The sequence below is a fragment of the Phocoena sinus genome, chromosome 10 (genome assembly GCF_008692025.1).
Source record: "Phocoena sinus isolate mPhoSin1 chromosome 10, mPhoSin1.pri, whole genome shotgun sequence".
NCBI lineage: Eukaryota > Metazoa > Chordata > Mammalia > Artiodactyla > Phocoenidae > Phocoena > Phocoena sinus.
Window position 1 is genome coordinate 23,101,428 of NC_045772.1, and position 72,089 is coordinate 23,173,516.

Below are 72,089 nucleotides of genomic sequence, written 5' to 3' on the forward strand. Positions count from 1 at the left end.
TATCCAATGTCGAAAAGCAGTTGTTTCATATACTGATATTTTGCCTAGTTTTCTAACTTTTTACAATGGAAGGACAAATCTGTTACTGGTTATTCTGTCACATCCAGAGACAGATGTGAAAAGCAATGTTTTTTTTTTTTACTAATAATAGACAAAAACACTGTAGACCAATAGAAAGAGGCTAGGAAAAACTTGAAATATAAACATAAAATATTAAAATGATCCCACCTGTCAATAAGATCCAAGCCTCCCAACTACCAAAAGTGGGCAAAAATACAAATGGGCAATGAATAAAAATGAGATTAAAAGACCATTAATAGATGAAAGCTGCATTAATTTTAAATTAATTTTCTCAATCTCTTTGATAAGAAATATTTTTGTTTTACTTATTGAGGTTTAAAACACAGTAAATTGCACAAAATCTTGTGTATAGATTGATGAAACTCTTGGTTACATATGTATATACCCTTGTTAACCACAACCTAGATCAAGATATATAGAACATTCTATCACTGTAAAAGAATCCTTCATGTTCACCTAATACCTACCCTTTCCCCAAAGGTATGTATGCCTTGTTCTTCTATCACCATAGAATATTTTTGCCTGTTTTCCTACTTTAGGAATTTTGGACTGAATCATACACTAAATACTTTTGCCCCAGGATTGTTTTAACATTATGTCTCTGCAATTCATCCACATTGTTACATGTAGCTGTAGTTTGCTTATTGCAACATAGTATTGCATTATAAGAGTATTCTACAGATTATCTGTTCTCCTGTTGATGGATGTGTGAACTATTTCCAGTTGGGAGCAATTATGAATAAAACATTATTATGAGCATTTAACAATTCTTTTTTGTGGTTATGTTTTCATGCCTCTTGGGTAAATACCTGAGTGGAATTGCTAGGTCACAGGATGGGCATGTTTAGCGTTAGTAGATACTACCAAATAGTATTCCAGTGTAATGCTGTTGCAGTTTCAGTTGCTCCATTAGCTTTTTCACATTTGCTGCTGTCAGCCTTTAACCACAATTTCAAATGCTTATTTGGATATTTCCTTTTGTGATGAGATTTTCAGGCTTTTGTTAGTTTTTTGTTTGAGTTGTCTTTTTCTTATTGATTTGTGGGACTTTTCAAAACATTCTGTTTAAGTCCTTTGGCAGATATGTGTATTGGGAATATCTTCTGCCATTCTTTGACCTGTTTTCTAAGTGTCTTTTGATTCACACTTCTTAGTATGTAATCCAATTTACTAATTGGTTAGTGCTTTTTTTGGTCTTTTAAAAGAAATGTTTGCCAACTCTAAGGTCAGAAAGATATTCTCATGGTTTCTATTTAGAGGCTTGATTTAGCTTTTACATTTAGGTCAATGATCCACCTCAAATTAATTTTTCTGCACAGTGTGAGTTAGGGGTCAAGGTTAATCTTTTCCCTATATGGAGATCTAATTTCTCCAGCAGTATTTTAAAAATCATCCTTTCACTGACAGAATTGCATGGAACAAGTTGAGAAGTGTTTATTTGTGTCCTCTGGGAGTATAAGATTAGTATTATATCTTCCTTATATATATATATATTTTTTTTTTTTGTGATACGCGGGCCTCTCACTGTTGTGGCCTCTCCCGTTGCGGAGCACAGGCTCCGGACGCGCAGGCTCAGCGGCCATGGCTCACGGGCCCAGCCGCTCCGCAGCATGTGGGATCTTCCCGGACCGGGGCACGAACCCGTGTCCCCTGCATCGGCAGGCGGACTCTCAACCACTGCGCCACCAGGGAAGCCCCTTATATTTTGATAGAATTCATTAGTGAATGCTATCACTGAGTTTTGTGTGAAGTTTAAAATTACATATTCAATTTAATAGATATAGTACTATTATTTTTTCTCAAGTTAATTTAGGTCAGTTGCCTTGTACCAATTCTTGTCTCTTGGCTCCAAAAGCAACCCCTTACATATTCTGCTTCGTGATGCTGAGGTTAGGACTCTGCAACCACACTTCTACTTTGCAGGCTGGTTCCCTGTTAGGCTCTGCTGATAGTGGTTACTAGAGACTGAAAGCCTGGAGAAAGGAGATTTGTCCTTCCTGTGGACTATCTTCTTGCAGCTCCTCTATCAACCCAGTGATGTTTCTTCTCTGTGGTGCTACAGTTTCTGTATCAGTTTCAGAATCCAGTGTGGAGTTTCTTTGTGCCTTTCCTCTCCCTTCAGGTGGCAGCATGCCCTCTTCAGAGGTCTGAATTTCAGCCCCAAGGGTTCCTGCCCCAAGCTTCTAAGTTTTAATAATTCCAACCTCTTCTCTTTTTTCTCTTGACCTTAGGTTCTATAGTTGCTGCAGTGCTCTCTCCATACTTCAAAATTCTTTTGTTACTCTTTCAGTTACCTAACTTTATGACTGGTTAATAATTCTTCAAAGTATTTCTGTTCAAATAACTGATGTCATTTTTGCCTCCTGATTAGAATCTGATACACTGACAAAGGGCTAGAGTCCAGAACATATAAAGAACTTCCACAAATCATTATGAAAGATGGACAACTGGTACATAAGCAAACCCTGTAACAAAATGAAGAGACAGAACTACACATATATACACACAAAGGACATGTACAGAAATGTTTACAGCAGCATTTTTGGTAATAGCCCAAACCTTCAAACTACCCAAATGCCCATTAAAAGTTAAATGGATGTTATGCTATATCCACACAATGAAATATAGCAGTGACAAAAATCTATCACTACATATATGGATTAATCTCACGAACACAATGCAAAGTGAAAGCCACTCAAAGGAGTAAATAATGTATGATTTTATTAATAAAGCAACAACAACAAAAATCCATGGTGCTATGTTAGCACAGTGGTTATTCTAGGTGGAGGGCTGGAGAGGGATAGAAACTAGGAGATTGAGAATCTCTGGGAGATTGGTAATATGGCTTCTTGATCTATGTATGGCTGCACGGTCTCTCATTTTAGAAACAAACGCCTTTTTAAAAAAAAATAAATTTACTTTATTTATATTTATTTTTGGCTGCGTTGGGTCTTCGTTGCTGTGCGTGGGCTTTCTCTAGTTGTGGCGAGCGGGGGTTACTCTTCGTTGCAGTGCGCGGGCTTCTCATTGCGGTGTCTTCTCTTGTTGTGGAGCATGGGCTCTAGGTGCATGGGCTTCAGTAGTTGTGGCCCTTGGGCTCAGTAGTTGTGGCTCACGGGCTTAGTTGCTCCGCAGCATGTGGGACCTTCCTGGACCAGGGTTTGAACCCGTGTCCCCTGCATTGGCAGGCGGATTCTTAACCACTGTGCCACCAGGGAAGCACCCACCTTTCTTGACATACTGCCAACTCTCAAGCTACTGCCCTGTTCTCTTAGTTGTCTACACATCTGCCCCTGCCTTAACACTGAAATTATTCTCACCAGTCACCTAAATTCAGTAGACATCATTCTATGCCCCCATTTTACTTAGCATAACTGTTGACCACTCTTCTTAAAATGCCCTCTTCAATGACACTGCATTCTCTTGGTCTTCCTTGATTACCCATCCCTTAAACACTGATACTCTCATCCTTAGCTCTTTCTCACTTCCAAATCTGTGTATAATCTTATATATTTCCATCATTCTGAATATATCTATTTGCTAAGGACTTCCAACTGTTTCTAGTTTCTCTCCTAAGCTTCAGATAGTTACCCAATTGCCAACAGATGACCTCCATTTGGATTTATTCACAGTGTCTGAGTGCTTACTATGGGTCAAATATTGTTGCTACAATTTCTCACAGAAATATCAGATTGAATGCATTCAAAGTCTATCTTCTTTCCCCCATAGTCTTCTTTTAGAATTCTTTCAGTGATTGGAACCACCTTCCACTAGGCCAGCCAAGTAGAAAATCTCCAGGTAATTTTTTCTTCTCTCTCTCTGACCATATATTAATCAAGTCTGTTAAATTTGCAAGATAACTCAAATCTACCCCCCTCTCCAGTCTCACTGCTTTTCATTCATATTTAATTTTATATATAATGTTTTGGAATGATGGACAGATCAAAGTGAACATTCCAAAGAAATGTCCGTATACATTCCAAAGCAATACTAAACACTGTTTTCAAATGCTATACAGCATGTCCAAACTAAATATCTATATAACCCCTCAGATTAAGATAGTTGTGGTAGCCAAACTCCAAGAAGAGTCCCAATCACCTCTGCCTCCTGGGTATTCATTCTGTGCCATCCCTTCCCCATTTGACCTGTAAAACCAATAGAATATGGCGAAAGTGATGGTATATCGTTTCCAAGATTAGGTTGTATAAATGCTGTGGCTCCAATCATGGGTGCATTTTCTTGGATTATTCTGGGAGAAGCCAGCTGCCATGTCATGAGGGCACTCAGGAGACCTATGATGTCTCCAGACAACAGCCTGTAAGGAACTGAGGCCTGCCAACTACCCTGTGAGCTTGGGAGCATATTCTGCCCCAGTTGGACCTTCAGATTATGTCGCTGACAACTAACTACAAAGTCATGAGGTCTTGAGCGAGAACCACACAGCTAAGTCGCTGCCTTAATTAATTTTTGGCTGCGTTGGGTCTTCGTTGCTGTGTGCGGGCTTTGTCTAGTTGTGGTGAGCAGGGGCTACTTTTCATTGCGGTGCGCAGGCTTCTCATTGCGGTGGCTTCTGTCGTGGAGCACGGGCTCTAGGCACACGGGCTTCAGTAGTTGTGGCACGTGGGCTCAGTAGTGTGGCTTGCAGGCTCTAGAGCACAGGCTCTAGAGCGCAGGCTCAGTAGTTGTGGCACATGGGCTTAGTTGCTCCACAGCATGTGGGATCTTCCCGGACCAGGAATTGAACCCGTGTCCCCTGCATTAGCAGGTGGATTCCTAACCACTGCGCCACCAGGGAAGTCCTGCTCCCTGATTTCTGACACATAAAAACTACAATAATTGTTTTAAGCTGATAAGTTTTGAGGTTAATTGCTATTAAGCAATAGATAACTTACTTCTCCCAATCAAACCAGAAGCTGACTAGTCTCTGTCAGTGGGACAAATAAAACAAGTACACTTTACACTGCTTCACAATTTCAAATTATTCACTACCACAAGATCAATGTGTTAAATTCTGGACAACAAAGTCAGTACTGGTCTAGTATAAACGCATTTGATTAGGATTTTATTTTCATAGTCAGCTTTGATTTATTCCAAACAAGCTGACAAATTTTTCGTTCTTCGATTTATAAGGGTTAAACATTACTAATTCCTCTTAATTAGCTAAAGAACAATTAATACAATAGATTTAAAATTTTTATTTATTTATTTGGCTGTGTTGGGTCTTAGTTGCAGCATGAGGGATCTTCATTGCTGTGTGCGGGATCTTTAATTGTGGCATTGTGGGAATTTTAGTTGCTGCATGCGGGATATTTTTGCTGTGGCACGTGGGATCTAGTTCCCTGACCAGGGATTGAACCGAGGACCCCTGCATTGGGAGTGGGGAGTCATAACCACTGGACCACTAGGGAAGTCCCCCATTAATACAATAATTAAACAGCTAAATAAACCTATGTTGCTATTAGTTAATGGGACAAATGTTTTTGACCCCAAAAACTTCCCCCAAAGAATACCCAAAGATATTCTTAAAACTGCATCCAGGGCTTCCCTGGTGGCACAGTGGTTGAGAGTCCGCCTGCCGATGCAGGGGACACGGGTTTGTGCCCCGGTCCAGGAATATCCCATATGCTGCGAAGCGGCTAGGCCCGTGAGCCATGGCCGCTGAGCCTGCACGTCTGGAACCTGTGCTCTGCAACGGGAGAGGCCACAACAGTGAGAGGCCCACGTACCGCAAAAAGACAAAAACAAAAACAAAAAAACTGCATCCAGCATTGCCAAACATTATACCTGGTAAGAGGAGGCAATGAATAAATATTTCTTCAAGTGGGTGTAAAATTTTACTAGCAGTCAATTTCAAAGAGCTGGGAACGTAATAGCAATAAACGTCATGAAGTGTCAGTTCAACTAATGACTTTATACCAGAACATAACAGAATTGATGTTTTGGGTCTCCCTACACTAAAAATTCCATGTTTCCTTCTCTGCTTTCTTCCTAAATCTTTGGTGGGAAGATACTATATGAACTCTGAATAGTTCTCAGTGACTGCTAATTCAAAGCGACACACTGACTACATGAATGGAAGAGAAATGAGACATCAGAAGACAATATGTTGCAAAAAACTGTATGAAGATGGAAAACAGATTAATAAATAGAAAACAAATTAAGGGTAAGAAGGCTCAAAGTTAAATGGCTACAGACAAAGATTAAAACTACAAGTGAACCTTAAAGATCCCTTAAAGAGGTTTGGAACTTAGAGGCACCACTGAAGTTGTGGAAGGAGCAAGGCTGAACAGGAGAACTGGTTCAGAGTCTGTTTAAGAGTTTCGGTCTTCTAGGTCCTATCTGCCATTGTCATATGCAACCAGACTCATCATTTCTCAGCTGTGCAAATTTGGGCACGTTTCTTAACCCCTCCAAGCACCAATTTCCTCATTTGTAATGAGAGAATAAGAAAATACCTATTTCATAGGACTATCTTGAGGATTAAGTGAGTCAATACATATCAAGTACATAGAACAGTATCTAGCACACAGTAAGCATGCAATAAAGCATACTTTATTGTTATTTTAAGCCTTTGATGCTACTTGCTTTCTAATTAATTACAGTGTACATATTACCTTGAGAATCACTAATTTAAATAAAATCACTTTTGGGGGACACATGAATGATGGAGAGATAAAAGCATTTTCAACTTGTGAACACAGCTCCGTGATGAATATATGGTAGCAACATCTTTGCTTAGTCTCAAAGCAAGGCTAACAATCATGAGCGCCATAGATGAGTACAAAGACAGGAAAACTGATGGAAAAAAGGAAGTGTAGACTGAAAAGTATTAGTTGCTATACTGTAGAAAGTGGGAGAGGTGCCTCTGAGAGCTTCCCTACAACATTCTGTGAGTATAATGCCTATACACTGCTTACCTAGGAACAAGAGAGGACCAGATTACTACAATGATTAGAAGCAAAACATAAAGTAGACTGAAAAGAGAACTAAAATTCAACAATCCATAAATCTCACATACAAAACGTTATCAGGAAACCTTACAGTTCGTGCTATTTGAAAAGTATTTATTGCAATGACAAAACTAGAAGTTAATTACTTTTTTATTATTGAATTAAATTGTAAAGTCTACATCTACAATTTTAATCAGGAAGAAATGCTTTGCATTTACATCAAGGACACATTTATTCTAGTGGAAGAAAACAGACAAAGACAAAAGACCAAGTACACATTTAAAAAATTAAAAAAAGACTATGCGTTTTACCTGGTCCTACTTTGCTATTTTGGACCATACCTCTCCTATTAGAAAATTGATCTCACGTACATATTAAGTCTGATTTATCTTCCCACATTTCTGAACATTAAATGCAGTTTCTCACAATTTCTAATTATAAACAAAAGATTGAAAGCAATATGGGAATCAAAGTTTAAAAACAAAAAAAGTAAAAGTAGACTGCTATCACTGTATAGAGGCAACGCTGAATAAAATGTGCTCCCTCTGTGGCTCATCTCAAAACACTTACTTGGAGAGGCAAGCATTTCTGATCTAGGAGTAAGTTTCCCACTGCCTTTGCAGAGACGAGACCTACGAATATTTCTGGTCAACTGCAAAGTGAAAAATGTCTACAAAATACCTAAAAGCTAAATATCAGACTATGGCTGATGCAAATCAAACTTGTGTGTTGGTCTAAATATACATCTTCAGCTTTTCCTTTTTAAAAAGTATCTTTTTTATTTCAGAAGATATTTTAAAAAAACTTACATTTTTAATGTGCTTTACTGTCAATGACTGTAAAGTTGAAACTCACATGATTGAATCAAAATTTTTGTTTTACTTGATTCTACTGAAATTTCAATTACCTACTACTTTACCGAACAAAGTTATACGAGGTAAGTTTTAGCTAAAAAAAAAATTAATCAACCACAAAGATAAAGTTAAACATTTCAAAAGTAAACAAAAATCATAATGCCCGCCTCAATTTCAGAGTTTAAAAATTTATGTATTAACTATTGTGTATCCAAGGAAAGTTTATTATGTAGTTTAAAAGCACATACTTTTTGCTTTTAAAAGCACATACTTTCAAATCAAATTAAGTTGGGAAATATGGGGCAAAAAAAAACTTGGCAAAATGCATTTTTGGTAACAGAAAATAATTCAATAATGAATCCAAATGGAACCTAAGACTGGTGTTTAAAATTTCTAACTTCTAAACGCACACACACACCTATTTATCTAAAAAATATTTTGGTAACGGATTGATAGAATAAATGTTTTGCTTTAAATAAAAAGTACAAGTTTCCAATTATAGCCTTATAGCTAGCTAAATAGTCTTTAAAAACATGTACAGCCAGCTAACAGTTCTCTAAAACATGTGTAAGTTGCACTGATAGATCCCTGCTAAAAATCAACTGCATTTAAAATGGGGTCTTACCGAAGTAGGACATTCACAATACTAGATATCTTTTAAAAGTGAGTACAATAGGGCTACAACAATAACATTATTACTATTAATAAAAGTTACAGAAGAGATTATCACTGTACTTTTCCCCATAAACACCATCAAACTTTGTTGCAGTCACCAAAACTACAATCTCAAGTTACTTTTTCTCTTACCGAATTTCACGTTTCACATGTCTCTAGTTTTTATTCAGCAGAGAATTCTTAAAATCTTTTCTGTAAGAATTCAAAGTATTTAAATGTGTAGCTTCACATTATACTACCACGTTTTGCCCTTGTTTCCCAAATACACAAAAACAATATACATTTTTTCTCAAAAAAGAAATAAGATGTCCACATTAAAAAAATAAAGCCTACAAAAAAGTTCCAGAGCTAAAAAAGATTATTCATATGGCACGAAGTGATCTCCTACTAGTCCGAAGTCCAAAACATTGAATGAAGTCCATTTATATATATCTTGCTTGCTTTTCAATGGAATACTACGTTTACTGAGGTGAAATCACATTTTTTTTTGTTCTTGAGTCAAGTGTACACAAATTTTTTTAATACAGTTATTAAAAATAGGAGACCAAGCTGAATGTGCCAAAGAGATATCATTCAGTTGACTTTTTTAGAGTCATTAGAAAGAAACTTATAGAATGGATTTCCTTGGTTGGTTTCCATAGCTTGATAGACCAAAAACAAAAAAAAGGCTACGACAACGAAGAGCAAAATTTTTATCCACATGGGAATGGAGCGTCCCTTTTTTGTCTTTTCTGACTTTACATCTGCCAAGGGAAGATACTTAGGAATATATTTAGACGAAAAAGATTCCTCCATCCTGAAATCACTGAGTTCTAATGGCCGGCCGGCAGCCCCTTTGATTGGTCTGCGGCAACTAGCACTGTTGGGAGTAAAAGGAGGAAGAGAAAAACTATTAGATAAAGTCATAACTTAAATAACATAAAATGACATTATTACTCCTAATTCCAAACACATTCCTTGAGGTAACAGTAGAAAATTGTCATATAATATCAACAGTGAGATCAGTCAACCTATTTAAAAACTTCTATACATTTTTCATTTAAAGAGTTAGATTTGTATCTTTTATTACAAAATAATATTCAGAGTATTATAAATATTCACTAAATTTGCCCTCTTAACGGTTTTTCAAGCTAATATATTTAGGGGATAAGAGGAAAAAAATAAGGTAGTTTGGTTGTGATTCCTTCAGCCAGGAAACAATTCAACAGATATCTAAAAGCAGTCTTTTCAATTAGAAAAGAGAGACTCTCAGGAATAAAACTGATTTCCTTCTTACCAGGTTTCAGTTTAGATTTAAAAATAAGAATTAAATAGTAGGTAAATGATTTATTTACAACCTTTCAGCTTAACAAAGTTAATTTTGAAACTGACTCAACTTTCAAGAATATGAACTAGTTAGTGCTTAGAAGAATTAAAGTGCTCCCAAAAAGAACAGTTTACTTATGAGAGCAGAGGTACAGTAATTTTGTGAAGAATTAAAAATTAGAATTCATTTATGTATGTATATATAAAATAATTATGTTGTACACCCTAAATATATAGTTTAATGTGCCAATACACCTCAATAAAGGTGGGAACAAATAAATAAATAAAAATGCCTTAATTGAATACACTATATAATTGTTTCAGTGTATCTGAATACCTAATTCCTGTTGGTGTAGCTGCTTCAAAGGGAAACATTTCCTTAAGAATATCCCTTTCTACTCTTCTTTCCTCTGTTTTTTCTCCCACCTAATAAGAAACAAACAAACAAAAAAACAACCAGAAGTTAAAATTTAGTGTAAATATGCAATAATTAGAACATAATTTTAAACAGAAGCTTTGGAGAACAGAATGCACTTAAATCTATCCAACTTTTACAACTGCCATTTCTGAATTCATTATTGCTTAATTATCCATACATTTCCACGGCTCTCTTCAAATTTCCTCAGTGTGAAGATATGTTCATGTTGTAATGGGGGGCACACATTCAAGTAAGTTAAAAACAAAAAGTAAAATTTCAGTAGAGCTAATATGGCAGTGTAAGTTCCCTCCAACGCTTTTCATTGACATTAAAAGTACATTGTTTCTTCCTCTTAATTTTGTAATAAAATAAATGATCAAATATAGAAGATATCAAATTAAGATGGATCTTTTAACAAATTTTAGTATATGCTTTTAACTAGAGAGTCAATCCAATCTTCCTAATTTAAGAAACATAAAATAATTTTTTAAACAACCTGATTGCTTTGCTAAATTACCTTTATGCCCAGATCAAAATAATCTTTGATAAAGAATCATTAAAATTATAATGTATCCATGCAGTTAGTACTTTAAAGCTTAATTTTACAGGAGTTAATCAATTCAAGTATAATACAAAGTCACTTTAAAGTCCCATTATTTGACCTTTCAATGAAAGGTATAAGTATAGCTTCCCCCACAGCCCAAGTAACACTTTCCACTCACGTCCATTTTAACAAAGAGAACATATTACAAGCAGCACACAAATGAGCACTCCCTTGAAAACTGGAACTTAAAGAGGCACACAGTAGTAGCAAGAGGAGAGTATTAGCATGTCATATGATATTACTTTCCATTGTCACTAATAAAGTATGTCTTTAAGATAATATATGCACATAAATAGACACACACACCCCCACCCAACAAAGAAAGCTCTGCTCCCTCCCACTCCAAAAAACAAATATAAATATTTCTTCATTAAAAGATCAATGATAGCATCGATCTAAATTTTATTCATTTACTTCAGCTCTTGTCAATGGTTTCTTTGGTGTTCTTCTGGGTATGTCTGAGAATTCAGTGATTGGCAGAATAGGAGCTGCATGCTTGAAATTTCCAGTCACCCTATTGACAACCTGCCAAGATTCAAATTATTCAGACTCAGAATTATCCAAACATAACAAAGACACGTTAAAAGAAAAAATGATAGTCGATTTCTCTAATATTTGAAACTTTCCCTTAATAAAAATTTAGGCATAAGAACCTAGAAATACATTAGTGTTTCATATGTGAAGGAAGCCTTATTATTCTTTAAACATGTTAGCAAAAAAGTATCCTTATAACACTAAGTATTCTTGCACAATGAATTATATATATTTTAAAGTGGCTACACTGAAAACTTCTAAAATTCAGAATTATATGGGGAAAATGAGTTTAAAATATGTTTAAAAACATGTGTTTGAGGTTTGCCAAAATTCGCCACCTCCCCAATTCTAAGTAAAGGATAATTGACAAAGAATACCACTTGTATAGTTTATGAAACATATTTACTAAAGTTTCGTTGCTTGAAGCCATTATAGTTTCAGCTATGGGAGTACTCTCTGAAATTATTGCACCATCTATACGAAAATGTTCTGAAGTTTCCACCTGTTAGTTTGAAAACAAAACAAAAACAATAAATATAAAATAACCACTAAAACCCTACCAATCTGAGAACCCCATTCTAAGCAATAAGCCTTGCATCACCCTTTTCCTCGGAGTTCTTCTCGACCCTCTTGTAGATTCCCTAGTTAATGCCTGCAGAGGTCCGCCTTTTGACGATCCACTTGTCCATTCAGTCTCAGTTACTCCAGCTTGAGAATAGCTCTATTCAAGCATCAACACATTAAAAAGTCATATTCTAATATCAAACACCTTAATAATGATGGCCATATTAGCATATTGAGAATCCATGAAAAGTTTCCAAATGCCAGCATTTGAAAATAATGCTATGCCCTCAAAATACTTCAAATGTATTGACTGAATAGATATGTAGGCATAAGAAAACACTTAAAATATGGTAAAATACATTAGAGTCCAACTATAGGAGCTCACATTATTATGATAAAAGTGAGAGGGGAAAAAAGACATCAATTTATCACTGGCTCCTTTTGTGACTTGCTGTTTACTATCTGGCTCCAGTATCATAGCTGCATCTCTAGCTGTCTAAACAAAAAGGCAGGCTGATCATGACTTGTAAGATAGTCATTTGTTATATATAACAAGTCAGTTTCCTTTTAAAACAAAATACAAATTTTATAATTGTTAGCACAGATTAAACATTATTCTTGTCGTGCAGTTAGGACTATTTAAATAGAATCAGTTTCAATAATCTATACACAACTATCTGACTTAAAAGTTCCCAGGTGTCAAACTCATCTTAGAAACAGGTAATAAAATTGAGCAGCCAAGAAAAACTTGATGGTCATCTTTTTTTGTGAACAGGCAAGCCTAAAATGTCACTGCCAGGACTCAGTGCCACTCACTCCTCACTACTGAAAAAAAAGAAAAAATGGTAATAGGGATAGACCACTGTCCATTTCCAGTACCAGATTTATTTCTCCTTGGAAAAGTCGATTGATTTTTCCTCATTGAAAAAATAATTTAGCAGTCCTCACATAACTATCTGAAAAGCACTAGACTAGTGCTTCTACCTGAAGCTTTTGTTAACATGCATATTCTGATCCAGTAGCTCCAGGGTGAGGCCTGAGATTCTACATTCCAAGGATCAAGTTATTCAACTTTTGAAACTTTTATTACCAGATGATTCTTTTAAATTCTTTTAACTAGAGGACATCCATCAATGATTAGTTATACTAGAATATGCTTATACTATCACTTTTGCTTTCAAGCTAATATTTTATGTAGATAACTGATGTTTTTATATCTAAGTTAGTGTCTATTAATTTTAAAGATAGATCTATTTTACTCTTATCTCGGGACAAGAGCAGTCATCCAATAAGTACACTTATTTGGCTGGAAGCATTACTACCAAAACACCACAAGATACAGACATAGTTTCATACATCTGGTTTTGTATTTATCTATATTTGGAACGGACTTTATAAGAGTTTCCCCTTTGACTCACAATCTGAATCTCTGGGTTTCTTTTCCAGCTATCAATTAGGAAAAATGTGCTGAATGCAAACATTGTTAGTCAAAAGACAAATTTGTAAACAAATTACGCACACATATAATAGATGCTTATTAATAGTTAAATTCCTGATTATTTGAGTAGAAGGGAACACTAGTTTTAATCTTAAATTCTCAATTCCGGTGGCACAGTATCATCTGGGAAGCTTTTAAAAAATACCAAGTGCCCCAACCCCACCCTAGACCAATTAAGTCAGAATCTCTTCTAGACCGGCCTGGGCTTAATTAAATTTTGTAGCTCCTGAAAGGATTCTAAGTGCAGCCAGGGTTGAGAATAATGTAACTGACTTATGATGTATCTCAAAGCCAAGTATTTTTTTTCAAACTACTTCCAACAACTGCTTCCTCTTTAATAATCAATTGCTCAATGCCAATAAAAATAATGAGAGTATTTAAAAAATATTCTAGTTTGATAGTCTACCTGGTATTATCAATGTATACTCAGTATTTAAAAACTCCTCAAAGAATTAAAAAGAACATTACTTTAAAGGGCTAATAAAGTTATCAGTTATGCAACTAATACAATATAAAGCCTAGATATTTGACCTATGTCCATGAAAGTAAGGAGGGGGGAAGAAGAGACATACTTTTCCCTTAAAATTGGTTATCTACCAAATTCCAGGACTTTCCATTTGTTATGTTTTATTCTGAATAAATAACTGAAATAATCTCATCAAAAATGTTACCAAACATCTATTGAAACTATTACACTTAATACCAAAAAAAAAGTTTACATTTTTATTAGTTATCTTTGAAATTAAAGGCGAAGTTCCATTTTAAATTTTCTCCCATGGAAGAAAACACAAGAAATTCATTGGTTGCCTGTGGAAATAGCTGGGAACAGGGGTAGGATGGACACTTTTCACTATAAATCATTTATGCTTTCTTTTGCTCAGGTTTATTAAATTCTTTGGTTGAGGACTGTCAACCAATTTTATTAGTTCTTGCCTATCATCTAATTTAGAATTAATCATCTGCACAGAAAACTATCTTTCATACAACCAGAAAAGATACCTTGAAGACTGAAAAAAAATTTTTCTACCAGAATCCACTATGCAACAAGTGACTTTGAGAAGAAAATATAAATAAAAAACATAATTACAATTCAGTGTTGTAACTACTTAGAGTAAGATGGACCAAGCAATTATTGACTGAAAAGAAAAACTCATTGCTACATAAAATTAGTAATGCGACTGCTATATGCTCTGCGGCCAAAATAAGGACTGTAGTGTCATCTATTTTCAGCAAGATGTTCTACAGAAAGTCCTCAATTTATCATGGAGACAACAGGAGGAAGAAAGAAAAAAACCCTATCAGGTAAAAAGTTATTCAGAAGACATCAGGCAGTTGAGGCACATGAGAATGCAGGAGCTGGGTTATTAAAGGAGGCTATAAATCTCATTCAGTAAAAATATAAGCTTTAACTAGGTTATAAAAAAATAATCAAGATAATTAAAAGCCACCTTACTTTAATGAACTATTAATTTAAGTAAAACATGGCCAATATGGTTATTCATATTAACTTTTATTTTTTAAAAAAACAGCATCATATTCGTCTATTAGAGAAAGGTACTCCCATACATTACTTGTGGGAATGCGAAATGCTTCAACTCTTACACAGGGCAATTTGCTAACATCTAGCAAAATTACCCAGCAATTCCACTTCTAGATTTCCTGAAGATAAACTGGCTAAAACATGAAACACATGTAAAAAGGCTGTTCACTGGTGTACCTTTGCATTATTCAGAATAGCACATAACTGAATAATCAATAACAAAAAATCAAAATATCCATGAAAAAGAAAGTGGCTGAATAAATTACAGTAAATCCATAAAATGCAATACCATGCAGTGGTATAAAGCAATGAGGAAGCAATGAGGAAGAAGGCTATACTATATCTTGACATGATCTCAGGATAAGTGTTTAGATTAAAAACAGAAAAATAGAGATGTGCAATGTAGGCTGTCTTTCATATATGGAGGGGAGCATAAATAAATATATAAATCTATTATTTACTTATATTTTCAAACAGAAACAAAATATAAACCGAAACTTAATAAAAATAGTAACCTATGGATAGAAGGAACAAAGATAGAAGCCAGATTTCTGACTCTTCTTTTGCCCAAATAAAGCCACATATATATTCTCAAAACTTAAAAAATAAATATGAAAGAAAAAAATTCTTTCAAGTGACTTTAAGCACAGTATTTTGATTTTATATCCTTAACATAAGAAAAACTGCCCCCCCATCTGAAAATACAATTAGCAGCTTTACTATTAGTAGTAATGCTGTTATTTAAAAACATATATAAAATTACATAAGAAACAATATTATTTTAAGAACCAAGATACTCAGCATAAGAGAAAAGTGATACAAGTGTAACACCTAGAAATTAGCCTGCATTCATAAATTTGAGGAATTCATGACCTATCTTCTCTTTCTAAAAAGTAAGTACTCCTAGCTTTACCTACTGAAAAAGCCTAGAACAATGACAACCCAGTAGGAATGAACACCCTAGCATCCAGGCTGTAGGTAGCTTCCAAATAATACTTTCTATTAAAAGGATAAGGGGTTCTTTAGAAAAATGAATGACTTGATAAGAGGCAGGAAATATACAGCCCAGGACTTCTTATTGTGCCAGCAAACAAGAAAGTATCAAAGACAAATGGGGTCACTAAAAGGATACAGGAATCAACTCAGTAATTCCCAGTGGCTAAAGATGGTACAACTTGAATGTGAAAAAAGAATAATGACTGCAATTGATCATAAATCAAATATATAAAAACCACAGTAGTAAAAAGATATTATTGATCGTTTTTCAAAATGACTAAAGCACTTTAACTTGACAACTGGCAAATAAAAGGCATGTAAGCGTTTATCCTGGCTTTCCTATATGAATTTTATTTCAAGGTAACTAGGCAATTCACAAGGGAAAGTTCTTTATAAAAGAATTCCAGTTACAGATGTAAAGGAATCAGAGAATTCCTAGATCCATTATTTCATTTGAAGTAATGAAATAATGGATCTAGGAAATAATCATAATGGCTGTCATAACCATTAAATGAAAGGGCGATGTGGAACTTTATAACGGATGAATCAGGCTTTCAACGCCTGAACCTATTACTAATTAATTTTAGCATCATCAAAAGGACATCATGTGTCTCTGGAATGATGCAATGTGAAGGCCACAACGCCATTTGTGAAGTATTCTTGTCAAAGTAACTGAACTCAAATCTAACCAACCCCTTAGATCTGTGCTGTACAAAATGATAGCTACTAGCCACGTGTAGTTATTTAAATTTAAATAACATAAAATCAAAATTTTAGTTTCTCAGCCATACAAGTCACATTCCAAGTATTAAGTGGCTACTTAATGAACAGCAGATATACAACAATTTCATCATCACAGAAAGGTCTATTGCACAGCCCCACTATAGTTCTAACTCCCAGTCTACAGGAAATCCAGGGTATGAAAGAGCAAATTAAACGACCCTTGAAGAAGCAATCTGCCAAATCCACAATGTGAGAAATATTATAGAGAACTAACCTGGTTTCTTCACCAAATAAACGGAGGGATGGAAAACTGTTTTAGTGGAAATAGCTACAGACTTAAAAGACAAAACAAGGGTTCCCAGGTGGCACAGTGGTTAAGAATTCGCCTGCCAATGCAGTGGACACAGGTTCAAGCCCTAGTCCGGGAAGATCCCACATGCCGCAGAGCAACTAAGCCCGTGAGCCACAACTACTGAGCCCAAGGGCCACAACTACTGAAGCCTGTGCACTCTAGGGCCCACGTGCCGCAACTACTGAGCCTGCATGCTCCAACTACTGAAGCCCGTGTGTCTAGAGCCCATGCTCCACAACAAGAGAAGCCACCGCGATGAGAAGCCTGTGCATCGCAATGAAGAGTAGCCCCCACTCGCCACCAACTAGAGAAAGCCCACATGCAGCAATGACGACTCAATGCAGCTAAAATTAATTTATTAATTAAAAAAAGACAAAACAAAATCAAAAACACCAAATGATATGTGGAGTTTGTATGGAACCTGATTTGAATAATTCAATCATAAAAGAGACATTTCTGAAACTGGAGGTTATTGTATGGAGAATGTATAAAGCTTTGAACACGGATATGAAAGATTTTACACACACACACAATGCCACTATCACTCCAAATAAAATTAATAATTCTTTCATATCTAACATATATATCTAATATATATAAATAAAACACAGCTCCAGGGCTTCCCTGGTGGCGTGGTGGTTGGGAGTCCACCTGCTGATGCAGGGGACACGGGTTTGTGCCCCGGTCCGGGAGGATCCCACATGCTGCGGAGCGGCTGGGCCTGTGAGCCATGGCTGCTGAGTCTGTGCGTCCAGAGCCTGTGCAAAAAAAACAAAAACCCCAAAAAACCCCAAAAAACAAAAAAAAAACCCAAAAAACAAAAATCAGCTCCAATCTTTTAGAGATATATACTGAAATTTTAATGTGTGAAATGAGATGATGGCAGAGATTTGTTTTAATATACTTCAGCAACAAACAACAAAACCAAAGGAATTAAAAACGCCGCAGGGTGCAGGTGAAGCTAAAATAAAACTGGTAGAACGTTGACAGCTGTTGAGGTTCTGTGACTGAAGGGTCAGTAAACTCTTCCCTTTACTCTTCCATATGATTTAAATTTTGTGGGACTTCCTTGGTGGTCCAGTGGTTAAGAATCCACCTGAATGCAGGGGCCACAGGTTTGAGCCCTAGTCTGTCTGGAAAGATCCCACATGCCACGGAGCAACTAAGCCCGTGCGCCACAACTACTGAGCCTGCGCTCTAGAGCCCACGAGCCACAACTACTGAAGCCCGTGCGCCCAGAGCCCATGCTCCGCAACAAGAGAAGCCACCACGATGAGAAGCCCGTGCACCGCAACGAAGAGTAGCCCCCGCTCGCTGAAACTAGAGAAAGCCTGTGGGCAGCAATGAAGACCTAATAAAGCCAAAAATAAATAAATTTATTTAAAAAAAAAAAGGAACCTGCCTTCCAACGCAGGGGACATGGGTTCAATTCCTGGTCAGGGAACTAAGATCCCAAATGCCACACGCCACAACTAGAGAAGAAGCCCGCACGCCGCCAAGAAGAGCCAGTGCAGCCAAAATTAAAAAAAAAAAAAAATTTGTATAATAAGGCCGTTGTCTAATCCTGCCTCTCATCTCCTAAATCTACTCTCTCCTTTGACTATTTATCCTGTCCCTCAGTTTAGATTCCTCAGGTCAAACAATTACACCTTAAACCATATTTAAAACCATCTTCCCACCCTCCTTTTAACCTCTTATCTGACAAGTCAATGCATTCTTGCTAGCACTATACCATCTTGCCTACATAAACTGGACCAAGATTCTCCATGTCTGTCCATTTCAGTGTCCTTCACCAGATTTTCCTAGTTTCTCTTGCTCTGTTATTTCCTTATTCTTCGGTGTGCCCCTGCAGCTCTTTCCTGACAACAACAGATAAAAAGACAACAAAATATTTATTCCAGTCTTTGGTTCAATATTAAACCAAATCTTCTTTCATTCGAAGCTCTATACATTCTCCATACAGTCACCAAGCTCATTTCTAACAAATAGTTCTGAAATTCAACTTAACTACATCAAACTAAGAAAGACACATGGCTTAAGAAATCAAGAATACGTCCACTGATGATGTGTGACTTTAAAATGACAAAGAGAAAATGGAAAAGATAAATAGCCAACTAGACAAATCTTCTAGCTGGGCAGAAAAAGGGTAAGGAAAATGATTCTAGGGATAGCTGACTTGTAAATCGTCAGCCAAATCAATGCTTGATTAGTCAATGATTTGTTCGCTGTAAACTGAGTTCATTATTCCTGTGCTTATTTTCCCCTTAGTTTCCTACATTTTCCTTTTGGAAAACTACATTTTGCCTCACCCATAAAAAGGTGAATTTTTGTCTAGAATAAGGAAAGAAAACAGTGTGGTCTTAGGATCAGACTAGCTTCAGAGTTGAGGGAAAAGCCACAGAATTATTATAAGACAGGCAAAAATAAAAGCAAAGTCAAAAATCTAGAGACAAAGATACAAATATAAAACCATTCCCAGGGGCTTCCCTGGTGGCGCAGTGGTTGAGAGTCCGCCTGCCAATGCAGGGGACACGGGTTCGTGCCCCGGTCTGGGAGGATACCACGTGCCGCGGAGCGGCTGGGCCCGTGAGCCATGGCCGCTGGGCCTGCGCGTCCGGAGCCTGTGCTCCGCAGCGGGAGAGGCCACAACAGTGAGAGGCCCGCATACCGCAAAAAAAAAAAAAAAAAAACCATTCCTGTTTTTTATTATATCAGAATTGCTTAGGTATTTCCACCTTTTAAAATATGTCTCTTAAAAAGCAGTATGACTGGCTCTGAACTATGCTTAGCATAGAGTCAAACACAAATGAGACATTTATTAAACACTTGCTTTTGCAGTAAACACAGGCTACACTACTGACAAAACACACGAAGTTTAGATTTCTAGTGCCATTTAATGAATGCTTTATCGAGTGTGCTGGATTTTGGGTGTCAACTATGAACTAAAGGCAGGGACACAGGCACATCAGTGTTGTCAGAAGATTACTTATACCTGAATACAGCGACCATAAAGCTAAAGATACCTGATTGTGCTCAACTCTTCTTTGCTTGAGTGTTACCGGAGTCTTTGCTCTGCCCTTTAGTGGTTCTCTCTTCTCAAGCTTGAGCTCTATTTTAGAGTCTGGAAATAACATCGGAGAAATCATTACTCTCTGAGACACACAATAAACTACAATGTCATCCTAACATTACTCTGGAACCCTGGTTTTTTGGCACACTGATACATAAAATAAGTCTGTAGATTAGTACTACCTCAACAGACCCAAACTTGTTAACTGCAATTTCTGTCTTTAAAAACTTTTCTTTTCCATTTTTATTTCATTCCATTTTTGTTTATCTCCCCCACTCCTTAATATGATCACCACTTCTTCCTGTTTATTCTTTCTTTTTTCTGGGACTAATAGCCTGAAACAAAGTAAAAACCCATGGAGGCTTTTCACTGAAAACAATTAGCAAGTGGGAAAAGTACATTAGAATACATAGTTGTTACCATTCTTTTGTCCATACAGTGCATTTTTACTACATAAACAAAGGTTAGTTATTAAATTAAAATTTAGAATATGGAAGGGAAAAAGCCATAGAGAATTTTAAGACTGAAAAAACTTGTATGGTATCAAGCCGCTAATAAGTACAATGACGTTTATACATAAGTGCATTTTAGAAGTCTGTCCTTTTTTGATGTGACTATAAAAACCCTGGGTACAATTGAAGAGGTATGGAAGAAACTTGTTCACAGAAAAGTACAACCAACCACAGGTCACTTCTCCTCAGCCTCCCCCATAATAAAGTACCATTTCTTTGAAGAGAAGCTAGTGCATGTATATTATAGCAAATCACCATGACAGTTATTACCATAACAACTCAAATACGTATATCTTTTATCATAGGCTTCAATATCCCATTCTCCTAGTTTTGATTTTATCACCATTTGAAGGGCCAGACTTTTCAAGAGACTTGACAAAAATTTTAGTTAGCTTCTACATTTTTGTGGCCATTTATCATAGTATAGCAAAATTAATGTCAGTTGTCACTTCTAAAACTTCTATTACCAAAAAGTTACTTTCTTATGAGACAGGAATGGAGTCAACTCTTAAACAAAAGCTTAGTTTTGCATGAATTCAATGCAGTTGTGCTAAAAAGTAGTCAAGATAGTTACGTGTCTTGCTAAATATCTAGCCTAGTACCAGTCAGTCCAGTCTACTTGCAAGTTTCCCAAAAATAAACAGTGATTTTTTTACCATGTTAGTTCGAATAGTTCCATCTTTATTTAGGATTAAGGTATCAACTCCATCCCCCACTTCCCAGTAATTCTATTAATGGCTCTATTATCTATGGGACAATCTTTAGCATTATAAAGTCTTACGTTAACTCAGAACCTAAGAATCAGAAAGCAAAAAGAACCCAACAGTAGTTGAGCAGAAATTGATTAAACAAATAAGATATCTGGTTACAGAATAATTCCTCTTACAAACTTAAATTCCAATAGCCAATAAAAACATGGTCCTCATCAACTATACTTCAATTAGAAAAAAAAAAAGACACCCCAAAACCATTGTCCTCAAATAGGGAAAAAAAAAAACCCAAACATTTAATAATAATTTGAATATGTTCAGCTAAACCATTGGAATGTCAAGTGAGTTTCAGTGATGAAATGGAAAAGGGATGTTGTTCATCCACAAGTATCTAACTTGTTGCAACTCTAAGAATAAAACACACATACAACATGTTTGTGGAGACCACACAAAACTGTTCAAATTTAACAACTTTATTGAATTTGCAAAAGCATTCTACAGTAATACATTAAAAAAAAAATCACATAGTACTTAGTAGGTACATGTATACATGTACATTTCAGAAGACAAATAACAAATAGAATTACTCCCAGAAAGCTGCAAAGATGGATAGGTTAGTCTAAGAATATAGTAATGGCTGTAAGTCCCAAAGGACTATATTTTGTTTATAATTAATACTACTATTTTCCATAAAAATACAAAGAAATTCAATTATCAAGTGCCTCTACAGTTAGACTCTCTCATCTTACAATCATAGAAATGAAAACAGAGAATAATATATTGCTTTATATAGACACATAGAAACTGGGATATAGTAGGATTTCTTATGACTTAAAAAAAATAACTTAAATTTGCTTTTAGAATTTAGCTTAGATTAAGCCTAATCATACACGAATTACAACATACCTTAAAAGTGTTACTTATAAAAAAAAAGTCCCATCTTTCCTAATTCACCTGACTATAGTTTTACAGTGATGGTGAGAATGCACTATCCCAGAATACTATGGTCTAGAGCAGTATTTCTCAAAGTGTAGTCCACCAACTGCTTGCTACCAGTCCATGAAAAAACGAGGCATTTGCGCCAGAATGTAAATCAGCGCACTGTCTTTCCTCTACCAATAAAGTTTTACCACAAAAATAAAACCTGTCATTCATCTAGATTCAAATTCTGGTACACGCTTATCTTATCTGTGGATCAGTAACAGTTTGTAGACTGGCACTTTGAGTTGCACTGATTTGGACTATTACAAACGATACTGTAGATATCAGTAAAAAACAACACAAGTGAGAAAATAAGAGAAAATATGTAGACAAGTTCTGGAAAGTAATAAAATATTTAGTAATATTTAAAACCATGGAGACTCAACTTATAATCTAGTTAATGGAATTTTCTTAGTTTTGAAGAGTTGTAAAATCTTAAAATAGGAAAGACTGAACTATTTGAGAAAAAAATGCTATCTAGAAAAGCTTTAAACTGTTAGTATCAGGCTTTCTTTCTGTGCAACTAAAAAAAAAAGGCAGATATATGTAGGCAATTACTTTTATACTGCAATTTAATTGGTAGAAGTTTGACACTTTGAAATTAGCCTATTCTGGAGACTAAAAAGACCTTAGAAAATTCTGGCATAAAAGTACTTTAAATTCCTAGAAAAGCTGCCAAGTTCCCCATATCAAAGATAAGATAGATGTCTTTATTCTTAATTTTATTAGCGTTTTTTTCCACTCTTTTTAATTACTTTGAATACTTCTCTTCCAAATAATGTTCCGCCTTTAAAGGGGGTAACAGCCAGCTTATTCTTAGAAGCTGGATTAATTTTGCAATCTTTTAGCCAGAGATACCGGCGACCTAAAGTGGAAGATCCCATGGTATAAGCAGCCATTTTTATTTCATCAAAGGCAGCTTCACAAAGAAATGAGGCCGCATCATATGTTTTGCTTAGCATCCCAAGTGCCTGGTGCACGTGACTAGGATCTGAGCTAAGAATTTGTGCAGCCTGACTAATGTCTGCCTGCATAGCCCGAACTACAAAGGCAGTATGGGTTGCAATCTGCAATGCTGATGCTGCAGCTTCATACGTTCCACAAAGTGCTAAGTCCAACTGTTTATCACAGGACTCAGGGGAAGCTGCCTGAATACCTGCTGGTGGAGTGGCTTCAGAAATAAACCCTAGGATTTCATCATCTACTTTTGGAACTGATAATATCCGTGTTGCCTCTCTGGAAGAAATTGGATACTTGCATGCCAATGAAGGCAGCTGCCTGCCGATTTGCTGCCACTCCTCTTCAATTACTTTTAAAATAGATTCATGGAAGGGAAAAGATAGTTCGGGGGCATCTATTTTATCATGCTGTGATTGCTTAGACATTTCTATGCCTAAGGTAGTCAGTGAGTGAGAGACAACGGTTTTTGCAGAAGAAGACATCAGTTCGGATCCAGGTATATTTTGAAATGCCACAGAGGAACCTGAATCCTTTTCTTCTACTGACTTTTCACTGAGTCTAGGTAATTTTCGTGGAGGAGACAGGGATTCTGTTTCTCGAAAATTAGGTGCATCAATTCTCTTCCATATATTTTCTACATCCAGTGGGGGTGTAGAGCTAGAAGTCCCAGGCAAACTACCTACTCCACCCTGGACCAACAGAGAACTGACGTAATCTCTGATTGCCTTAGCCAGTGGTGGAGAAATTACTTGTGATCTCTCAGACTCTTCTAGTGCTCTCCTTTCACTGGAGAGAACTGACTGATCTGAAACATGGGACCTCTCAGTACATAATGGTTGAATTCCACTTTTCTCTCCACAGTAAATATTTTCTACTATGTCTTTATAGCAAGTACTGGTGGTTTCTTTAATCAGTGAAGGAGAAGCTGCAGCAGAGACCAACATGGCAGCGAGTTCATGCTGAGGAGATGTCGAAGAACTTTTCTCTAAACATCTATCATGGCTAGACTTGGAGGAAACAAACAAATTCCCTCCAGAAGCTAACTTCTGCATCTGTTCCCTGCCAGGCAAGGCTGTGGCAATAAGAGGTTCCCTAGGTGGGTCTCCCTTAGAAGAATGTACTTTCTTAGCTGCCTGTTGTTCAGTCCTGCCCAAAGGAGGACGGGTGGAGATTTCAGGAAAAGAAATACCCTGAAAAAATCCACCAGAGGGAGTAGTTGGAAGTTCAGAAAAAGGAAAAAAATCCCTAGTGGACTTCACTTTCTTGTGTTCTTTCTTCTTTCCTGTAGAGGCAAAAGAGGCAGGAAGTTTAAGCATTACTTGTGTTTAAGCTGATTCTATTCTTTGCCTCTTTGCTAATAACATAGTGCTGTTGAAGGAACATTCTGAACAACCAATTTGACAGACTGTGCCCTGGCAGGCAATGTTTATGGAGATATAAACAATTTGAGTCATTAAATAGTCATGAAATTAACAAACAAGTCATATGAATTAAAAATTTATAAGTGTCAAGTTGTTCTTAAAATAAATTTTAAAAGGTCGTTTATTTCATGTACTACTCGAAAAATATTTATATACCATGGCCAAATTTTCTTAAAATAGTCTACTAAAAACATGTCAAAATATTTACTATAAAGTTTTCTTGAAATCAGATCTTCCAGCAAAAACTATAAATTTAAATGCTTATCAATATGAGAACAGAGAAAACATGCCGTATGTAAATACTACTGCTACATATCAATTACGAGAAATAAATCAGACACATGTAATAAATCAGTAAGAGATCTTAATATAACAGAGTAAAGAAAAGCAAGTGATAAGATTTAGCATATCACTTACACAAATTTTTTTTCAAGTATAAGATAATACCATGTATTAGGCAGATGCATATGAAAAAGTATTTAAAATCAGGCTGGAAAGATAATCATCAAATTAATGATAGTGGTTGCTTCTCTGGAGATGATACTTAGAAAGGGATAACTGGGGAAACTTTGTCTCTACTTGTAATACTTTTCTCTTAGAAAGATGAAATTTGCAGCAAAAAAGATAAAGAGTGATTTTATGTGACAAAAAATTAGACATTTCTACTTTTCTGTTTCTTAGAATTCTCAACAAAAGGTATTTAAATCAAATTACTTGGAGGACTACTCTAATGATATGAACAAAATTTACATATATCTTGGTAATATTTAAAATTTTATCTTCTTCATGGTTACTGTATCTTATGAGTCTGAAAAAAATTTGATTTTTTGATTATATACTTTATTAACATCATATAAAATTTTACCTTCTTCATTGTCACTGTATCTGTCAGAGTCATTACTTCCATTCTGTCTTGTATTTTCCACTGAAGAAGAAATTGCCGGCAGAGGAGTAGAAGATCTAGATTCTGTTCCTTGTTCCCTCAGTTTCAACAGCTTTTTCTCATATAGCTTCCTGGTTGTTCCTGTATTAAGGCAGAATTTGCTTTATTACTTGTATTGTCTTATTTAAGATCCAGCTCAGACATTAGCTTTAGAAACATTAAAGTGTTACTTTTCACTGTTTCCTTTTCTAAACTTAAATGCTTAAAAATACTACATAATGGATTCTTTTCTAAAATAGGTGCTTTTCTGGGATGTTAATAAATGATTATAACAATGGTTTTCTGGTTTGTTTTTTTTTGTAGAATGAAATACATAATAGATTGATTTAAGTCTTACTATGGATTACCTATTGAAGAGCCATGTATGACTGAGTATCTCTGACTGAAAAGTTTTGAACTTTGTGTAATTTCTCTAGTACTAAGTAATAGTACTTGCCTTTGTAGAAAAATTGTGTTTATAAACAGAGTGTACTCCTCTGAATTATTATGATTAAAATCCCACAACTCTAAGAGACTAATATGCCTATAAAGGCCATTTAGTTATGGGAAAAGTCCTAAAAGTCACATTTTTAAAAACTAAGTATCTCTCACACCTAGCACTGAGTAAATTTAAGATGTTAAATCATATTTCAATATACTGCTGCAGTAAAAAAGACCTTTTACGGAAAATGTGTGTTACAAAAAGAAATGATTTGCCAATTAGATAGCAAAGTAAAATTGATTATAAAATTTAGTAACATATTTCAATGACAATTTAAAACTAAAAATAGCTTTTACTTTCTGTTTTACACTAGCTATATGTCTTTCCCTGATTTCTATAAGATGAATAAAATGATAAACATATATTTTTTAGAAACAATACATATCTCAGTATGTTACATAAGTAGTCTTAAGATGAACAGCTGGGGAGGGGGAAATAAGGAGACGCTGGCCTTAAAATTTCAGTTACACAAGATGAATAAGTTCTAGAAATCTAAGTAGAGCTTGGGCTACAGTTAACAACACTGTATTACATCCTTGAATTTTGCTGGGAAGGTAGATCTTAAGTGCTCTCACCACACATACATGCATAAAAGGAAACTCTGAAGTGATGGATATGTTAATTAGCTTGATTATGGTGATCATTTCACAATGTACATGTATATTAAAACAGCAAGTTGTACACCTTAAATGTACAACGTTTGTTTGTCAATTATACCTTAATAAAGCTGGGGAAAAAATAAACAACTGGTATATCAACATGTAATTTAATGTATGTTAATACACAATACACAGTCTTCAGCACTTCCCTTTTGTAATTTTAAATGAAAAATATAAAAAGGGTATCAAATGTCTGTTGGTAATTATACTAATAGGCTTATTATCATCTCTTGGGAAGCCGTACATTAAATAAGACAAAAGAAAGTCAATATTCTAAATTCTTATTTGCAACTACACCTATAGGTAAAAAACAACCCCCAAATCTACAGTATTCAAAAATTTACAGGGACTTCCTTGGTGGTCCAGTGGTTAAGCATCCGCCTTCCAATGCAGGGGACGTGGGTTCAATCCCTGAGCAGGGAAGTAAGATTCCATACACTGTGGGGCAACTAAGCCCACGTGCCACAACTAGCGAGAAGCCCATGTGCTGCAACGAAAGCCCGTATGCCACAACGAAGATCCCACGTGCTGCAACTAAGACCTGATGCAGTCAATTAAAAAAAAATTTTTTTTTTTACACAGCTTAGAAGATCAAATAGAACTTTCTCATCTTGAGGTTATTGCCAAGACCCTCCAAAATTAAGGCACAATCAGCCTTGCAAACTCACTGACTTAACAGTAACCAAATGATGAAAATCCAGGGTATTTACTTTTAAGTTTTCCTTTTCGGTTTGTTCTTTAGTTTTCAGTTTGTTCCTGAATTCCAATCAAGACAAGACTTTTTAATAGGTACTTTTAATGATAACTGAAGTGGGTACTATGCTGGGAATTGAATAACTTGAGTTCTTTTAAGAAGTCTGTAACTAACTTACTGATTTGGATTAATTTGGCCAGCTATGTTACCTCAGATTTTCCTCAATTGTCATATAAGACCCATGTCTCATCAAGTAGTATGACAATGGGCACAATATGAAACAATCTCAACAGAGGTAATCTTGGGGATTAATTAGTTCAATTCTCTCATTTTATTTCCCTCATTTGTATAGTTAGGGAAACTAAGGTCCTGGTCATATAAATGATTAATGACAGACTGGTCCTTAGAACGAAAACTCTACCTGCTAGACAAGAGGGGAAAACAGTGTGGGGTACTGCTTCATAAAAAGATATTTGAAATTTTATCAGCTTACCCACAATAGGACCAGGGTTCACTCCATATTTCACAAGCTGATCCAGAAGGTCTTCATTAGAGAGCTCAGTTACATCTAGATCATCTTTATCTTCTAGTCTGGGTTTATCAGTTTTCTTTGTGGCTTTCTGTAAACGAAGTCCAGTTGTCATTTCCACATGAATTTTTAAATGTTCATTTATTGACACTATATAAATAACACTGCATATAATAAATACGCAAATTTACCTCCAAGTTGACTTATAGTAGAGCTTAGCAATTTGATTAAATTAAAAGCAACTTATTATTCAAAAGTATTTTCTAAGTTCAGCTGTAATTATACAAACCTAATAAGCCAAGCAAGTAACTCAAATTTTAGATATTACTGTTAAAATAGTCAATTTTGGTTAACTATCTAAAGAGGTGACGGCATCAAAAATTCAAAAGAGCAAAAAGTCTGAGTCTAAACATTTTCATCCAGATAACTGTAAATACAATTTACTACTGGTTTTTCTATAATCCTTGAAAGTTTAAATTAATCCAGGAAAGTTTAAGATTTTACCATAAAGGTTAATACATGTTATATATAAAAATGATTTATTTTAAACAAGCATATCAAAATTTAAGAAGCCCAAATGAATTCTTCTTGTAATACAGTGACTTTAAAAGCCAGTTTTTGACTCATGAAGGAAGTCAGACTCTATGGCTACATATCACCTCTGACATGGCTTTGTTGCCACACATAGTCTATATGACCATTTCACTAAGACTAGCTGAAAAGCGTGGAACAAGCTTTGAGAAAAATTTTAAAGGCAGTTTTTAAAATAATTTAAGCAATGGCATTCTTTATTGGAAAAACTATATAAACTTCCAAGGTTAAACAGGGTAAGGGAGCAAAAGTATGGTTAGCTTTTAGAGTTGTGGCAAATAGCTTTACAAATGTCTCAGTAATCCCAGTAACCATCAGAGGACAATATAAACGGCTGTTTAAATAATGGCCACAAACATCAAAGTCAACGTAGGCCCAAATTACTGTTTAAGGCAGAAGAGTCAATACTGCATCCTAGAAATATTTTATGGAAAATAGCAAAAATCATAAAGCTGTATGGGCTGTTTACTTTCCAGTGATGCTGAGGGGGAAAGAAAAATCAGGCATTATTTGTCATGTACTAGAATTTGTTTCTCAACCAAATAAAAATGTGAAATACTTCATATAAAGAACATAATAGGAACAATGTCAACTCATGAGAAATCTTCAATACAATTTTTTAAATGTCTGTGAAAAGTTACCAAGGGTACTTTCAGAAGGCTTTAATATTGTACCAATCTAGGATCATTAAGTTCAAATCTTAAGCAACTCACACCTTGATGTCAAAATAGCTGCCTAGAGTCTAAGAGTTCTATATATCAAATCCTTGAATTCTTTAGAAAAGACTTCTTTTTTTTTTTTTTAATCAAAGAGACCTAATCCTGTGACCTACTTGAATATTCCAAAAGTGTGGACAGGTTGGGAAGAAAAAGCCCATTGTGTAACATAAATACTTTAAACAAAAAAAAGCAGTCAGGTACAGATTACTTGTAGAAAAAAATCCCTCTAACCATAAGAACGTTCAAATCCTACTCCTATAACCAAACACCCAGGAATTTCAACTTCCTGAAGCAGCGTGAGGTTTTCAAGAAATAATCTGTCTTTGGCACTAACTACATTCTGCTTTTTATTAGTTATCTGTACATATGTTTTACCTTCTCCAGATGGTAAACTCCTTGAACAATAGTCCTTAAGTCTGGCTTGTTATCAAAACCTCAAAACTTTAGGAAAAGTTGCCCCTATTTTAAAAAGTCTTACGCCATTCTGAGTCCTAATATTGGGCCTAACAATCTGTATTTTGATGTACAGCTCAGGTGATATTAGATGTAGCATTTAAGAGGGTAACACAAAGCAGGAGCACTGTCATATTGTATCCCAAGCAGCTAAATTAAAGAGTGCCTGACATAGGAATAGGTACCTGATACATGTTTTGTTGAATGAATGAATCAAAGTGCCATCTGGTGAGGGGGAAATTAGCCACTTATTTTAAAAAACCAATTTCTTATTAAGAAAAAACAAAGACTTAGCATATCCAAGCAGGAAACCAACTCCCTCACATTTTCTTAAAACATATTGAAACTCTACAGCTGTACAAGGAAATTTTAAGTAAAGGCCAATAAACTGGCATAAGGTAAGTCAAATAGAGCAGGTGCTCATAATGGGCCACCTGAGTTTTATTTTTACGAAGAAAAGCTCCAGAAAAGTAATGCCATTCTACGAAATATCAAATTTAATAAGAATAAAAATTGGGAGTATACATATTTATCAAGCCAGCAGTTTCAACCAGGAAGAAGGAGTCATTAGTTGTAATGATTTCTGCCTCCAGAGAGCTTTGTTCGTTTAAGCAAATCATGTAATCTCTTAGTTTCCTTCGGTCAAAATACCAAGTACCAGCTACGTGCCAGGCACTGTTCTCCAGTTTCTTCCCAACTACCAGATGATCTCTAATTTCTTTTTCAACTTTAAAATCCAAAAGTTCTGTGATATCACCTATGAACCACTCTTATTTAAATCTCAACCATTAGTAGCAAAGATGCTGAAGTATAACTAATTATTACTACAGAACAGATTCTATTGAGCATTTATATACCAAATTGTGTTCTAAGTGCCTTATATGTATTAACTTATTGAATCCTAAAAATCCTATGCGATAGATACTAATATCCCCATTTTACAAGAGAGGAAACAAGTCCAAAGTTGTTCAGGTAACTCAGGCAATCTGCATACCCAGTTATATGGTAACATTTGAGCAGACTTTACGTGTACATCACTTTCACAAACTTACCTCATCCACTTCTGAATACATTATGGTAGCACTGTATTGTTCTGGCATTAAATAAAAACAACAAAGTTCAGAAATCACATATTGTAATAGCTAACATACGCTGTAGTTGCTGAGCACTAGACATCTTCACAAATGCAACCTCAAGTAATCCTCTAAGTTGCTATTAGATTATTCCTATTTCAGATGAAAACTGAGCATCTGATAGGCAATGCTTTTTGTTCGAGGTCACCTGAATAAGGGCAGAACTGGAATTTGAATCTATAATTCTGATTCAGAAGTCTGTATACTTAACACCTTAGTGTAGAATATAGTGGTCAATTTATGATTTAACTTTTACTACCTAACACACTCTTTACTGTTCTGTTCCATGTCATTAAATATTTCCTGTTAAGAATTCATAATTCATCAGATCAGACCATTCAAGAATGCTATGCTCCAATGGATTCCAAACAGCTACACTGCTTTGCACCCTGAACGAAAAGGCAGACCATCAACTCTGTATGTAAATGTTTATTTTTGTGTTGACAATGCTGATAATTTCATCACTGGAAAATACTGGTTACCATCAAGATGCATAAAAAGCATAGAAATAAGAAAACTAAAAACTAAAACCAAATTTTGAACATGCAAATATTTTGTCCTATCACACCAAGTGTACCTGACCATGGCAATGGCTGAAATGAAACAATTTCTCCTTTAGTTAAAAATACTCTTCATAAACCCATGTTTAAATCGAAGGTATATGCTATGTCTTTGGCCAAATCCATGTTAATGTTTGTTTTAAAATGTTAAAAATTCACCATTTAAAAAAATCTGCCTTATCTGAAACTGTCAAACATAATTTGGCTTTCTCCTAGAGCATAAATATTCTTTAAGAAATGTGACTCTATATTGTTATTACACATAGGGCTAACAATGACTAGAACATAAAACACTGTACATATAAAAGGAGAATAATTTTATATACCAATTATTATAAATGGTCTAAGGTTGTCTTCTTATAAATTCAATATATTTTTTTCCTATGCCTGATAAAAAAAATTTATCAGACTCCTTAGTTAAATTAGGACTCATTTTTACTTAATGTGCTTTAAAGAGGAAAGTGACGTTAGTGACCAACTACCACTATTAGCTTTTTCAAGTTGTTGACACCACTGCACCCAGCCCAGGGTACACATTTTTGAGTTTTAAATACACAAGGTAGAAAAAACTTAAAGCTGTCTTTGACACAGTTGATATCTATATGGATTCAAACATTGAGATACATGCTACTGGACATAGGAGGTTCTCTTAAAAAATTAACTATGGTGGTTGGCAGGTCTGCAGAAATCAAACTCCTGCAGTTAAGAGCGCATGATAGGAACTCAAAAATGTTGGATAATTGAACTGAAATTTAAAAATTTTACATTCAGGTCTTCTTACACCCCAACGAATACAGGGTAGATCGGGACATACCCTCTTTGAAAAAGTTGAAGGAAAAACATCAAAACCGAGACAGTTGTTTCTGTCGACAGTGAATCATCATCAAAATAAGAATGAATAATCCTATCATAAACATACAACCAAATACTTCCACAGCTCAAGAATGATACATTTGCGCAGGAGACCAACATAAGGTTCCATAGAAGACTTAAAAAATAAAGTGTGCTGATTTAAATGGAAGATATTTCATTTTCAACCAAATTTTTACTAATAGTTTGAATATTACTTTCGTTTTCAGAGGGGTTGGGGAGAAACAGGTAAGGGGTATACTTTATTTCAAAAATAAATTTCTTCTTATGAAGTACAGTGGCTTTCTTCAAATTCAAAAACAAGACATGAGAAACAAGAAGGTGCGATTGATCTTTTACTTATCAAACCAATATTTATTTGGCACTACTATGTGCCATGCATCGATTTAAGACATAAGGTTTTCAATTTCTCTAAAGCCCAGGCTAAGATTTAATTAAATCTACATGTGTCTATTATATCTTTCCTTCATTGCCATCTGGGTAGTCCAGAAAATACACTGGATAAATTTTTTAAAACTAAAGTTAAGATAACTTTGAAAGAAGCAGTCATTTAGAGTTATACTAGTAATCAGTACAACTCTAAACTCCACTTTCAATGTTTTACAAAGCATTGCACTTTACACCAGTCACTAGTTTTAACTACATTCTATTATGATTTGTAGCCTGATAACCAGGCTGATTCATACTAATAGCACATAAAACCCCAGAGAACAAAACCCAACTATCCTCAAACGAAATATGCATTTGCTGGAGCCAATCTGAGTTTACCCGGGATTAGATATCCCAAATTGCAACAATGACAGAGCAGAATGTCATGAAATAAACATTTCTCCTGATTCCGAAGCTTCTCCTTTTTTCATGCAAATACACCAAAAGGAAAAACAACCCCCCAAACCCCTAAAACCCAAGCCCTAAGTAACTAGAATTTTTAAATATTTGAGCGTCTATGACAACCACTCAAGGGTGTATTTTAAAATGCTCGTTTAATTTAGAGTAACGCTGCCCCGCCAAAAGACGGCCTGCTGCTGGAAAGGTGTAACACAAACAAGAAAAACATAAACCGTTCAAAAAGCCCTCCATATGCAAAAAACATAAAAAGGCGGGAATTTCTTTATTTCAAATTTTGGTTAGGTATCAGTATGTCACAAATTGCCCTCCAGGGGGCGCTCTGAGACCCGGTTACTAGTCATTTCTGTTAATAAAGCGGGAAAACGCTCAAACGTAACCTGTAGCCGTTTCGAACTGACACTCCTTAGGGCTTTCGAAAAGGGCAGGGAAGTCCCTGTTCAGCTGCCCACCTCCAGCGGCCGGGCGTCCAGGGACACAAAGCTGCCTGCGCGCGCCCATCACCCGCGCGCAACCCGAGAACAAACACCAACTTCACACCCCCGACACACCGCGACTAAAACGCGCGCCCCGCGGCCTTAACTTCGGGGATCTCCTCTCCGACGCCCTTCCCTCTCAGAGCCCGAGAGCCCGCGGCGAAGGAGCCGAGCCCGGCGTCCGCAGACCCAGAGGCCGGCCCCCCGGGCGGGTGGGGGAATAGCCCCACCGCCGAGGAGGCCCGAGGGAGGGCTGCGCGCGCGCGAGGTGGGGGGGCGCCCACCGCTAAACGCCTGCCTTTGTGGCCCCGGCCGTGCGTCCTTACCCTGCCGACGGCGGCGCGGCTGCGGCCCGCGGCGCCGGCCCCGGAGCCCAGGACCGGGGTAGGTTCGCGCTCTTCGTCGCTGGAAAAGTCCGGGGGCCCCCTGCTGTTGGCGCCGGCTGCGAGCGGCGGCCGGTTGCGCGCCGTGAGGTGCTGCAGGTAGAGCTGCACGTACACGTCTTTGCGCTGCTCCCCGGCCGGGAGCGTCACATTGTTGGCGACCAACTCACTCTTCAACTTCTCTTTCGTCAGGACCGAGGGGTCTTCAAGGAACTCCGGCATCTCGGCGGCGGCGAATCCCCTTCCCCGCAGCCGTTGCACCCGCCGCTCACGCCGGCGCGCTCGCTCCTTGCCCGGGGGGGGGGGGGGGCCGCGCTACCGCCTCCGAGTCTCACAGCTCTCGGCCGGGACCTGCGCCACGGAGCACAGCGGAAACTCGCGCACACAAAGCCAAGCCAACGCCGGACACAAAAGCCCCTGCAGAACAAGCGGGGCCCAGTGCAGCCAAGCCAGGAGTCCGCACCAACCCCAGCGCACACCCCACGGCCAAGGGAGAGCAGCCTCTTCGCCCACGCCCCAAGAACGGGTGCCGCCATTGGCCCGCGGCCGTAGGAAGCGCGGCGGTGATTGGCGGGACGCCTCGCGCGGGTTCCATTAGCCGCGGCGCTCTGCTAGAGGTGGTGGAAACGCAGTTTAAAAGCCGCTTGGGCGGGAGCTCCATCGCGCGGCTCGTTTCTGTTTCCCATTTCCTCATCCTTCCTCTTAGGATGGCGATAAGAGGCAAGTCGTACTGCTTTTTGTGCGCCGTTTCCTCTCCTTGCCCCTCTGGCGAAGCAGCTTTTCTCTCCGGGGTCGGTCGCCGGCGAATGGGCCGGATTTCACGGCAGCTGCGAGGATCCGGGTCTGGGCCTTTCTCAATACCGGGACACTGGTTCACCGAAGAATAGCCGCAGCCTTTCCTCTCCAAAAGCTAGCCCTGAAGGGAAAGAAAAGGAGTGAGGCGTTCATGTGGACGCTCATCTTCCTCGATTTGATTTACTTGGGGGAGGCAAGGGGAAAGCGGGCAGTTAAATCTCCGTCTCTGCTTGCGAGCGCTTCTTTTGTTCCCGAAATTCAGAAAAAGCCAGACCTTGACTACGGGGCACTTTGAACTACCCTTGAATTTGTGACGAAATTGTATTGCCAAATATTGCACTTGCCTCTTACCCTAAAGAAGGTTGGGACCTTTCTAAATTATTTCATTTAGTTATTTGGGGCTCAATTGCATTTTGTTCAGAGCCGTCTCTGGGTTGGATCCCTCCACCCTTAAGTATCTTACCCGTAACTTAAACCTAATGCTTCATAATACAACGAAATGAAATGATTTAGGAATTCCTTAATGGATAACTTACAACTGAGACAGGTGCATTCTATATTTTAATCTTAGGGGAAGCCTAGTGACTAATAATTAGGCCGGAAACCCTAATCAAACCCCTATTACGGATCCGAGTTAAAACTTGGTGGAGTCTCAGAAATTTTACAATAAAAATGTCTTTCTGAAAACAAACCATTAACGACAAACGTTTAAATACCTTTCGAATTTATATGTTTCAAGATATTTTCTTCCAAGAAAAGAAAGAAACTGACCTTGGATTTAGGGTGTCTTAATCATTTCCCCAGATTCTGACCTCCAAACTATGTTTTATAAGCTACTTTAAAAAAAAAAGTTTATCTGATTTCTGCATGGTTGTTTAAGTTCCAGTAAATTTACTGGAAACACTAAAAATGTTTCCTATGAATTAAGCCATTTTATTTTTAGAAATTGAGGAGATATTTCTTTTAACGATAGTCTATTTTCCTAGAGGCAATTTTACTAATTATTTTCTAAAAATATCAGTATTTACATATATTTGAGCAATAGTATTCAGACCAGAAATGCAAAATAAAAATTGTATTTTAATTAGCCAGTTGTTTCGTAGGTACAGAGGCAAGGGTTTCATCTTCAGACGGTGAACTGAGCTGACAGGCGAACGACCATAATTTCGCAGTGACTGGTAACCCCATAAATGTAGTCAGTGAGTGTGGGATGGTCCCAGGCAGTGTGCCTGGCACAGTTCAGTTACTTCTTCCAGTATAGTCTCAAATTACACGCAAGGCAGAAGTCCTGAGCAGAATATCTGCAAGGCCACAGTTAACGGGTTTATTCTATCCTATTTGAATTAGCAAGTTATCCTGTTAAATCGTTACCTTGCTAGTTGAAGGGGTTGACTTGACTGTACTAACAGTTTTTAAGAGGTAGGTTTTGCCGCTCTAACTGAAAAGGGTCAGAGTTACCAGGGCTTAGTATTTGATCTGACGAGGGTGGAGTACATAGAAGGATCTCCAGCCTCTGATAGCTGCCCTATGGTCTGAGGATACCTGGGCAGCTAGGTTCCTGAAGTGGATCTTCAGAGGAGGAAGAGGCATCACTGACACTTTGAAAATAATAATCTACATAAATTTGATGCCAGTAGAGTACAATGCTGGAATCACAGAGCCACCTGGAGGGACATCTGAGGGTGCTGCACTGGAGCTCTGCTTTTTCATAGGGCCATTGTACCAGAAAATTTCCAGGCAGTTTAATCCTACCTTTTACCACAAGCAAAAAAAAAAAAAAAAAAATCACCTGTTGAGTCTGAAAGTTGTTATATTTTATTTTTATTTCTGATTGAGTTATAATAAACACATCAATACAATATTAGTTTCAAGTGTACAACAGTGATTCTGTATTTTTATGCTTTATGAAATGATCACCATACAAAGTTGTTAAAATATTTTTGACGATTCCCTCATGTGTACATTACATTCCCATGATTTATATATCGTTTTTTTTTTTTTTTGCGGTACGCAGGCCTCTTACTGTTGTGGCTTCTCCCGTTGAGGAGCACAGACTCTAGACACGCAGGCTCAGCGGCCATGGCTCACGGGCCCAGCCGCTCCGCTGCATGTGGGATTTTCCCGGACCGGGGCACGAACCCGTGTCCCCTGCATTGGCAGGCAGACTCTCAACCACTGTGCCACCAGGGAAGCCCTCCCATGACTTATTTATCTTATAATTGGAAGTTTGTACCTCATAATCCCCTTCCCCTATGGCAACCACCAGTTTGTTCACTGTATCTGAGAGTCTGTTTCTGTTTTGTTTGTCCATTTGTTTTGTTTTTCAGATTCCACGTATAAGTGAAATCATACGGTATTTTTCTCTGTCTGACTTATTTCACTTAGCCTAATACCCCCCAGGTACATCCATGTTGCTGCAAATGGCAAGATATCATCCTTTTTATGGCTGAGTAATATTCCAGTGTGTGTGTGTGTGTGTGTGTGTGTGTGTGTGTGTGTCTGTCTATCAATGTATATCACATTTTCTTTATCCATTCACCTATGGAGGGACACTTAGTTTGCTTCCATATCTTCGATGTTGTAAACGATGCTGCAATAAACATAGGAGTACATATATCCTTTTGAATTAGTATTTTTGTTTTCTTCATATAAATACCTAGAAGTGGAATTGCTAGATCATATGGTACTCCTATTTTTAATTTTTTGAGGAAACTTCATACTGTTTTCCATAGTGGCTGTACCAATTTACATTCTCATTAATAGTGTACGAGAATTCCCTTTTCTCCACATCCTTGCCAATACTTGTCTTTTTGATAATAGCCCTTTTGACAGGTGTGAGATGGTATCTTGCTGTGGTTTCGATTTGCATTTCCCTAATGATTAGTGATGTTGAGCACCTTTTCAGTGTGTGTTGGCCATCTGTATGTCTTCTGAAAGTTCTTTTAAATATACACAGTACTGTACGCTACAGGCCAACATTAAAGATAACATAATTCACAAAGAACTGAATTCTAGATGCCTGAAATCAATGTTCCCTGAGTAAAAACATTCTCATTCCCTCTCATTAATTCTCTCTCCTTTTCTTATCCCTGGACACTATCAAAAGGAGGTTACTTGCAGATTCTACATTTCTCAGGAGACATGGTTGATGTCGTAGCTATCAGACAGTGAGATTGACTTTCTACATCATCCACAAAGCCATGAGTTATCAAATTCAGACTTGGAATTATCCTAGATGCATCCAGGTATATCCCCAGCACCACTATTTTTAGTGATGAAGGTAATTTTGATTTTAACTCTGCTGTAGAGCTCCGAAGTAGAGGGTTTTTTTTTTTATACTCTTATGTACATTAAGGCCGAGAGGTTGGGCTACAGAGTTTGGGTGGCCTCTGTTCCTGGTTACCACTTCCAAACGATTTCTCCTCTTTCCTCCTTCAAAAACATTTGAAGTTCACATCATCATAAATCACACCTCATCCTCTTTACTGCTATAATTTCTCAACCCTTGGCCAATCTCCCTCAGAAATTAGACCATTGCTCCATGCTCTAAGTTTTCCTCACCATCCCTTTTGTCTACGTTCTTTGTGAATTCAACATTCTAACAGATGGCCCATGTAACACTGACATTGGGCCTCTTAGGTCTTTGACCTCTTCATCTCCAATAACGTGTTCCTCTATTCCATCTCATCCATCCACTCTAGTGGTAAGACTCTGAACCCTGTCATCAATAGCTGTTTTACCTTCTAAATCTCAAATTCAAGCATCCCAATTGTCAATCACTAGCCTCTTTCCTTCAGCTCATTTATCGTATTCTCACTGACCTCCCATTCATTAACCCCAACACTTTAAAGAAAAACCTATTATCCTGCTCCTGCCATCATATAATCATTCCAACTCAACTGAAGTAGATTCCCTGATCAATCCATATAATCACTCTTCTGCAAACATTTTCAACTCTCTTACTCCAATGTCTCTATCTTTCTTTCTTGGAAGAGCCTCAGCCTTGCTGGGACTGAACCTTGCTGGAACAAACTTTCTCACTGCTTGCGCCCAAGTAGCAAAGATTGCTGGAGAAAAGTCATACAACAACTGGTTTTAATTCATGACCTCAGACCTCACAGGAGCACTCGACACTGGCTGACAAAGCTCTTCATTCTCTGGATTAACCATTCATATCTTCACTTCTCAAATTGCTCACATCCCTTCCCCATTTTCAGCTGGTAACCTTGCTTCATACTTGAGAAAATAGAAACCATCTGTAGGAATGCCTCAACTTCAGACGGTCAAATCTGCACTCATTTTCTCTTGCATCTTTCTTGCTTAAATTGAAGTGGTGTCCTTCTATCAGAGTGAATTCCACCAGTTGTACTCTGGATCTCACCCTTCTGTCCTCAAGGACTTGATTCTTTCAGTCATCTGTGAAACTTCTGAATTAAAAAAAAAAGACGATGTTTTATTTTGTGTTACAGTCATCCAATATAACAAATATTTTAATTATCTTTTATGTTGAAACAGGTATTAGAGATTTTTTTTTAAAAATCTTTAAAATATTACAGCTCGGGGGCTTCCCTGGTGGCGCAGTGGTTGAGAGTCTGCCTGCCAATGCAGGGAACACAGGTTCGTGCCCCGGTCCAGGAAGATCCTGCATGCTGCGGAGCGGCTGGGCCCGTGAGCCATGGCCGCTGAGCCTGCGCGTCTGGAGCCTGTGCTCCGCAACGGGAGAGGTCACAACAGTAAGAGGCCCGCGTACCGCAAAAAAAAAAAAAAAAAAAACGTATGTTGCAGCTCTGGTACCCAAAACTTTGGGAAACAGTGGAAGGATATTTCTATGTGAAACCACAGATTTTTTTTTTTTAAATGATGTTATTACTTTGTCAGAAAACTCTTCCAAAACTTTTTTTTTTTTCCTAAAACACTTGATAACTGCCTACATTTCCCTTTTTGGAGTTCTTAATGTTATTAACATACAGGTGACTTTTTTATTTTTCATATCCTGTTTTGTATAGGACTTGGTTGTGGATTTAAGGATGTCACCTCAAACAGCAGTTGATGAAATACTACATGGTCATGAAAATCATGTTCTTGACATTTATTTAAGAATATGAGAGAATGTTTACAACACAGCAGTAAGTAAAATACAAAATAGAAAAAGAGACCCATGTTAGAGTAAGATCTCAGTTCTATAAAGAACTGAAATGTGTATGGATATGTGTATATTTAAATGGACTACATGAATATAGACCAGAATGTTTGTAGTAGTTTCCTCTAGGTGATGGGGACAGGTGTTTTTTCTTTTCTTCCCTGTTTTTCTGTATTTCCCAAGATTTCTGCAATGAACACATACGATTTTATAATCATAACTACTTTGAATTAGTGTGAGAAACTGGGGAATCACTTGGCTTATCAGAATTCAGAATCTGTTTTTCAGTTTTCATTTCCAAAGGCTCCATTTTATCAGTTTATCCAGAGTACATCAGTCTTAGGTAAATGATTAAAAATAATTCAAAAGAGAAAGCTTATTAAACAGGTGAGATAAATGCTCAGTGCTTCTGTACTAGTGGATAAATCCACTTGTATGAATAAATGATACACTGGAAACTTTTTAGTGAAATAGAACAAAATCACAGAGCTATTAAGTGTCAGGATTTGGGAATTCAAATATGAATTTGTGTATTCCAGAGCCTCTTTCCTTATATCATTACTATACAATGATTGTAGAGGTTTAAGTTAAAATGAAGTGTTGGATTTTGGGTCATTTCAAAGTTACAGCAAGTTAGCAAATGGGTCATTCTGAGAAACTACAAATGTCCAGCCTTGGGAAAGAAGCTGGAACCTGTGAAGTGACAATTTTAGAGCTATAGCACTATTAATAATGACATATATATATTGCTTTACTCCCCTGCTACCTCAAAATGTGGCTGTATTTGGAGATGAGGCCTTTTAAGAGGTGATTAAGCTAAAATGAAGCCATTAGAATGGGTCCTAATACGATCTGACTGGTGTCCTTGTAAGAGGAAACTTGGACACACAGAGAGACACTAGGGAAGTGTGCGTACATTGGAAAGACCATGTGAGAACACAACAAGAAGGTGGCCATCTATGAGGCAAGGACAGGCCTTAGAAGAAACCAACCATGCTGTCACCTTGATCTTGGACTTCTAGCCTTCAGAACAGTCAGAAAATTTCTGTTGTTTAAGCTACCCAGTCTGTGGTATTTTGCTATGGCCGCCCTAGCAAGGTAATACATATAAACCTCTACTTTTATAGTTGAAGAAGTCAGATCACAGGGTGACCTTGACTCATAGAAGGCATTTATGTATGTCCATTGGATGAATAAATGCCTTAAAGTCACAAAGAAACTTTCATTATTTTTCAAGATCTTCCTTTATGAGGACTTTTTGAACTACCCAAGGCGGAGTTAATGTTCCTATTTTAAGCACCCTCACACCACTCTGTTCATGCTACTCTCATGGCACTCACCCCAACATATTACGGTGTTTGGTTACTTAATGTATCTTTTTCCTGCTGCTCAAAAAAAACCCCACTTTCACTCTGTATCCTTTTCCTCAGTGTTTATCACAGTATCAGTGGTCCATAAATATCTGTTGAAATGAGTGACCTAATCTCAATCCAACCAAAAAAGAAAGGGAAGAACAAACTACACAGAATAAAAACACAATTTCCAATGCTATATTAAGTTGAAACATAAGAAATTAATATTTGGTATTTTCAAAATACTGAGCAGGAAAACTTGGTGACTTCCACAGAACATATCCAATAATAAAAAAAATTAATTTCTCCTAGTCTTGCTATTCATTTTTTGTACAACAGACATTTGACACATGCCTGTTAAGGCACTATTCAGTACTAAGAGTACTGGAGCTTACAAAGGTGAATGAGTAAACTTTGCTCCCTGCTATGAGAGATTAATAGTTGAAAGTGGTACCTGATTTGTCACCACTCGCATTAATTGGTGAAAATATAAAAGATGCATTGGTATCACTTAGGTCCAATGGATTCTAGCAAGTTTTTTCAACAGTTTCCACCTTTATTATAAAACACTTAGTAAAGAGTGGGATCTGGGGTCAGTCACGCGGTTCAGAGTCTCGGGTGGGACTCTGTTTCATCCGTAAGCGTGTACAATGTGCACACATTGCAGGGTTGTCTACAGTGCCTGGCACATGGGCTAAAGCATGTAAACTATTACACAAAGTTAGAAACTACCCTGTTGGACTTGCTTTCCGAAGGCAAACGAGTCTAAAATTGTTTTTGGAAAAACAGCTTGTACGGTATATGTATCGTATGTTTCCTGTTAAGGACCACCATGGGCTGATATGCCCACGAATGCACAACAGTAATAGCCCACATCTCTATGCATTATGCACTTTGAATGACAGAGAACTCACAAGGCCAAACAGTAAAAAAAAAAAAAGAAACCAGCCTTAATGTTTCACGATATATAGTGATCCTCGTCTTTTTGCAGACTAAGGATTACTGGGATAACATTTGAATGAGTAAGATTTAATCCTAAAATCAAAGGCATTTTCAAAAAATGGCGAGAATACATCTAGCTTTATAGAAACCAGTGGGCCTAAAAATAAAAACCATGACCCCGACGTGATTCGAACACGCAGCCTTCTGATCTGGAGTCAGACGCGCTACCGTTGCGCCACGAGGTCCTGCTGGGCTGTGGCTCACGCAATTTCTTAGGACTCCGGTAACATGGCGTCTCTTCCGGGCACGCCTCGCCTTGTCTTCCATTCTCTCCCTGCCCCTCCATCAAGTTTAGGTCGGACTGGAGACTGATTCTTTTAGTGCCAATATTTTCCTCACAGCTATCCCTCTACCTAGGCAAGGATGGAACTAGCAGAGGCGGGAGAATGGAGTTTCCCTTTTAGTCGAGTCTCCAGGGTCAAAGGACACCGGTCCTTCCTCTTCTTCTGCAAGCGATTTCCGTTCTAACCTGCCCGGCTAGGGGCGGAGACTCGGCCCTCATCTTCCCCACCCCCTCCCCGTTCAGTGGGCTGAGTTCGTGACCTCCGTTTGGAATTTGGCGGGGCGCTACTGCGCATGCGTAGGCGTTTGCCAGCTAGCGTCAGCTACCGGCTGGGAGCGCGCAGTGGGTTTTTAACGAACGTTTTCGTCTTTCTTAATCCTTCTGACAACAGTGTAAAGCGTTTACTCTCGGAGTTGACTTTTATCTCACGGTGAGCATTAAGCTTAAAAGTTACCACTTTGAAAAGACGCACTTATAAAAAATATCCGCATGCTGTGTTTGTCACCCATGCTGGGCAGTTGAATTACGCAGAAAATAGTAGTAGTGGTTAGTAAAAGTAAACTTTTCTCCCCGTCGGGGAATTGAACCCCGGTCTCCCGCGTGACAGGCGGGGATACTAACCACTATACTAACGAGGAGCTGTTCGTTTCTCTTCTCTCAAGTCCTACTTCAAGGTAAGGAGAGATTTCCCCTGCTACCACTCACCTGCGAGTGTGAAAATAGCCTGTTGCTCCTCACATTATCCATTATGGGCGCCTTGGACTCTTTTCGTCCCTGAAAATAGTAGATGGTTTAGAATAAATGAAACAAAATGCGCTTCCAGTTTTAGTGATGGTGAACTGTTGAACATAGTTTGCCAGGACTTTTCATGCTTTCCAGATGATTTAGGTTTCTGGCGGGAGATTTTTGTTTTAAGTGACCAAGAATACCGAGTTGACACAGGGTTTTTTTGTTTTTTAATTTTAATTTTATTAGAGTATGGTTGATTTAGAATGTTGTGTTAGGAAGCAGAGTTTTACCTTCACAAATTTATATATTTTTTCTTTAGTCAAACTTCAAGGGTATCATGGTTGCCAGATGTCAGGGGCAGTCGGAGTTGCCCCACAGTCTAGTGCCTCTTCAAACTATTTGTAAGCTTTTCAGACACAAAAGGGCTCATGCAGACCAAATGAAATTTTATTAGCTGATTTTTCTTGTATTTAGGTCTTTTTCCTGAGGCGTCTACAGTTTACTTGGAAATGACAAACACTTAAATGGTTAAATAATAATACATTTAAATAATTCAAAACAAGGATGTGCCATTGATTAAACATAGGGTTAGGAAAGTACATTAATATAATAATTTATATTATCCTGAGACTTTTCATAAACAGGATCAAGCCTGTTCCCAGGGGGACCAAGAGGGCCTCACTTACAAACTTCTAAGGTTAACTCTAAATAAGTGAATTTATAGAGTCACAAACTGACATGATTAAATGTCTTTATTATAGAACTTAAACTTACGTGTCTTAAGAAATCCATTCCTTGTACTAGGAATTAGTATTTTTATAGATCATAGGTTACATGGTGTTTTCCATCTGATGAAAGTGATTTTAGATTTAAACGCAGACATTAAAAAATGGCAATTTCTTTTTTTTTATAACATCTTTATTGGAGTATAACTGCTTTACAACGGTGTGTTAGTTTCTGCTGTATAACAAAGTGAATCAGCTATACATATACATATATCCCCATATCCCCTCCCTCTTGCATCTCCCTCCCACCCTCCCTATCCCACCCCTCTAGGTGGTCACAAAGCACTGAGCTGATCTCCCTGTGCTATGTGGCCAAACCCACTAGCTATCTATTTTACATTTGGCAGTGTATATATGTCCATGCCACCCTCTCACTTCATCCCAGCTTACCCTTCCCCCTCCCCATGTCCTCAAGTCTATTCTCTATGTCTGCATCTTTATTCCTGTCCTGGCCCTAGGTTCTTCTTTTTTTTTTTTTAGATTCCATATATATGTGTTAGCATACGGTATTTGTTTTTCTCTTTCTTTTTTTTTCTTTTTTTGCGGTACGCGGGCCTCTCACTGTTGTGGCCTCTCCCGTTGCGGAGCAACAGGCTCCGGACGCGCAGGCTCAGTGGCCATGGCTCACGGGCCCAGCCGCTCCGCGGCATGTGGGATCCTCCCACACCGGGGCACGAACCCGTGTCCCCTGCATCGGCAGGCGGACTCTCAACCACTGCGCCACCAGGGAAGCCCTGTTTTTCTCTTTCTGACTTACTTCACTCTGTATGACAGTCTCCAGGTCCATCCACCTCACTACAAATAACTCAGTTTCATTTATTTTTATGGCTGAGTAATATTCCATTGTATATATGTGCCACATCTTCTTTATCCATTCACCTGTCAATGGACACTTAGGTTGCTTCCATGTCCTGGCTATTGTAAATAGAGCTGCAATGAACATTGTGGTACATGACTCTTTTTTTTTTTTTATGACTCTTTTTGAATTATGGTTTTCTCAGGGTATATGCCCAGTAGTGGAATTGCTGGGTCATATGGTAGTTCTATTTTTAGTTTTTTAAGGAACCTCCATACTGTTCTCCATAGTGGCTGTATCAATTTACATTCCCACCAGCAGTGCAAGAGTGTTCTCTTTTCTCCACACCCTCTCCAGCATTTATTGTTTGTAGATTTTTTGATGATGGTCATTCTGACTGGTGTGAGGTGATATCTCATTGTAGTTTTGATTTGCATTTCTCTAATGATTAGTGATGTTGAGCATCCTTTCATGTGTTTGTTGGCAATCTGTATATCTTCTTTGGAGAAATGTCTATTTAGGTCTTCTGTCCACTTTTGGATTGGGTTGTTTGTTTTTTTGATATTGAGCTGCAGGAGCTGCTTGTAAATTTTGGAGATTAATCCTTTGTCAGTTGCTTTGTTTGCAAATATTTTCTCCTATTCTGAGGGTTGTCTTTTCATCTTGTTTATGGGTTCCTTTGCTGTGCAAAAGCTTTTAAGTTTCATTAGGTCCCATTTGTTTATTTTTATTTCCATTTCTCTAGGAGGTGGGTCAAAAAGGATCTTGCTGTGATTTATGTCATAGAGTGTTCTGCCTGTGTTTTCCTCTAAGAGTTCTATAGTGTCTGGCCTTACATTTAGGTCTTTAATCCATCTTGTGTTTAAAAAAATGGCAATTTCTGAGGCCTGTTTTGGCACATTTTTTTTTCACTCTTAAATACACCCAAAGCCTCAATAAAACTCAGTGTCCCTGGGCCTCCTTCTACTTCTGACCCTCCACTAACTCTTGTAAAGTCCAAAGGGCCCTGCGATAACTATGCTGATGTCCTTTTCTGAGTAGGATTGAAGAGACTTCCCTCTGGTCTCTCAGTTGGAGAGGCTTCAGGGCAGTGGGAAGCCAGGTCTTCTGAACTGTTTGCACAAGGTTCCACACTGTGGGAGAAGAGGCTTAATCTTTGTCTCTTCAGAAGAGACACCATCCTCTCCACCTAAGCTCTGTAAAGCTATGCCAGTGGCTCTACATGTGTTGTTACTGCTCCTCTTTTATCCTCCCTAGGGATGGGAAGAAGCAGCCTGAGTCAGCAGAGATTATGGAGCAGGGAACACAACACCTGCTGTCCATCTTCCTAAAATGGAAGGAAAAGAGAGGGTAACTAACCTGAACAGGATAAGGCAGCTCAGAGATTCCTCACTGTCAGCACTGGGAGAAAGTAAAGGTTACAATCGGACTGGCAGTACAGAGGGCATAGAACTCTCTTTGGAGGTAAACAGCATGATGGCAATTGATGTGATTGAAAGTTTCAAATCTTGCTTTACCTAAGTAACTGTAGAGCTTATCACAGCTTGCAAAAGCATTCACATTCATTTTCTCTTCCCAACAGCCCTGGGAGGTTAACAGGGCAAGTTTTTATCCCTATACGGGAATCTTGTGTAGTTATACAGGTAGGAGGTGGTGAGAGGCCAGGAATCACCCAAGCCTTGACTGCAAATCTTGTGCAGTTTTCACCCTGCTGCACAGTTCCACATACATGTATATTAACAAAGAAATATGAGTTATGGAGAGAAAAAGTTTTATCACTTTGTATGTGTCACACTTGTTCCTGTACTAATATTTATTAACCTCTAATTACTTAGCAGACACTGTAGTTATTTATTCACTATTGAACCTACAATATGCCAGACATTGCTTTAGATGCATGAGGAGGTTTCAGTTAACAAATTCTGTTCTTGTGGAGCTTATTTCCTAACAGAAGGAGGACAGACCATAAACAATGATGATCATAGATAAATAAGTTAGATGGTGACAAGAGTGGAAATAGAAGAAAATAGCACGGTAAGTGGGTTTGGAGAGTGGCAAGTTAAGTAAACAGAATGTGGTCAAAGTAGGCTTCATTTTTTTTTTTAATTTATTTTTTTAACTTATTTATTTGTGGCTGTGTTGGGCCTTCGTTGCTGCACGCAGGCTTTCTCTAGTTGCAGAGAGCAGGGGCTACTCTTCGTTGTGGTGAGCCTGCTTCAGTAGTTGTGGCTCGTGGGCTCTAGAGCACAGGCTCAGTAGTTGTGGCGCACGGGCTTAGTTGCTCCGCAGCATGTGGGATCTTCCCGGACCAGGGCTCAAACCCATGTCCCCTACATTAACAGGCGGATTCTTAACCAGTGCACCACCAAAGAAACCCAGTTTGTAGCCTTTTGAATATGGCTTCTTTCACTTAGCATAATGCTTTTGAGAGTCGTCCAAGTTGTTGTATGGATCAGTAGTTTTTTTTTAAATTGCTGATTAGTGTTCTATTGTATGGATGTTTGTTCATCCACTCTCTAGTTAATGGGCATTTGTATTTTTTCCAGTTTTTGACTGTTATAAAAATAGCTATTACAAACATTAGTGTACAGGTTTTTGTGTGGACATAGATCTTCAGTTCTCTTGGGTCAATACCTAGAAGTGGGACTGCTGAGTCTTAGGGTAAGTGTATGTTTACCTTCATGAGAAACTGCCAAACTGTTTTCCTAAGTGGCTGTAACATTTTGCATTTCTACCAACAATGTATGAGAGTTCTTGTTGTCCCATATCTTTGCTAACACGGTATTGTAAGTATTTTTTATTTAAGCCTTTCTACTGTAACATTTTGCATTTCTACCAACAATGTATGAGAGTTCTTGTTGTCCCATATCTTTGCTAGCACAGTATTGTAAGTATTTTTTATTTAAGCCTTTCTAATAGGTGTGTAGCGGGATCTCACTGTAGTTTGTTTTTTTGGTGATGTCGCTGTTAATTTTTTTGTTTAATTGAAGTATAGTTGATTTACAATGTTGTGTTAGTTTCTGGTGTACAGCAAAGTAATTCAGTTATACATATTCTTTTTTCATATTCTTTTCCATTATGGTTTATTATAGGTTATTGAATGTGGTTCCCTGCACTATACAGTAGGAGGTTGTTTATCCATTCTATATATAATGGTTTGCATCTGCTAGACCCACGTTCCCAAATTAACCCTCCCCCTCCCCTCCCCTCCCCCTCCCCTCCCCCTCCCCTCCCCTCCCCTCCCCTCCCCTCCCCTCCCCCTCCCCTCCCCTCCCCCTCCCCCTCCCCTCCCCTCCCCCTCCCCTCCCCTCCCCCTCCCCTCCCCTCCCCCTCCCCTCCCCTCCCCCTCCCCCTCCCCTCCCCTCCCCCTCCCCTCCCCTCCCCCTCCCCTCCCCTCCCCCTCCCCTCCCCCTCCCCTCCCCTCCCCCTCCCCTCCCCTCCCCTCCCCTCCCCTCCCCTCCCCTCCCCTCCCCCTCCCCTCCCCTCCCCCTCCCCCTCCCCTCCCCTCCCCTCCCCCTCCCCTCCCCCTCCCCTCCCCTCCCCTCCCCCTCCCCTCCCCTCCCCCTCCCCTCCCCTCTCCTCCCCCTCCCCCTCCCCTCCCCTCCCCTCCCCCCTCCTTCCCCTCCCCTCCCCCTCCCCTCCCCTCCCCTCCCTCTCCCCCTTCCCCTCCCCCTTCCCCTTCACTGTAGTTTTTATTTATTTATTTTTTTGCGGTACACGGGCCTCTTACTGTTGTGGCCTCTCCCGTTGCAGAGCACAGGCTCCAGACGCGCAGGCTCAGCGGCCATGGCTCATGGGCCCAGCCGCTCCGCGGCATGTGGGATCTTCCCGGACCGGGGCACAAACCCGTGTCCCCTGCATCGGCAGGTGGACTCTCTTCCCTGCGCCACCAGGGAAGCCCTCACTGTAGTTTTAATGTGTCTTTCCCTAATAATTAATGGTGCTGAGCATTTTTCTATGGATTTATTTAAGTATCCAAATCTTTTGCCCTTTTAAAAATTGGGATGTTTTCTTATTATTGAATTTTGAAAGTTCTTTGTACATTTTGATTACTAGTCTTTGTCAGATATATCATATATGATATATATCTTGGGATATATCAACACACACACACCCACACATATATATATATACATACACATATACATATATATATCAACACATATATATCTTGGGAGATGTATTTTCTCCCAAGCTGTGCCTTGTCTTTTCATTCTCTTAAATAATTTTTTGTTTTTATCAGAGGATGCATGACCTAGTTTCTTGTGTCTCTTCCCTTTTTTCTGTTATGCTCACTTCCTCAACCCAGCCTTTGAACATAATATAAACAAGAACTTGGGCTAGCTCACTACCCAACCTTCTTCTTCCCTTCCCTTCTCCCCATAATTAAAGAGCCTAAATGGCTCCTGAGTAGTTTTTGGATTCTGTAATCGTTCATTCACTGAAACATTATATCTATTAAAACACCGAACTTCCCCTGCAAATATGGGAATTAACCCTTCATAAACATTAAAATTCAAAGATAAATGTTTATGATTTGGGCCTGGATGGGTACATGTTTAGATTATGAAGGGGAAAAAAGTCATACTTCACTGTTTCCCAGCCTAATTTATTTAAACAATAATCCAAAGTTAAAACTGAGAGGCAAAAGTGTGTCCCCCTCTAGTTCAATCAACCCTTCAGTCTTTTTTTTCCTTCTCATTAAGAAAACAGACAAACAAACAAAAACCTTTATTGATTTATTCTTTGTGCCAGGCATGGAGCTAGGCAGTGGGGACAAAGATATGGATAAGACTCACTTCCTGCTTTGAGGACTCAGATCATGGGGGAGGTGGACCCTTTAACTGATCATTATTCAATACTTTGTTAAGTGTTATGGTAGAGGCATAATCCAGGCCTATTGAGAACCTGATAAATGTTGGCTCTGCTTTAAGTGCTTTACACCTGTTAACCGTTTAATCCTCTTACAATCCTTTGAGTTTGGTACAATAATTCTCCCCCTTTTACAGATGAGGAAGCTGAGGCACAGGAAGGTTATGGTCACACAGGTAGAAAGTGATGGAAGTATGTCCAAAATAGTATGGAATTACAGAGAAGGGAGGACTACCTCTGCCTGAGGTGCTTGAGGAAAACCTAGCTGGGCCTTCAAAGGATGATGAACTTTGAAAGAGAAGGGGAAAAGTTTTCCAGCACTTCTGCAAGGGGGAAGCACTAATGGTTAAGGCGCAGAGTTTGTTAAGGAGAATGTGGGGATCTGGGAAACAGCAAGTAGAGGGTCTGCTGCTCCTGGGCTGCAGAAGGCAGAGAATGTCTCCATTTTTCATTGTTATGCACAGTCGGGGATCATAAAGGATCACAGACTTTGAGGGGCTGGCAGGAACCTTGGATCTTTTCCACCGTTTCAGTTATCTGGGTAAGGAGACTGAGACCCAGAGAGCTCCAGTGATTTTCCTAAATTCCCGGGGCTGAGAACACCACTCTTTTCTTTTTTTGTTGCTGTACTAATGCAAGGGAATCTGTGAGCTGAGTGATTAGGTGTGTGTGTGTGATGCGGGGAGTGTTCCAGAGCATCAGATCTCGGTATCACCTTGGCTGTGGTTATTGGCCCCAGGGCTGGTCTCAGCTTCTGTTCCGATTTCTGAGGAAGCCACCTGCTGGCACTGGCCCCAAGACTCAAGGTCACTGACCTTACTGTTTCTAACTTTTTTTGGGCCTTGCTGGCCACCGGCTGACCTGCCGGTTAGTGTCTGTGTAGATTGATCTGTCTGACCTTAAGTCATCCTCAGACAGCCGGGAAGGACAAGTTCATTCCCCCTTTTTGGGGTGGGATGGCATAGTTTCTACTTCTTTTCTTTAATCTTTACCTGTTTCCTCTTCTAAATGCAAAGCAACAGAAAAATTCTCGCTTCATATGCACGACTCGGGTTTGGCATTCAAGTTGCTATTTTAGGGCAAAAGCTTCTGACATTTCTTATTCTTCTGTGATTCACTCATGTGACTAGCAAGGTTATCAGAATTTATGGATAAAAATGAAGTTGATGATACAGTAAATGAGAAGGAAGCCAGCACAAAATAATATGAAGTGCACTGTTTTTCTGTGCGTTTCTATATACTGAAAAAAGTTTGAAAAGAAATATGTGAAAATGTTAGGTTAGTGTATGTTGATGATCTCTTTTTTTTGCGTTTCTGTATTTTCTAAATTTTCTGCTATGTACCTGTATCATTCATTCATGAACGCAGAAAAACAAGAAATAAAATTTTTTGGGGGGTAAGTTACTAATATCAAGCAAAGCAAATAGCTTAAACGCACACCTGTGATAGTCTTTCATAGAACTAGGGTGACTAATCCATTCTCTGATTTTCCTTGTTAGCCCAAGATTTCATTATTTTGCAGCATAAGTTGTTTATATTTAGTTCCTTAAGGCGGGGAGGTGGGTGGATGAGTAAGCAAACTTCAACGCCAGTAAAACAGGGCGTGCAGCCTTTTTCCCTTGTCCCTTTGTCTCCCGGCCCCTGTGTTCCCAGTCTTTTGTTGTTCCCCGCGCGGACTTAGATTCAGGATTTAAAGAAAAACAAGTGCCAGCCCTCCGCGCGCCCTCTGGTGTCCCAGTGAGGTATAGCCAGACAGTAACCCACAAAGATCACGGCCATTTCACACTGCGGTCTCCCCACAGCGTGATGCCGCAGACGAGAATGTCTGGAATCTTAGAGGAAGGAGTCACACACCAACAAGCCTGACAGGTTTAGTCTTTGAAGCCATAGGTGTGGAAAGTGATTCTTAAAAGACAATTAAAGTCGGCATCTGGGTATTTTAAAAAAATCTTGTAATAAAATAAATTCTCAAAGGACACAGGTTTCTGGGTTCTAAAACTAGGAAAGTCAAATTTTGTTCTATAATTAAAATATAAATCAGTACTTCGGATTGAGTGCAAATAAATTAGATGAAAGGGGTCTGGATACTTAGGCTTCAGCTTGACTGGTGATAATGATTTCTGCCACTTTGAGCTTTGTCAATATAACGTGAGAGTTGATACTGAAGGACCTTTTTGTCTATAATTTACTTCTTTGTAAACATCAAACCACATGTTTTTTAAAAGTACATTTCCACTAAAAAGCATACAAACCAACCAATGTAGACAAAGACTATTTTTAAGTGTTTAAGGATTGATGGGGTCTCAGGCTTTACAGTCTTACTTGAATAGGTGTTGGGAAGACAAAACTTTACTTCTACCTTCTTGGGGTCTCTCTTGGGCCTGAGAATTAAATTGACATAAGACATATTTAGGGGAGAAAAGTATACAGATTTTACATATATCTGGAAACCCCCATAGGAAAATGAAGAACATAGAAGTGGCAAAATCTGAATATTTTTATACTAGGTTGAACAAAGAGAGGCGACTGCGGACAAGGAATCAAAATACATGGGGAGGCCAAAGGAAGATGGGAGTTATTTTAACAAGGTTTATTTGTACAGAATTCTCTTGGCCTTGACACCTCATCTCTGGTGATAAGAATGTTTCTTTCCTCCTGGTATAGGGAGGTCATGTTTTCACATGGAGTTTTACCCCTTGCTTTCAAGAAGAAAAAAGGGGACGTCAGAGCTCCTTTTTCTCCTGTTGTTTTTCAAGTAAAAATCTCAAAATAGTACTTATTTGGGGTGGCATATGGTGAAATAGTATGAAACTACATAGTATGAAATTCAAAAAGTTCTGAAGGGTATGCAGAGGAAAGTCTCTCTCCCATCTTTGACCCACAGCTACAATTCTCAAGTGATGTTAGGAGTGGTCTAGCAGCTCAGCAAGGTTGTCAAGAGCTCTAGGTTCTTTCTTCTCATTCCTCTGGGTCTTCTTCTCTGCAACCCATAGCAAATTGATTTTTCTTTTCATGATTGTCACCTCATGGTTACAAGATAGCTGCTGCAGCTCTGGGCATTATGGCCACTTTCAACGTTGGAGCATGAGGAGAGGCAGCTCCAGTAAACTCTCCTTTTGAATTTGTCCCTTAAGAAAGCCTCTCCAGAAGTACTCTGACCATTGTTTCCCTATGTTTCTCTAACCCCTATTGGGTCACCAGCAGTCTGGGAAAGTGACTACCTGGTAAAAATGAGTAGTGATTACAATATAGGTTTTGGCATTCTAGTGTTCTGTGCTATTTATAAGAACTGAAATCTGTTAGTATAATACTGTTTTTCCTTAATTTAACAATATGTTTTAATCAGTTTTATGTCTGGAGATATGCCTGGAAAATTACATACTGCATTAAAATTTCAAATCAAACAAAGGTGCATATGTTTTGAAAGCATTCTGACTACATCCTTCCTCTATTTCAAGTTCTTTCAAGACATCTTACTACTGACTTAATTCCAGTTTTCCTCATAATTAAAGAGGTTGAGTGTCTTTTCATATGTATCTGTCATTTGTACTTTCTCCAGAGCTAGTTTGGTCTGACTTTTCTTCCAGAGTTTCCTGGTGAAATCATTTTAGGACAGCAACTGAGATGATGGTGACATCATCATGATCTCAGGATTACTAGGAGTGACTATATTTCCCACTTTGCTTGGGACAGTCCTAGCTTGTGCCTGTTTGTCCCACTGTATTTTACTAACAGCAGTCCACTCACTTTCAAAAGTGTCTCAATTTGGATGAAAAACTATATGGTATCTATTACTTAAAATATACATCAGAATGCCACAGTCACCATTATGTTCTGGAATTTCAATCAGTAGGTGCAGGATTATCATGAAGGCTGGAGTTTGGTGGCTTCATTCGATGTTGTATCGCCAGAGCCCAGAACAGTGCCTAGTAGAGAGTAAGTGCTTAATAAATAAGAATGAGTCAATAAATAAACTAAGTGCTTAGAACTTGGCCCATTGCCACCTGAGCACCTGGACTCAGTTAGCAAGGAACATGGAGGAATGATTTTGGGGTGTAAACTAATGGTGCCTGCCAAAACATGCAGTTTAGATTTTGATAGATATTGTCAAATTGTTCTCTACAGGGATTGAGCCAGTTTACACTCCCACCAGCAATATGTGAGAGCATCTGTTTCTCTAACCTCCATCCACATGGTGTTATCAAAATTTGTATCTGCCAATCTGGTAGTTTTAATTTGCATTTCCCTTATTATGGAGAAGGTTGAGCATATTTTCATATGTTTAAAAGCCATTTGGAATTCCTTGCCTGGCAACTGTCTGTTCATATCCTTTGCCCATTTTCGATTGAGTTATTGGTCTCTTTCTTATTGATTTGTAGGAATGCAAATAGTTGTTTCCAGTTTTTCATGTCTTTTGAGTTTGTTTTTGGTGTTTTTTGTTTGTTTGTTTGCTTTTTCCTGAGCAGAATTTAAAAAAATGTATTCAGACATAGCTTTCCTTTTATAGCTCCTATGTTTTATATCATGCTCACCAAGGCTTTCCCTACTCCCAGATTAGAAAATAATCCTTCTGTATTTTCATCTCGTACTTTTAGGTTTTCATTGTTTCACATGTTAGTCTTGACCCACCTGTAGTTTATTTTGGTGTCAGATTTGAGGTATTCCGAAAGAGTTCCCAGATCCAATTCCAATTTGTGTGTGGAGGCTTCCCCACACCAACAAGCAATTTTTGGATGCCTGCCGGGTGTCTGAGAATTCAACTCAATTCTGGCACTGTTGACCTGGAGACAGAACCAGATTCCACAGGTAAAGGGCTCAGTCCCACAAGATGCAAGCCCAGGTTGTTACCTGTGCTTCTGACCAACCTGTTATAAATCGGAGGTTCCAATGACCCCCTCCTAGGGGTTAATTAATTTGTTAGAATGGCTCACAGAACTCAGGAAAACCCATTTACTCACTAGATTACCAATTTATTATAAAAGGATATTAAAGGATACAAATCAACAGCCAGATGAAGAGATACATAGGGTGAGGTATGGGGAATGGGTGTGTAGCTTCCATGCCTTCTCCAGGGGGGCCTCCCTCCCCAATCTCCACCTATTCATCAACCCTGCAGTTCTTTAGACCCTGTCTTTCTGGGTTTTTATGGAGGCTTCATTACACAGGCACGACTGACTAAATCATTGGCCACTGACGATTGATTCAACCTCCAGCTCCTATCTCTTCCCTGGAGGTTAGGGGCGTGAGACTGAAAGTTCCAACCCTCTAAGCACATGGTTGGTTCTCTTGACAACCAGCCCCTACCCTTGGGAGGAATCCAGAAGTCACCTTTCCTGAAGCCTTTTCAGGGACCGAGGACAAGAGACCAAATATCCCATTGCTCTTGCTGCTCAGGAAATTCCAAGGGTTTTGGGAGCTGTGAGCCAGGAAGTGTGGATGGAGACCAAATATATATGAGACATGTATAAATCATAATATTGCAGGTATGAATCCAATCTAATATTGTTTACTGAATATTCCACCTTTTTCTCATAATGGAGACTCTAAAGCGTTTCTGGATTTTAGGGACTCCATTTCCTATGACCAGTACTTTTAACATTCTAGTAAATTCTAGGGAAAGGCATTCAAGGGCAAAGCAGTCAGGATGAAAAGTTAATCTTTAGTTTCATGTCTTTACACCGTTGATTTTCTAATAACACTACCTTTTGCTAAGCACTTACTTGTGAAGTATAATACACACAGAAGGCAGTATAAAATATATATGTAGGGTTTAAGAATACTGATAAAATGACACTTGTGTCCCTGTTACCTGGGTTAAGAAGTGAAACATTGCAGTGACTTGAAATTCACTGTGTGATCTTCCTTAATCAAATTCTCCACCCTCCTCCTCAAGAGGTAACCATTAGCCTGATTTTTTTTTTGGTAATTATCCCTTGCTTTGCTTTATACTTTTACCTTAGGTAATATATTGCTCATATATATTTAAAGCTGTGGTTTTCTTTTTTTTTGAAGATGTTGGGGGTAGGAGTTTATTAATTAATTAATTTATTTTTGCTGTGTTGGGTCTTCGTTTCTGTGCGGGGGCTTTCTCTAGTTATGGCAAGCGGGGGCCACTCTTTATCGCGGTGCGCAGGCCTCTCACTATCGTGGCCTCTCCTGTTGCAGAGCACAGGCTCCAGACGCGCAGGCTCAGTAGTTGTGGCTCACGGGCCTAGTTGCTCCGCGGCATGTGGGATCCTCTGAGACCAGGGCTCGAACCCGTGTCCCCTGCATTAACAGGCAGGCTCTCAACCACTGTGCCACCAGGGAAGCCCTATTGCTCATATTTTTGACAACTGAGTAGCAATCACAACCATTGTGGCAGGTTCTCAGAAGATAAGCTACAGTTCCCCGAGTCAAGTTTGTCTTTAGCACTTCTGAGAGAATCCAAGAGCTCCTTCTGGAAAGTCAGGGGTCAAATCAAGAGTGAGTTCTGGGAAACACAGGATATGCCACAGTTGGACCATCTGCTATAGTTTGGGTCAGGTGACAGACATCTGCAGAAATATAGTCAGGCGATGGATGGCTCTCTATCTGATGCTTTCCTGCCTCTATGGCCCCTCTTCTACTCTCTAGAGGAAATCAAAACTGACCCCTTCTGTGGGGTGAAGGGAATTTCCTCAGCTCATCCAAACAGCAGGCCATGGTGAGTGTGTTAGTTTTCTATTGCCATGTAACAAACTCCCACAAATGTAACAGCATCAATCCTTCTCAAACTCTTCCAAAAAATTGCAGGGGGAGAAACACTCCCAAATTCATTCTATGAAGCCACCATCACCCTGATACCAAAACCAGAAAAACATAACACATAAAAAGAAAATTATAGACCAATATGACTGATGAAATTAGATGCAAAAATCCTGAACAAAATACTATCAAACAGAATCCAACAGCACATTAAAAGGATCATACACCATGATCAAGTGGGATTTATCCCAGGGATGCAAGGATTCTTCATCATAACCAAATCAATCAATGTGAAACACTGCATTAACAAATTAAGGAATAAAAACCATATGATTGTCTCAATAGATGCAGAAAAAGCTTCTGACAAAATTCAACACCCATTTATGCTAAAAACTCTCCAGAAAATGGGCATAGAGGAAACCTACCTCAACATAAAAGAGGCCATCTATGACAAACCCACAGCAAGCATCATACTCAATGGTGAAAAACTGAAAGCATTTCCACTAAGATCAGAAAAAGATGTCCACTCTTGCCACTCTTATTCAACATGGTTTTTGAAGGCCTAGCTGCAGCAATCAGAGAAGAAAAAGAAATTAAAGGAATACAAACTGGAAAAGAAGTAAAACTGTCACTGTTTGCAGATTACATGATACTATACATAGAGAATCCTAAAGATGCCACCAGAAAACTACTAGAGCTAATCAATGAATTTGGTAAAGTTGCAGGATACAAAATTAATGCACAGAAATCTCTTGCATTCCTGTACACTAATGATGAAAAATCTGAAAGAGAAATTAAGGAAACACTCTCATTTACCACTGAAACAAAAAGAATAAAATACTTAGGAATAAACCTACCTAGGGAGAAAAAAGACCTGTATGCAGAAAACTGTAAGACACTGATGAAAGAAATTAAAGGTGATACAAACAGATGGAGAGATATACCATATTCTTGGACTAGAGGAATCAATATTGTGAAAATGACTATACTGCCCAAAGCAATTCCTATCAAATTACCAGTGGCATTTTTTTACAGAACTAGAACAAAAAAATCTTAAAATTTGTATGGAGACCCAAAAGACCCCGAATAGCCAAAGCAGTCTTGAGGGGTAAAAGTGGAGCTGGAGGAATCAGACTCCCTGACTTCAGACTATACTACAAAGCTACAGTAATCAAGACAATATGGTAGTGGCACAAAAACAGAACTATAGATCAATGGAAAAAGATAGAAAGCCCAGAGATAAACCCACGCACCTATGGTCAACTAATCTATGGAAAAGGAGGTAAGGATATACAATGGAGAAACGACAGTCTCTTCAATAAGTGGTGCTGGGAAAACTGGACAGCTACATGTAAAAGAATGAAATTAGAACACTACCTAACACCATACACAAAAATAAACTCCAAATGGATTAAAGACTTAAATGTAAGACCAGACACTATAAAACTCTTAGAGGAGAACATAGGAAAAATACTCTTTGACATAAACCACAGCAAGATCTTTTTTGACCCACCTCCTAGAGAAATGGAAATAAAAACAAAAATAAACAAATGGGACTTAATTAAACTTAAAAGCTTTTGCACAGCAAAGAAAACCATAAACAAGACAAAAAAGACAACCCTCAGAATGGGAGAAAATATTTGTAAATGAAACGATGGACAAAGGATTAATCTCCAAAATATACAAACAGCTCATGGAGCTCGATATCAGAAAAGCAAACAATCCAATTAAAAAGTGGGCAGAAGACCTAAATAGACATTTCACCATGGAAGACACACAGATGGCCAAGAGGCACATGAAAAGATGCTCAACATCACTAACTATTAGAGAAATGCAAATCACAACTACAATGAGGTATCACCTTATGCCAGTCAGAATGGCCATCATCAAAAAAATCTAGAAACAGTAAATGCTGGAAAGGGTGTGGTGAAAAAGGGACCCTCCTGCACTGTTGGTGGTAATGTAAATTGATACAGCCACTATGGAAAACAGTATGGAGGTTCCTTAAAAAACTAAAAATAGAACTACCATATGACCCAGCAATCCCACTAACGGGCATATACCCTGAGAAAACCATAATTCAAAAAGACATGTACCACAATGTTCATTGCAGCTTTATTTAGAATAGCCAGGACATGGGACCAACCTAAATGTCCACTGACAGATGAATGGATAAAGAAGGTGTGGCACATATATACAATGGAATATTACTCAGCCATAAAAAGAAACAAAATTGAGCTATTTGTAGTGAGATGGATGGACCTAGAGTCTGTCATACAGAGTGAAGTAAGTCAGAAAGAGAAAAACAAATACTGTATGCTAACAAATATATATGGAATCTAAAAAAAAAAAGGTACTGATGAACCTAGTTGCAGGGCAGGAATAAAGAGATAGATGTAGAAAATGGACTTGAGGACATGGGGTAGGGGGACGAAACTGGGGAGAAGTGAGAGTAGCATCGACATACATACACTACCGAGTGTAAAATAGTTGGCTGGTGGGAAGCAGCAGCATAGCACAGGGAGATCGGCTCGGTGCTTTGAGATGACCTAGAGGGGTGGGATAGGGAGGGTAGGAGGGAGGCTCAAGAGGGAGGGGATATGGGGACATGTGTATGCATATGGCTGATTCGCTTTGTTGTGTAACAGAAACTAACACAGTATTGTGAAGTAATTATACTCCAATAAAGATCTATTAAACACACACACACACACACACATACACACATTTGTTATCCCACAGTTTCCACAGGCCAGGAATTCAGCACATTTTAGCTGGCTTCTCTGCTTACAATATCATAAGGCTGAAATCAAGATGTCGATTGGCTGTATCCTCACTTGGAGGCTTGGTTGGAGAAAGCTCCATTTCCATGCTCCCTCAGGTTGTTAGCAGAATTCATTTCCTTGCAGCTGTAGGACTGAAATCCCCATTGGCTTGCTGGCTGTCAATGAGGACTGCTCTCAGCTCTTAGAGGTGGCCCTCAGGTCCTTCAGCACTTGGGATTAAAGGCAGTGTCTCATTTTAGGATGCTGAGATTTTCTATGGCTTGCCGGGCCTGTAAATCACTGCTTCCCCTGGCTTCTCCTCTGACCTTCACACCCTCAACCCTTAGTTTGTATAAGCTTCTGATTCTCTCTATTAAAACGCTTCTATTTGTGTCCCTAGAGTGGCTTCTCTTTTCTTGGCCAAACTCTGACTGATACAGTTGTTTTGCTTTCAGCATTGCTGTTTGGAAATTTGAAACCATTTTGATTCCAATATGGAATATATGAGACCCTTTTTTCTTCTCTGGAGGCTGGTAGAATCATCTCTTGGACCCTCAGTGTTTTGAAATTCCACAATAGTGTGTCATGGGTGGTTCTGTTTTTATCCATGGGGTATGGCTTCCAGAGCGTCCTTTCAATCTGGTGATTTATGCCCTGCGGTTCTAGGACATTTTTCTGAATTGACTATTTTCTTCTGTTTATTTTCTCTGTCTTTTATCTTTCTGGAGCTCCTATTATCTGGATGTTGGACTTCTTGGGCTAGTTCTTTAATTTAAAATTTTTCTCATAGCATTGTCTTTTTGCTCCATTTTGGGGAGATTTCTACAAATTTATCCTCTTGTTTTTAAATGTTAGCATATTTTAAATTTTTAAGTGTTCATTCTTTTATTGAAGTATAGTTGATTTATAATGTGTTAATTTCTGCTATACAACAAAGTGATTTAGTTATACATATACATACATTATTTTTCATACTCTTTTCCATTATGGTTTATCACAGGATATTGAATATAGTTCCCTGTGCTCTACAGTAGGACCTTGTTTATCCATTCTATATAGAATAGTTTGCATCTACTAACCCCAAACTCCCAGTTCATCCCTTCCCACCCCCCTTGGCAACCACAAGTCTGTTCTCTATGTCTGTGAGTCTGTTTCTCTTTTGTAGATAAGTTCATTAGTGTCATATTTTAGGCTCCACAAAGAAGTGATATCATATGGTATTTGTCTTTTTCTGACTTACTTCATCAAGTGCTCGTTCTTATACTCAGATTATACTTTTATTTTTTTTCAGATTATACTTTTAAAGTAGCATTTAGTTCTAGTTTTATGAAAGCAAAATATTTTCTTTTCTCTCTGAGAACGTTAGTCTCAGAAGTTTTCCTCTCCTTTCTGTTTCCTTCAAGTTCCTTCTCCTTCTGTTTGTTTGGTTCCCAGTGTTTACGCTACGGGCTTTTCTCAGATGATTGGAAATCCTGGATTGTCTGCTCGTGATTAAGAGTGAGACCCCAAAAGATAATTTGCAGTTTTGAGAGTATGGGTAACTTGTTCACTTTAGGAGCCTCACTGTAGGTGTCCTGAATGATTAACCTCCATCCCTTTGACGGTATCTTTAGTTCTTTCTTCTTGGGCTACTTAGATTACTTGGAAAGCGTTTCAGTTATCTATCTGGAGGATTAAGATCTGTTTGCCAATGTTTTGGGAGCCAAATAAGGAAAGAGAGCTGAGGGTCTCAGCATTCAGCCTTCAGTGAACACACCGTTACTTAATACACCTGATTTCAGTACAGTATCCATAATTTAAACAGTCCTCAAGTCCAGAGAACACTATTTTACCTTCTCTAGTGAATAAACCATCAGTGTTTTGCTGGTGTTGGAAACAGGCATTGATCTAGCTGTGTGGAATGAATAAATTGTTCCGGGGGTTAACTGCTGCCTCCTTATTTTATCATCTTTTTCCATCTCCAGTACCAGAGGTCTCTGGTACTACCAGTTCCTGAAACCTTTGAGGATTCTGACGTGTTGTTTCTCAGCTTTCCTCATTGCCAGCTTAGGATTCAACTCTGTTGGGTCTGCCGTTGATTACACCTCATCCATCTGTTTTCTAGGTTCCAGCACTTTTTTTTTTTTTTTTTTGCTATTGCCTTTTCTTTTGTTCTTGCAGACCTTGCAATAATAATAATAAAATAAATCCATATTTTATTATTATTATTTTTTAAGTTCTTCAGAGTCACAGGATGGCTGCTGCCAACTCTATCACATCCATGCATTATAGCATTCAAAATAGGAAGACAGAGGTTTTTACCAGGAAGATAAATTGCTCCAAAGTTAGACCACCCCTCAGTCTGATTGGTCAGATTTATGTGCCCACCACGTGTCCACCCCTAAATCAAGCAAAAGGGAAGGGAAACCAACAGGGTTCATTAGTTGTGGTTGGGGGGAGAGCCCGCCATCTTGGAACATGTTTCTGCCATATGCCTGCACAAACTGGGAGCTCTGTGAGCAAGTAATAAGGAAAAAGGGCTGTTAAGTAGGCAATCAACATTTGTTACCATATTTCTGGTACAAGCACACCACATGTAATATTGAAGACTGTTGATTAGTTGACAATCAGTGGGCAAAATCAGATTAAAATGTTTTGAATGTCTCACAATTAGGTAACATCATTTAAGGTGCAGTGATCAATCCATCAGCAGAACAGAGGTAGAGGATAAGGATTATATTTTATAAGAATGAAATATCTGACAAGATTTAGCAAAAGTTTCAGAGTTTGGCTTCAGGAATAAAGTTAAGACAATGGAGTAAGAGTTTGATTAAATTCACAGCTAGAACCAGATATATCACATCAATATTAATAGCGAAAAATCCAAGAAAGAAAATATTTCCAAAGGGGAAAATAGTACATCTGAAATTTTGGGGGGATTTCTACTTATGAAAGAAATGGTTCTCAGTTGGTGAAAAAGTCAGTAGACCTCTCTATACAGCTAAGGAGGTTAGCTAGTCCTGCTGCTTTTGATGAATTATTCGAAGGCTCACCCACTTAGAAAAAGCCGTGTGCATTTAAAATAAATCATTAATGATAAAATTGATTGTAGTTTGTGAAAAACCAAACAAACAGGTATGTGTGGTTCCTTTTGAAATATTTGTTCTCAAGTTCTGAAGGAATTGTGCCAGTTGGGTTTTTAGTCCCATGTAACAGAAGTTACTCTAGCCAGTTTCAGCAGAAACATAATTTATTAAGGTCTAACTGATAGTTCAGAGAAACGCTGGGAGGGTCAGAGTCAGGCTTGGTGGCCTCACAACCAGAAGCAAATGACGAGTTGGCTACGCTGACTACTCCATCACAGCGTCAGCCGCTGAAGACCCTGTTAGAGCGCCCTCTACTGCTGTCTGCAGTGAAGACCCGCACTGGGACGTCTGCCGCCTCCCACCTCCCATGTTGGGCACCTCCACCTCCACCCTTCCCAGAAGAATAATTCTGTACCCTGCCTGTTTCCTCCAATTGTTTTGCAAATTGAATTTACATATGGGTGTATCTGATTAGTAGAGCCTACGTCACACGTCAGCACCGTGGCTGCAAGAGAGGCCAAGAAAGCGAGTTTCTGATTTCTACCTTTGAGAGTGGGACTCATAACGTGGGAAATTTGCCAAACATGGGAAGAATGTACGATAGATGCAGGGCCGCCATGAAGAGCGCGTATGCGAAATGGAAAGAGGATAGACAGAGCTAAGAACGTGGACTCTGGAGTCAGATGGACCTTAGTTCAAGGAGAGCTCCACAGCTTCCCCTACGTTCACTCTGGGTCAGCTACTCACGGCTGTTTCCTTATATGTAGAATACAGATAATGATAATGATGGCATCACACTGGTGCTATTAAGGTTAAACGAGGGAAGGCTTAAAGCATTTAACCTAGTGCCTGGTGCAGGTACATGGTGAACACTCATTACAAGTTCATATCGTTTTTGTTGATGTTGTTGGTATTACTGTTGTTGATGTAAAAGGACAATCAAAGCTGAGGATATAAAAATGAATCTTTGTAGAAACCATTTGATAGTTTCTGTCCCAGAAATTAGTTTCAGTATTAAACTTACATCCCCTGTTTCCGGTGTAAAAACCAAACAACCACCAAGAAGGGTTAGTACCAATGTCCTGATAGATTATAAATGCTTCAGTCATTCTCACTGTTTTCTTGTGTCTCCCCTACCCCTTTATTTGTCCACTCTTACAGTCACAGAATGCCAGTTATAAGTCAACACATGCCCTCTTAAAAATCAAAGTATAGGGACTTCCCTGGTCGTCCAGTGGTTAAGACTCTGGCTTCCAAAGCAGGGGGCACGGGTTTGATCCCTGGTCAGGGAACTAAGATCCCACATGCTGTGTAGGGCGGCCAAAAAGTAAAAAAAAAAAAAGTCAAAGTATAAAAAGAACAGCTCAATGTATGTTGATATTGACAGTGTTATGTTTAGTGTTTCTTGGTGGAGGGGGTCTTCTATATGTGCATATGTTGACAAATAGGCTTGATAAAAATTTTGGCTGAGAAAAGGATATTAACTTATATAAACATCCCTGAGAAATAAAAGTTTAGTGGATGTATTGTGAGAGTATACCATCACAAAAAAGAACTAGGGATGGGGCAGTGGAATCCTCTCCATGACTAGATTTCACTATTTTTAGATGAATGGTGAAAATATGGTTTTATTATGCTACGTAAGCTTTTCTGCATGTGCTACACAGCTAACTCTCTTGGAGTGTAGTGGGCAGTGTATTGTTGTGGAGTCACAGGGTTGGCAAGCAAATCTCTGCTCTGCCATTTATTAGCCGAGTAACTGTTTTGAGCCTCAGATTTGGCATCTGTAAGTGAAAATAAAATATGCTTCTTTCAGGGTTCTTGTGAATTAAATGAAGGCTTAGTATGTTTGGTGCTTAGTAAAGTGTCTGACACGTAATGTGCATTAGCCACACATGATGAAGTTGTACATTGACAAAGGGGAAAGGTAGCAGAAATAATTTTAAAAAATTAAATTGGGACTTGACTTTCATTGTACTGCATTAGCTGTTTATACAGAATTCGCTTTGTTAATTAGTTTTAGGCTGGCAACATTATTTTAGTTTCCCCTGTGTCTTAGTCAGTTTGGGCTGCTGTAACAGAATACCATAAACTGGGTGGCTTATAAACAACAGAAATTAATTTCTCAGAGTTCTGGAAGCTGGGAAGTCCAAGATCAAGATTGTGGCAGATCTGATGTCTGGTGAGAACACTCTTCCTGGTTCAAAGAAGGCTGTCTTCTCTCTGTGTCTTCACATGATAGAAGGGGTGAGGGAGCTCTCTGGCGTTTCTCTTATGAAAGCACTACCCTCATGCCCTAATCACCTCCCAAAGGCCCCACCTCCTAATACCATTGCATTGGAGGTTAGGTTTTAACATGTGAATTTTGGGGGGAGCACAAACGTTTTGTCTATAGCCCTCTGGATGCTGTTGGACCTGTGGTCTGGTTTTCAATTGGTGCAGAACAAACCCTTGTAAAACTTAGTGGTGTAAAATAACAACAATTTTATTAAGCTCCCAGATTCCATGGGTCAGGAATCTAACAGGGGACTGTAGAGCTGGCTTGCTTCTGCTCCACAATGCCTGGGGCTTCGGGTGGGAAGACTTGAATAGCTAATGATGACTCAAAAGGTGAGGGGCTGGAATCATCTGGAGACTTTTTACTTACATGTCTGGTACCTGGGCTGGGCTTAACTGAAATTGTCACCTGGAGCATCTACACTTGGCCTCCCCATGGGGCTTGGGCTTGTTACAGCAGGGTGAGTGGCTTCCAAGACAGAGTATCCAGACAGCGAACAATCGAAGTGTAACCAGGGGAAATTTGCATAGCCTTTCTGATTTAGTCTCAGAAGTCACAAAGCCATCACTTTTGCTACATTCTGTTGGTATAAGTGAATCACCAAGGCCAGCCTAGATTCAGGGGGAGGGGAATTAGGCTCCACTTCCTGATGGTGGAGTGGCCAGGTCACATTGCAGAAGAGCATGTGGGATAGATGTTATTGAGGCCTCTTTGGAAAATGCAATCTCCCAGAGGCTGAGCACATTTCAGCCTGGCATGAAAGTTTGGTCCATGTAAAAATGTTCCAGATATGTCATTAAACAAGAAAAGCAGATTATAGAACAGCGTGTACAGTACAATTCTATTTTTGTTTAAAAATATGCAGGGACTTCCCTGTTGGTCCAGTGGTGGAGACTCTGCGCTTCCACTGCAGGGGGCGCGGGTTTGATCCTTGGTTGGGGAACTAAGATCCTGCATGCCATGTGGTGCGGCCAAAAATATATATATATATATATATGTGTGTGTGTGTGTACATATGTGTGTGTACATATATATGTGTGTGTACATATATATATACACACACACATATACACAAAACTATGTGTGTGCATGTGTGTGTGAATGCATGCATGTGTATGTCTATGGGTATGTCAAGGCCACAGAAATTGGGTGTGCTAGAAATATGACTTAATTATTTTCTAAAACGCAATTTTTGACTACTAGCTCCATACTCCCACCCCCAGAGTCCATCCCTGCCCATTCTTCTGGATACAGAAAGTGGTACTTAGCTGCTTCCAGATGAACCCAGTTGACTTCAGTGGTTTCTCAGTCATTTCAGTCTTAAAGTTCCGACAGATTCAGGATTGTTTCCTCTCTGTATTCCTCTTGCCCCCCTGGAGTTGATGCTAACCCCTGGGGAGTGTTAAAAGAAAAACTGAGACATGTTAAACATTTTAAGACTTTATTTGAGCAAAAATTGATTCGAATGGGGCAGTGCCAAACAGGAAGTGGTTAGGAGTGCTCTGTGGACAGGAGCCAGGGGCAGGACCTACAGAGAAGGTGCAGAAGCAAAGGAAGGAAATTATTTGGCTACAGCTTAAAGCCTAGATGGCTGTTTGTGATTGCTTGTCCTTAGCATTTTGGTTTCGTAACGTTGAGTCATTTACAGGCTTAGATTTTGGTTTGATTACATCGGCCGCCATGACTTTACAGCCACCTCAGTCTAATGACCTCCTCGTTTAATTGATTTAATGGGAGCTTGTGTAAATGCCACTTTAGCAGCAACAGGAAGGGGGTGCCTACTCTTTCATCTTGCCCACGACATCCTGCATCAGATGTCTTTCTGCCCATCTGTCAGCCTGAAGGCCCTGGCTTGGGTCCACCTGGTTTCCTGATGCTGGGTCTCTCTGGAGATGGGGCCTCATCCTCAACATTCTCCCAGGGCAGCAAATCATATCCTTACACTGTAGCAATTTCTTGTCTGGGCTGAAGGATAATCTTTTCTTCTGGGCTGTTCTTTTCATCTCTCAGCTTATTTCCGAGCACCATTTGGGCCCTGGGGAGATTCTGGATGCTCTTGCAGGACAACCTGGGAGCCATGGAGATCCAGGGTGCCAACTAGGCTCCTTTAATACACGCATGTGCCCCTCTGCCCCTTCTTTCTGATTGCTGCTCCTCTATACCTCACCAGCTTACACGCAACTCATAGATCTTCTCAACTCTGGACTCCCCAAATTTTAAAGGGTTTTAAAAGTTTCCACCCATTCCAAAACTCCACCTTAAGGACTCTTGTATCTGCTGGGAATGCTTTTGGTTGTGAGAAACAGAGAACGTGGTGTATGGCAGCTTAAATCAGTAAGGCTTTATTTTTCTCACAAGCAAGAGTTGTGCAATGACTCCATGATGTCCTTCATGTTCTGGGGCAGTGCTGTCCAACAGATATATAATGGGAGCTGCATACATAATTTAAAAATTTATAGTAGCAACATTAAAAAGAGCAAAAGAAACAGGTAAAATTGATTTTAATGATATGTATTATTTAACCCAATATATCCCCAAACTTTCAATATGCAATCCGTATAAAAATTATTAAGGAGATATTTTTACATTTTGGTGGTGCTAAAATTCTTCAAAATTCGCTGTGTATTTTACACTCACGGCACATCTCTATTTGAACTCGCTGCATTTCAATTGCTTGATAGCCTCATGTAACGAGTGGCTACTTATTGGACGGTGTACATGTAGGGCCTTTATCTTTTTGTTTGCTAACCTATCTTAGCCTGTTGCCTTGTTTCCTCATGGTTACAAACTGGCTGCTGCACACTAGGTATCAGTTCTGCACTTAAGGGAGGAAGAAGGAAAAGATGACATCTATATCAAGAAAGTGAAATATTTTCTAGAAATCTCTAGCAGACTTTTGCCCATATCTGATTGGCTGGTACTTTGTCACCTGGCCGTGCCTTACTGCAAAGAAGGCTGGGAAAATGGCACCAGAATAAAATTGGGGTTCTGAGAGTAAGAAAGAAAGAGGAAGATGGGTACCAGGGCACAGTCAGCAGAGTCTGTTGCAGGGCCCAGTTCCCCTGCCACACTCTGCACTTGAGTCTCTTGCTTCCTCTGCTGACTCTCCTCCCATTTCCCAACTTAGAGGTTCTTCACCAGCCAGGGAGTGGGAGGTAGGGGGTGGGGAGGGTCCAGGAAAAACTGTTTTCAACTATTTGCATATCTTTTCCAATCCTTTCTGTTTTACACTGCAATGTGACTTTTGGTCTTAAAAGAAAAAAAAAATGTGGTGTGTTCTCTTTGGTACCTCTGCTAAAAATCTCGAAAATAATGGGTGCCCACCCATCTAGCTGGGGGCGGGGAGCAACAAACACAGAGTCTTGGAAAGCAAAGCAATTAATATTTTATATGTCATCCTGCTATGTATGCGTAGGAAAGAGAACTATGTACATCTGGATGATGAGAAAATCATAGGAATGTTTTTGCATTTCTTTTTGTTTGTCTATATTTCTAAGCTTTGTGCTATGAAGAAGTATAATTTACTCATAGGATTAAAAATTTTGGTCCATTTAATCCAATTGTAGCAAATTGATGTTTTAAAAATATCAAATAATCCTAGGATATAACTTCAATTACTGTAAGACAGTAGCACTCAATTAAATGTTAGTATACATTGCCAATAGGATATTTAGGGAGTATATATAGATATTTTTTTTAATTAATTAATTAATTAATTTTTGGCTGTGTTGGGTCTTTGTTTCTGTGCGAGGGCTTTCTCTAGTTGCGGCAAGCAGGGGCCACTCTTCATCGCGGTGCGCGGGCCTCTCACTATCGTGGCCTCTCTTGTTGCGGAGCACAGGCTCCAGACGCGCAGGCTCAGCAGTTGTGGCTCACGGGCCCAGTTGCACCGTGGCATGTGGGATCTTCCCAGACCAGGGCTCGAACCCGTGTCCCCTGCATTGGCAGGCAGATTCTCAACCACTGCGCCACCAGGGAAGCCCGGGAGTATATATTTTTAAAATAAATTTATTTATTTATTTTTGGCTGTGCTGGGTCTTCATTGCTGCGCGCGCGGGTTTTCTCTAGCTGCGGCGAGCGGGGTCTACTCTGTTGCAGTGTGCGGGCTTCTCATTGCAGTGGCTTCTCTTGTTGCGGAGCACAGGCTCTAGGCACAAGGGCTTCAGTAGTTGTGGCTCACGGGCTCTAGAGCACAGGCTCAGTAGTTGTGGCACACGGGCTTAGTTGCTCCGCAGCATGTGGGATCTTCCTGGACCAGGGCTCGAACCCGCTGCATTGGCAGGCAGATTCTTAACCACTGCGCCACCAGGGAAGCCCTAGGGTATATATTTAAAGGAGTAGAGTTATAACCCACTTGAACCTCTTTGATTAATTTTATCGGAGGTTAATGAAATCATTGGATGAAGAGTAAATGCTGGTTTGGTTCAGAGGCAGCCCCTGGTGTAGGTTAGCTTAGATTTGTGGACTTTAACTTGCCTACTCCTGAGTCACTCCTAGGTTGGAAGAATCCTAGGCCCCTGGCTGGAGTGATAGGTTTGCTCTAGGCTAGAAGTTTAGATCCTAGTCCAGATTACAAGTCTGGTTCAGACTCACAGAGACCTTGAGGGAGGGGAGATGGGAGTGCTGTTTTTCTTGGCAGCCTCATGGCGGTTTCTTCAGCCCAGAGCCTGTTCTTGCCACCAGGCTGACATGTGTGTCCAACATCATCTATGAGGGAGGGCTAGGCATTCCTGGATAACCAAGCATAGAGGAAAATGAAGATTGCCTTGGAGATGCCAGTCTCCTTGAAGATAAATGAGATTATTAGGAGAGCTCTGGAAAGGAGAATGCGTGGTTTTGATTTTATGTTTTAAACCAAGTTGTAAAACGTGGAAAGCTTAAATAATGAGAGAGTCAGAGGAAGCTTCCAGACTGCTGAAATCAGTACAATACCAGGATTTAAGCCATGGAAGTCATCTAGGAGTGAACCTTTTAGAGAGGAAAAACAGATGATGTGTTTTTCTTGAGTATCCTGTTGAGATACATATATATATTATTCTAAGATCTTAAGACCTGTGTATCAAAACAAAACAAAACAAATAGCATTTTGATTTCCAAAGGTTTATGTTCATTGATTGTTTTTTAATTAATTAATTTATTTTTGTCTGCATTGGGTCTTTGTTGCTGTGCGTGGGCTTTCCCTAGTTGCCGCGAGCGGGGGCTACTCTTCCTTGCGGTGCGGGGGCGTCTCATTGCGGTGGCTTCTCTTTTATGCCGAGCACGGGCTCTAGGTGCGCGGGCTTCAGTAGTTGTGGCACATGGGCTCAGTAGTTGTGGCTCGTGGGCTCTAGAGCGCAGGCTCAGTAGTTGTGGTGCACGGGCTTAGTTGCTCCGTGGCATGTGGGATCTTCCCAGACCAGGGCTGAAACCCGTGTCCCCTGCATTGGCAGGCGGATTCTTAACCACTGTGCCACCAAGGAAGCCCTCATTGATTGTTTTTTTAAGTTTCAGTAATGAGCAGGGTAGAAAGATTTTCATTATCATAAAAATTGTATTATAGTAATTTCCTTGCAGTTTGCTAATTATTTTTCCCACCTCAAATTCTTGAAAATGTGAAAACACTATCCAATTCTTATTGTGTCAATAATGAGTGTTCTGAATAAATCTACTGCATTTATACAAAGTTTTAAAGTTTTGATAGTACAATATAAAATGGTCTAAGAGTAAAATGATTCAATTATTTTTTGCACGTGTGCACTTCTTATGTGTGCAGCATTATGGAAACACAAAGTTTAATGAGACAATTGTCTAGTGTTTACAGTGTAGGCCCTTAAGGGGGAAATTTCATTGCGATTCCTTGTACTATTGTTAACTGCAAAAGATTGTCACTGTTTTCCAGTGGGAAAAGGGACTGTCTTTTTTCCATTGTGTTGCAGGAGTGGGGTAGCTTTTTTTTTTAATTAAAAAAAAGTTTTTTATTGAAGTATAGTTGACATATATAAACTATATTAGTTTCAAATGTATAATATAATGATTTGATATTTGTATATACTGTGAAATAATCACCACAATAAGTCTAGTTAACATCTGTTACCATACAGAGTTAAAAATTTTGTTTTTTCTTGTGATGAGGTCTTTTAAGATCTACTCTCTTAGCAACTTTCAAATATGCAATACAGTGTTCTTAGCTATAGTCACCATGCTGTGCATTACATCCCCGGGACTTAGTTATTTTATAACTGGAAGTGTATACCTTTTGATCCCCTTCACCCAGTTCTTCCACCCTCCATCCCGCCTGCCTCTGGCAACCACCAATCTGTTCTCTGTATCTATGAGCTTGGTTATTTGTTGTTGTTTTTTAGCTTCCACATATAAGAGAGATTATACAGTATTTGTATCTCTCTATCTGACTTATTTCACTTAGCACAATGCCTTCAAGGACCAACCATGTTGTTGCAAATGGCAGGAATTCCTTCTTTTTTTATGGCTGAATAAAATTTCATTGTATACATGTACATACCACATCTTTTTAAAAATTGAAATATAGTTGATTCAGGGGGTTGAATCATTTTTTCGCTTTGTGAAAAGAAGCTATACAAAACACAACTCTGAGAGAGTGGCTCTAAGTCCACCCTTTTAAAACCAGTAGGTTTATACCCACTAAGGGGCAGGGCCGAGAGACTGTAGAAAACCATCCCTATATTCTGTGCCGACTCTAGCATGTGGCGCCTGCTAGTTAGCCCTTGTGTATTGGTTCATACCTTTTAGGTGTTAAGGACCAGAAAGGTGAACTCAAACTTACCTACCCCAATAGAAAGTTTATTGGCTTATATCACTGTAAAACTGAGAGGTAGAATGGCCTTCAGGGTTAGTTTGCTATAGGAGCTCAGTGATGTCACTCAGGACTTAGTTCATTTTTCAAGTTCACCTTTGGAAGTGCCAGCTTTATCCAAAGGCTTCCTGCCCTCATGGGTGCAAGATGGCCATCAACAGCTCCTGGGTCTACATACTTCTTCCATGTCAGAGAAAGATAGACTTTCTCCTCCAAATATCAAAGAAAATGCAGGGCTTCACTCTTATTAAACCAGTTTATGTCATGTTACCAGTTGCTGTGACCAGAGAAATGCCACATGATGATAGATCACTGAGGTAAAAGGTGATTGTCTCTGGCTATTTAGGTCTGAAGCTAAAGGGGTATCAATTCCACCCATGACTAAGCATAGAGGAGGGCCAGCTCCCCAAAGGAAACTCTGAGTACTTTTAGAAATGGGAGAAAGTGGGGGACTTTTAGGTAATCAACTAAACAATTGCCCACTACAGTTTGCTTCTTTATCCTCTGCTACTCACGATTTCTTAGCTCCTCTTCTTGCAGTTGGAAGTTCTTGAACTTGATTTATAATCCCCATGCTCTGTCCCATTCCCCACCAATTCTTCTCG

The 72,089-nt window shown here is 38.9% G+C and overlaps 1 protein-coding gene and 2 non-coding genes across 6 annotated transcripts; all 3 read right to left on the minus strand.

The window, feature by feature from the left end:
• Positions 1 to 7,163: 7,163 nt before the first annotated feature.
• Positions 7,164 to 34,681, minus strand: TMPO (thymopoietin). 4 transcript variants are annotated; one of them, XM_032645041.1, is made up of 9 exons: positions 34,029 to 34,596; positions 28,019 to 28,145; positions 25,614 to 25,772; positions 20,118 to 20,215; positions 12,023 to 12,142; positions 11,828 to 11,923; positions 11,302 to 11,412; positions 10,203 to 10,291; positions 7,164 to 9,419 (listed from the first exon to the last, which is right to left on the minus strand). In XM_032645041.1, exons 1-9 carry the CDS (start codon positions 34,305 to 34,307, stop codon positions 9,134 to 9,136), a joined length of 1,365 nt encoding a protein of 454 aa, XP_032500932.1. In that variant the 5' UTR covers positions 34,308 to 34,596; the 3' UTR covers positions 7,164 to 9,133. The 4 variants fall into 4 exon arrangements, with proteins under 4 accessions (XP_032500932.1, XP_032500934.1, XP_032500933.1 ...); XM_032645043.1 differs by lacking the exons at positions 11,828 to 11,923; positions 12,023 to 12,142 and having other exon boundaries at positions 34,029 to 34,595; XM_032645042.1 differs by lacking the exons at positions 11,302 to 11,412; positions 11,828 to 11,923; positions 12,023 to 12,142 and having other exon boundaries at positions 34,029 to 34,681.
• Positions 34,682 to 42,487: 7,806 nt separating this feature from the next.
• TRNAW-CCA lies at positions 42,488 to 42,559 on the minus strand. The gene has a single exon. It is a non-coding gene; the product is annotated as a tRNA-Trp (tRNA).
• Positions 42,560 to 43,223: 664 nt separating this feature from the next.
• Positions 43,224 to 43,295, minus strand: TRNAD-GUC. Its single transcript has one exon. It is a non-coding gene; the product is annotated as a tRNA-Asp (tRNA).
• Positions 43,296 to 72,089: the final 28,794 nt, after the last annotated feature.

Coding starts and splice junctions, on each gene's coding strand:
- TMPO (XM_032645040.1), bottom strand. CDS start 34,307: ATGCCGGAGTTCCTTGAAGACCCCTCGGTCCTGACGAAAGAGAAGTTG. Junction 25,773..28,018: donor GAACCCTGGTCCTATTGTGG/GTAAGCTGATAA, acceptor GCCTTAATACAG/GAACAACCAGGAAGCTATAT. Junction 24,610..25,613: donor ATACAGTGACAATGAAGAAG/GTAAAATTTTAT, acceptor TTGCCTCTACAG/GAAAGAAGAAAGAACACAAG.